Source organism: Lynx canadensis, chromosome D2, assembly GCF_007474595.2.
Source record: "Lynx canadensis isolate LIC74 chromosome D2, mLynCan4.pri.v2, whole genome shotgun sequence".
Classification (NCBI taxonomy): domain Eukaryota; kingdom Metazoa; phylum Chordata; class Mammalia; order Carnivora; family Felidae; genus Lynx; species Lynx canadensis.
The window spans coordinates 40,146,386-40,211,677 of record NC_044313.2 but is presented as its reverse complement, the minus strand read 5'-3'; the positions used below and the strand labels follow the sequence as shown (position 1 = coordinate 40,211,677).

Here is a 65,292-nt window from a genome sequence, read left to right as displayed (position 1 = left end):
TCATTTGTTCCACGTGTGCAGACATGGTGCCCGCTGCTGGGGACACGGTGGTGGCAGACCTAAGGGAGTCATTAATGCTCATATATATGAAGCATTAGCCATCATCAACCCTCCCTGGCATCCATGCTCTCTACCTGATCCCTAGGCTCACTCCCTGAGCATGGACCACAGAGGAGGAGAGGATCCTGATGCTCCTCACTCGGGCACAAGCTAACTTCCCTCTCACTCCTGGAAGTGCAGGACCAATGCTCTGGACAGAGTCACCCCGGAGCTATAGCTCAACCCTAGAGGGGAGGTGATGCTCTAGCTCTTACTTTCCTGTTGGTCACTTCCCAAGGGTGTGTAGGGAGCTGGAACTCACTCCTGCAGTGGGCTCTGCGTGGCCTCCCATCCACCACGTTTGCCCAGCCCCTGGAGCCCTGATCCATCAGCAAAGCTACATTCGTGCAAGTTGAGAGCATGGGTTCTTAGGGCCGCCTGCCTGGGTTCTAAGCCTGGCTCTTGCTTCCTAGCTGTGTGAGGTGTCTCTCTTTCATCAAATATGAAATGGAAGAAAATAATAGTACCAGCATGATAAGGTTGTTGTGAGGAATAAGTGAGCCAGCGTAAGCTTTCCAAGCCACGAGTCACCAACCATTTGCTGGTTATAAAACCAAGTTAGTGGGTTGTGACCAGCACTTCACATAACTATAGTAGAAACAAGAGTATGCCTCACTTTGGGTAGTAGGTCAGTATACACATCTATATGTGTGTGTGGCAGAAACTATTCCCAGATGCTTTTCTTCCTGTGAGGCCCCATGGTGGGCTTGGGAGATGTTAGATGGATTGAATATAGGCCAAGGTGGGGAGAAGACATGCAATCAAGCCCTACAATCCCTCTTGCCAATGCAAGGGTAAAGGTATGTGTACTTGGGCCAGGATGTCCCCCACGGTTAGTAACCCATTCTACCGGGAAAGTGAACATGGACAACAGTGGGACTGGGCATGGCAAGATGCAGGTGTCCTGGGCAGGCCACCATGTGCATGTGGCAGGGAGTGCTAGTAGAAGCAGCGTGAGGAGGAGCTGGGGACATACACTTAGGGCTCTGAAAGCCATGGTTAGATTGTGAACTTGGCCATAGGCAATGGGAATTTAAAGCAAGAGGATGACCAGTTTAACAAATATCTATTAAGTGCCTACTGTGGGGAAGATTTATGTTTTAAAAACTTGACTGTGAGAGCAGTTAAGGGGGTCAGGAGCTGGAAGTAACACCAGAGGCAGGGAGAATCTACCAAGAGACTACTGCAATAGTCCTAGCAAGAAATAATAAGGACAGAGGTAAGACTGTCTCAGGAAGGAGGAAACAGATATAGCCTCTGTGCCTGGAGCTAGATGGTCCCCAATACCCAGAGGAGGATAGTAGTCATGACCCTGCACACAGGATTTGTGGGAGAGCAGTGCTTTGAAGACCACAGAGAAATTCCACAGGTCTCCAGAGAACGGAAGCCACATAGCCAAATGGATAAACCCATGGACATGAATCAGACAGCCGGGTGACCTTGGCACATTAGTCAACTCCCTACACTGCCAACTTATAAAATGGGGCCCAGAAGAGGACTTAGCTCATAGGAGTTTTATGATATTGAAAGCTAATAATGGTAAAAGCCTTTTGCAGTGTCTGGTACAGGGCCAGGGCTCGCACTGGGGCTGTTTGCTGACCTCTCTCTTACATCACAGACACGCCTGGAAAAGGCCCTGGCAAGCAGCCTGGGAAAGAACAAACTTCTGGCCACTCAGACACAAGTCAGAGAGACTGGGCTGACTTTGTAGTGTCCCTGCCCCTTCCAGGCCCATGTCTGAAACTCAGACCCATCCATCCGCAATGACGTGGAGACTCAGGGTGGCAAGCGGTAGGCAGGCCCTGAAGGGCCAGCGGTCTTACCATAATGGGCCTCCTCCATGCATCTCCACTGTCTGCATCTGGGTGCCCTCGGAAAAGGTCTCTGTCTTCAGAGGCTTCAAGATGAATGATCTTGAACCTGTGGCCACACTACACAAGCACAGAAGGTTTCCACAGTTCTCAGTGTAGGCGGTCGCTACATACCCATTCAGAACAATTCACTCCCAAACAAGTATCCCCCTTGCATTCTCACTGAACCTTTCTAAATGCAGACAGTGCGCTGGGTGATGGGGATATACTGACACAGCCCGCGTCCACAAGGGACATCCTTCTGGAGTAGTCATCTGCCCGCCTTCTGTTCAGGGCTCTGAGATTTCCCTGCCCCAAACTTACACTTTTCAAGTCTAAATATCGGAGTGACTCTGACTGATCAGTGCTTGCTTTTCTGATCACAACACGCCTCTAAAAACCAAAAGGGATCTCTGGCAGCCTTCATCTCTCTTCCTGATTTTCCCAGTCATGCCAACCCTGACTGTAAAATGTAGTTTCCCTTAAATATCTTTTTGCCTACCCAACTAGTCAATCAGGGGAGATTTTCAGGCTAGGCTGCAGCGTCAGTGTGCCTTAAGGCAAATCTATTTCCTGGCTCTCTCCAGGGTACATCTAGGGCATTTTTCAGGTACACTTTAGCTTTCTCCTAAGTGTGCCTCTGTCCATTCCAAGCTCAACAAAATTTTGGCAAAATGAGGAAGCCCTATTTTTTTTTTCCAAAAGTGGCACACAGGCTAATTCTTCCATTGCACAGTCATCTATGGGGTGTTGTATCCCGGGCGCCGAGTGCAACCCACCCACCTCAGACCCTACCCTCTGGTAGAGGAAACAGACACGTGAAGACACTCTCATAATACAGTTGGACAAATATAGTGATAGACACATGGTCTTGGCACAAAGGAGAGAGGAAACAGTTTTATCTGGGAAGTAGGACAAAGAGGCTTGATTTGATCACAATGGATATGTAAGAGGCATCCAGACAGATAGGAGGGGGAATAACTCACAGCAGCATCACCTTACTTCACAAGGAACCTCATTCTAAACCCTGTGCGGCCTTGTCCATGCACCCATTTTATAGATGTATTAGTAAGGTTTGGGAGGTTAAGTAACTTGCACAAGGTCAGAGAGTTAGAAACTTGCAAAGAAGGGACAATTGTATGCTTTTTTAAATGACAGAATCTAAATCCAGAGCATTTAAGTAAATGAGCTCCAAGTTAGATGGGTGGAAAGTGATGGAATCAGGAATCAGATCTGGGTATTGTATGGTGACTGTGGAAGTAGATGGATTACAGGGGCTCTGTTAGGTCTAGCTAAAAAATTTGGACTCTCTCCCACTGATGAGGAGGAGGCTGTGAATGGTTTTAACTGATGTTGCAACTTCATATCCACCCCAAACTATCCTTCCCAATAAGTATCAACCATCAATTCCAGTAGGGAAGAAGTAACAAAAGTTTTCAGCCACAACAGACATGCCCAAGGGAAATATATTTTATTTAATCAAGTTATTCTATTTAATAATGATATTCTACATAACAAACATTCCTATAACTCAGGAAGAAAAGAACAAACAACCTAATAGAAAAATGGGGAAAGTAAGAGACAATTTACAAAAAAAAGGAAACACAAATGGCCAATAAACATAAGAAAAGGTACTCAGCCAGTTAAAATAATCCTCTAACTAAAACAATATTGAACACCATTTTTCTCCCATTAGATTGACAAAAGGGAAAAAGACAAAAAAGAACAAATGTGCTAGGGTGTTGGGAATTGTGTACTCTTCTGTACCACTTGTGGGGGATACATTTTTGCAGATGCTTTGGAGGGCAATTTGGAAATTTCTTTCAAAATTTAGAATGTGCATAGACTTCTGGGATCGACCAAAGTGTTTGTGTATCTCTTGAGGAAGCACCTCTACCCAAACACAAGGAAATCCATTGCAACATCATCATGCCTAAACATTAGAAATAACCTAAATGGGGGTGCCTGGGTGGCTCAGTTGGTTAAGCGTCTGGCTCTTGATTTCTGCTCAGGTCATGATCTCATGGTTTGTGAGTTCGAGGCCCATGTTGGGCTCTGCGCTGACAGTGTGGAGCCTGCTTGGGATTCTCTCTCTCTCTCTCTCTCTCTCTCTGCCCCTTCCTCTCTCTCTATCACAAAGTAAATAAACTTAAAAAAAAAAAAGAAAGAACTGAAATGTCTATCATAGGGAAATAGCTGTAAACACTGGGGTATGTCCATAACAAAAAATACTCTGCAGCAGCTAAGAAAATTGAGTTAGTTTTTATGGACTAAATTTTATGGACAAATATTCTTGAGTGGAAAAGGAGAGAACTGCAGAATGACACATTTATAACAACCTTTATGTCAAAATATACATATTTAAACATAAAGGCTGCTTATGTTGCATTTTATAGGTGTTCATAGATAAGTCTAGAAAAGGGTTTAGAAAGATCTTGGAAAATACACATAAAAACAGTTAATGGTAGTAGCTTCTGAGAGGGGGGCAGAGAGGACCAGGATTGGGGGCCACAAACAAATATTCACAATGTTCTAATTTCTATGAGTATCTCTATGAGCAATTTCTGTTCACGTATACTTCCATGGTTAATTTTCATTTTAATAAATGTAGAGGGGCGCCTGGGTGGCGCAGTCGGTTAAGCGTCCGACTTCAGCCAGGTCACGATCTCGCGGTCCGGGAGTTCGAGCCCAGCGTCAGGCTCTGGGCTGATGGCTCAGAGCCTGGAGCCTGTTTCCGATTCCGTGTCTCCCTCTCTCTCTGCCCCTCCCCCGTTCATGCTCTGTCTCTCTCTGTCCCAAAAATAAATAAACATTGAAAAAAAAATTAAAAAAAAATAAATGTAGAGATAGATTTAAAAACCACTGACATATCCACTTCTGTGCAAAGTGCTGTGGCTGATGCTCTGCAGAATACATGACAAGCAAATCTTGTTTTTAGACACACTCGGTAGATAATGCCTTCAAGAAGCTCTCAGGCTGGCAGAGAGTAGAGGGAATAGGTCCAGCACTGTGTGGAATAAAATTCCTGAAGAGCAGTAGAAAAATGCAGTAGGAGTCATGGTGGGGGGAAGGAGAGGGTGTTCACAATATATTAGGAATCAGGGAAGCATCTATTGCAACCAAGGAAAGCTAGAGGCACCTGGGTGGCTCAGTCAGTTAAGTGTCAGACTCTTGATTTCTGCTCAGGTCATGATCTCACCATCATGCAATCAAGCCCTACAAGGGGCTGTGCACTGAGCATGGAGCCTGCTTAAGGTTCTCTCTCTCTTTCTGCCCCTCTCCCTCTCTCTCGCTCTCTTTCAAGAAAGAAAGAAAGAAAGAAAGAAAGAAAGAAAGAAAGAAAAGAAAAGCTGGGCATGGGCTAAGAGAACTGCAGTTTCAAAGGTGCAGAGGCAGGAGTTTCAGGAGGCTGTTAGGGAAGACAAGAAAGACATGAAAGGTTGGGGACTCATTGTGGAAAGCCACAATGCTGGAAGAAGAAGCTGGAGTCCAGTCCTAAGCAGCAGGGGGCCCTGCAAGGTCCATAATCACATGGGAACCTGCCTGAAACTTTACAGAAAAGAAGTTTGGCATCCATGCACAGGTGGATTGGTCAGGTCAGGAGGCAAGGGACAAACTAGGAGGTGACTGACTTCCACAGTTTGGGGGAAGATTAGGTTTAAGGGAAGATTAGGGGTCTGGGGAGGGATGGCCTCAATGGAGGAGGAAAATGAGCCTGAGAGACTCATTGGATTGTGATGAGAAAACAGGAGGGAAAAGAAACGGAGTGATTTTGAGGCCCTGCTTCCACTTCCTAAGTGTCAGGAGCCAGAAGTAAAGCAGGTAAGGGCAGCTTTTTCTCTGAGAGCTTTAGAGAGGTGTTCCAAGTCCTGCTCACAGTACAGGAACTTCAGCCCCCTTATTCCCCAATTAGAACCCAGATGTGCAGTGCACAAGACAGGTCTGAGTCCTGAGGACACACTAGCCAAGGGCAGGCAGGCAGGCACGTAGTCCTCCTGGCTTCTAGCCACCAGACTCACAGGCTTCCAGGAAAGGCTGACAGGGGCTGCTCTGTTCCTTTGAATCTGAGAATATGTGACTGAGGAAGCCTAAATTAATTAAGTGATTCTGAGGCCCTGAGGCCTTCCTGAAGAAGCACACAGGGTGAGTAGTAAGATCAGGGTAAATGGCACCCCTCCCCCAGTACTGGAATCCAAAGAGGCTTCTGAGCTTCATTGGAACTAAGCCTGCACTTAAGTGGTTCCAGGGAGACAAAGAAATAATAAATCAGAAGCAGGTGCCCCGCCCACACACCGCCACCACCACTATCAACCTGCTTCTCTACAGAAACATGGTCATTTTGAGTCTCTGAGTCCAGATGTCTCAGTGAAACAATAAATGGAGTGGCCCTGGAATTATCTTGGCCCATGACCTTCTATAAAAGATTCCAGGATGGGCTGATGCCTTCCTCCAAAGCAGCACCCACATTACAAGTCCCTCAAGATCCATTCTGGAATACACACGCCATACCTCACCCAGGCACAGGTGCAGGAAGACTATCCTTCCACACCTTCCTCATGGACACCACTACTCCCCAAGTCCACAGCAAGCAACACTGGGACACCAGGTCAAGCTTGAGGAAAGGACTATGTTCTAGCAGACAGAGGCCACAACTGTATCCAATGGATAAAAGGAGAAGAAAAGTTGTCAGGAAATCACCAAGCTGTCTCTATCTACACAAAACAATAATAATTAAGCTCCTACTAAGTATCAGGCATTGAACTAGATACTTTCAAGTAAGTTGACTCATAATCTTCAGCCATCCTGGATCAGGACAGCATGGCAGTTGAGAGCTGGATGCTGGAGCTAGATAGCCTGCATTTGAATCCTGTCTCCACCACCTATGAACTCTCCAACTGTGGGTAAATTACTGTCCCTTGGTGTCCTTGCCTGTAAAAAGGCAATATGAAGTTTGATAAGAGTATTAAATGAGTTAATGTTGTAAAATGCTTAGAACAGTGTCTAGAATGTTATAAGTACTTCTATGTGTCTAAAAAATAATTTTTTTCCTTTCCTCATTTGACTTACATTGAGTAGCAGATAGGTACTCTGTAGCAACCGTTCCTATATCTAATTGAGAAAGGAGAGAAGAAAATGTTGCCATTTTCTCCAACAGGATTTTATGGGAAGTTCTCTTTTGCCTGCAAGTTATGGTCAGATAGAGAAGTCTCTGGAAAGGAATTTACCAAGAGTTCTATTGAAGAGCAAGCCACAGACACAGGAAGCCCAGAGGAGCAGGGCCTTTGTGTAAGGCTGGTTGGCCAGAGACGGAGCAGGGGCCAGCACCCTGGACAGCTCCCTGCCAGCCAGGGAAGGGAATCCTTCCCAAGTTCTGCCAAGGCTAGGGTCCTAGCCTTTCCCTGAGGCAGGGGGTCCTCAACTCCCAGAGATGCCTGCTCCCTAGTTACTGGGGCTGCTGATCAAAGGGGTAGGGGATTGCCTTCTGAACTGGAAGTTTGAGGGTGAGGGAGTTTAGTGTCCCAGGAGCTTCTTTAGGGACCAGCCAAGCCTTCCTCCTCCCATGGATCTTGATCTGTCCCTCTCCCCTACACTGCCAGGTGTGGCTGCCTTGCAGTTGGAGCAGCAGAGGCACAGTGAAGCACAGGAAATAGGAAGGCATCATGAAAATCACAAGACAGGTGGTTTAAATCCAGGCTCTACTGTTGGGACCTTAGGTAAGTGACATGACTTCTCTCTGTCCAGCTTCCTCATCAGTAAGACAGGGAAAAGAACACCTGCACTGCCCCAGGACTGAGTGAAATTAAATAACACAGCACACATAACACCCTTGGCACAGAGTCCTCAATAAATGAGTCTGTTTTCTGCCATTGGTGAACGGAGGACTGGAGAGTTGGGCATGATCTCAGAGATAACTTGGTTCCATGCTCAAGAAGAGTCATGAATTATGAGGGCCAGTGGGCTGGGAGAGGTGTCTGCACCTTGAAGTCTCTGGAAAAGTTTCCTTTCTCTAAGATTCCTCTAAGTTCTAAATTCTTCAGCCAATAGACAGAAAAACATCTGCTTTAAACCGTCCCCCCCCCCATTAAAGCAGACAGGGCAAACAATATATGCATAAATAACAATTGCTCTGCAGGCTGGAAGACTGACCCTTTATATTTATTTATTTATTTATTTATTTATTTATTTATTATTTTTAATATAATTTATTGTCAAGTTGGCTAACATACAGTGTATACAGTGTGCTCCTGGTTTGGGGGGTAGATTCTTGTGATTCATTGGTTACATACAACTACTCAGTGCTCATTCCAATAAGTGCCCTCCTCAATGTCCATCACCCTTCTTCCCCTCCCCTGCCCCTCACCCATCAACCCTCTGACCCTTTAAAAGACTCACAATGGGAGAGTCAGAAGAGGCCAGAGGTCTGCTTTGGGAAGCTGGAGCTGGTATACTCAACTGAGAATATGCAGATTATGATCTGCTGAATGAGGAAGTGTAAGCCACCCACACAGGGGCAGCAGGTAGCCCCCCACCCTCCACCCCCCACCTCCCCAGCAGCTAAGCTCTCACTCTGGGAAAGTGAAACCCATGGGATCACCTCAATTGAAGGTGCAATTTCAATACACCCATACAAAGGAAGTAGAGTCACAGATATTACTTACAGATCCCAGAAGCAGAGGGGAGGCTGCAAAGAGCAATGGGGGAAGGGCAGACTCTGTCCCAGGTCACCAGTGAGCAGGAGATAGACAGTAGGGTAGCAAGCACTTTTTACTTATAAAGTGGTTGAGGCAGAGGTCACTAACATTTTGTGTTCTTATTTTTAAGTGGTTATTTTTAAAGGTGCCCCAGGAAAAGCCATGTGAGAACTTAAGTCAGAAATCCTAAACTCAAGTCCTTATCTAAATGTCCAGATTCTGGGGGTGCCTGGGTGGCTCAGCCAGTTGAGTGTCCAACTTCGGCTCAGGTCATGATCTCTTGGCTCATGAGTTCGAGCCCTGCATCAGGCTCTGTGCTGACAGCTCAGAGCCTGGAGCTTGTTTCGGATTCTGTCTCTGTCTCCCTCTGCACCTGCCCTCCCCACCCTCCATCTCAAATATAAATAGACATTAAGAAAAACTTTTTTAGGTGTTTAAATGTCCAGATTCTGGGTATGAGTAGGGCTATCAAACTGTAAAATGCCCGAGCAGCAACTTAGAAAAACAAAAGTTGTTTTTCTCATCCCCAGGTTTCAAACTCAAGTGACTGGACAAGCAGGTAGGTGACCTAAATGTGCAAAATCAGTCGGAGGGACACTGTGATAAGCTGAAGAGTGTGTGCTGACTCAAGGCCTTCAAATAAAATTTAAAATAATTCTGTCACCCTGAAAAGCCCTTCTCCAGTACCCATTTCCCCAGGAAATGCAGCGCAGGAGAGGCTTTCCTCTCACCCCTTACTTAACAGAGACAAAAGCTGGAGTCCAGAGAGAGGCTGTGACTTGCCCAAGGTCAATCAGAGCCAGATCTGTCTCCATAAGGGGCTCTTTTCCTGTCTCAGACACAGGTCAGTTTGGCCACTGCAGAGCACATTCTGGGAACTCCTGAAGTGGAAGGGTTTCTCCTCTCTGGGGTGCCTGGGTTGGTGGAGAGATTGAGTAACAGGTACCAAAGCTGCCGGCTGTCATCCTGACACCCTGGTCTCTATCATCTCACCCCACAGTCATCTCAGGGATAGAAGATAAATTCCCAATGCCCTTGGGCCTCCCATCAGCTAGGACAGAGCCTGGAATCACAACGCCCACCTAATCACAAGGACTAGCCAGGAAGCCAAGGTGTCCCTGTATCTTTTACCTGCTCTTTACAAGACCCACTACTGTGGGAAAGGAAGATAAAAGAACACATTTTACAGATAATAATGACAATAGCAAGCACTTACATCACTCTTACTATGTTATGGGCAGTTGATACAATGATTACCCCGTTTTACAAATAAAGAAACAGGGGGACAGAGAGGTGAAGTCATTCCCTGACGCCCTAACTGGTAAGTGGCAGAGGTGGGAGCCATCTTCAGTCATTTGTGTCTAAAGCCCAAGTTCTTTGCACTGCATCACCAGTGCCTCCCTCAGGGTGGGGAGCACAGTAGAGAAAGAAGATGGATCTAATGCTAGTTTACTTTTGAGACCAGAAGAATGGGGAAATTCCTCTCTGACTCTGGAAAGGACACACTGTAATCTCAACAACACAAGTCCCCCAGTCCCAGCTGCCTCAGAGCCTTTCCCTTGCCAGCCCGCAGACTGGAACACGGACTCCGTGTGCCATCTAGGGTCCACGCTCTTTGGGGGAACACATTAGGCTCAGCGCACAGCCAGGGAGGCTCAGCCAGTCTGCAGAGAATGAGGTGTCTGGGCGTTGCAGTCCTCTCGGCAGGTGAGCCTCCCTCCATCCTCTGATGAGAGCAAAGCTGCTGGGTCCTGCCATGGGAGTGGGCGCCGCACCCACTCCCACGGGCTTTCTTACAGCTGCCAAGAGAGGACCCCGGCCACGTAACTCCCAGAGCCCACCTGGGACTTGAAGGCAGCTCTGGAGACGGGGGGCGGGACCTCACTGAAACTGAGGGAGGACTTGTTCGAGTGCTAAGAGGGGCTGGGAGGAGTTAGAATGGGGAGGGGTCAGGAGGAGGGAAAGGAGAAGAGGCGGAGCTGGGAAACCCGGACAGTTAAAGCTGAAAGGGGGAGTACGGGCTGGGAGAGGGTGGCGAAACTGTACGGGAAGATGGGAGGGGCAAGGCTGATAATCGGGGCCCCGGGTGGGAGAAGGGTGACTTCTCCCCTCGATCCCCAGAAGCTAATAGTCAGGAATTCTCTGCTATGACATTCTCCCGAAGGGCCGGTCTGTCGGAACCCGGCCCAGCAGTCTCTGCGTCTCCCCCTCCCTTCCCGAAGGTGGAAGGGGCCAAGGGGGTGGGGCCGGAGAAAGGGTTGGGGGGATCTATACCGGGCCCCCCACCAATAGCAGCCCCACATTCCAGCTGCGAGAACAGATGGACGCAGCGGCGGCTCACCTCGGGGGCTCTTTGCCGGCTGTGCGCGGAGATCCAGGCTGAGGCGGAGATCTGGAGTCCCCGGCGCCTTCCTCTCCAGCAGGGCTGGAGGGTTGGGGGACGGCCGCTGAGCGACCCTCTGGGGAGGGGGGAAAAGAACGGGTGCAAACCCCTCGGGTCCTAGAACTGAGAGGGGGCGGAGGAACAGACAGCCCGCTCCTCGCGCGGCGCATCCATCCTCCAGGGCTTGACCAGTACTCTCTTCACACCAAGACCCCTTTCTAGGGTTTCCAGTCCTGGCGCCTCTGGGAAGGGGACCCCTGCCCGGCCGCGCCCCGCCCCCGGCCCCCGCCCCGCCGACGTCGCATTAGCATGAGCGACGCAAGTGGCCCGGGCACCACTCGGGGGCCGAGACTCGCCGCGTCACAGCCCCGAGTGGAAAGGAAAAAAAGAGGAGGCGGAGGAGGAGGAGGCAAGAGCCGACGCGAAGGGAGGGGAGAGCGGCGGCGGGGCGAGTGAGCCAGCGGGCGGGCGGCAGCAGCATGCCCTTCGGCCCGCGCGGGCGGCCTTTCAACGCTTCGGGGACCGCGCCTGACGAGCCCAAGGCGCCGCGCGCTCAGTCTCTGGCCCCAGCCACTCGGCGCGCCCACCTTCCCTGACAGCCCCCGAGCCCAGCAGCGGCGGGTCCGGGCTTGGCTGCGAACGGCCGGAGGCGTCTCGCCGGACAGGGTCTTTGCCTTTCCCGGGACAACGGGCCATGAGCCCTGCAGCCACCTGAGACACAGGGGGCGCTGCGCCGCGCGGACCGCGCCCGCGAAGTTCCGTGCCCTCGGCTCTGCACTGCAGGGCGCCCGCGCCCAGGCGGCCCCAGCGGAGGCGTCCTCGGAAGAGCGGAGGAGTAGAGGCAATGGAACCCGCGGCGCCCGCGGGCCAGGCCCGGGCGGCAGCCAGCAAGCTGTCGGAGGCGATGGGCGCAGTGCTGCAGGATCCTCGGCGGCAGCGGCGCCTGGTGCTGGTCATCGTGTGCGTGGCTCTCTTCCTGGACAACATGCTGTACATGGTCATCGTGCCCATCGTGCCCGACTACATTGCCCACATGCATAAGGCCGGCAGGCCCACCACGAGCCCCAAAGTGCACACCCTGCAGGCGCCCACTCCAGCCAGTGGCAGTGACAACATGGGCAACACCTCAGAGTCCCCGACGGAGAGTGAGGACGTGAAGATCGGGGTGCTGTTTGCCTCCAAGGCCATCCTGCAGCTGCTGGTGAACCCCCTGAGTGGGCCCTTCATTGACCGTATGAGCTACGACGTGCCGCTGCTTATCGGCCTGGGCGTCTTGTTCGCCTCCACCGTGCTGTTCGCGTTCGCGGAGGACTATGCTATGCTCTTCGCTGCACGCAGCCTGCAAGGCCTGGGCTCGGCCTTTGCGGATACGTCCGGCATTGCCATGATCGCCGACAAGTATCCTGAAGAGCCGGAGCGCAGTCGTGCGTTGGGCGTGGCGCTGGCCTTCATCAGCTTCGGGAGTCTGGTGGCGCCACCCTTCGGGGGCTTCCTCTACGGGTTCGCGGGCAAGCCTGTGCCCTTTCTGGTGCTCGCCGCTGTTTCGCTGCTCGACGCGCTGTTGCTGCTGGTGGTGGCCAAGCCCTTCTCGGCCGTGACGCGGGCGCGGGCCAACCTGCCGGTGGGCACACCCATCCACCGCCTCATGCTGGACCCTTACATCGCCGTGGTGGCCGGGGCGCTCACCACCTGCAACATCCCCCTCGCCTTCCTCGAGCCCACCATCGCCACGTGGATGGAGCACACGATGGCGGCGTCTGAATGGCAGACGGGCATGGCCTGGCTGCCAGCTTTCGTGCCGCATGTGCTAGGTGTCTACCTCACCGTGCGCCTGGCGGCGCGCTATCCACACCTGCAGTGGCTGTACGGAGCACTAGGGCTGGCAGTGATCGGCGCCAGCTCTTGCGTGGTGCCTGCCTGCCGCTCCTTCGCACCACTGGTGATCTCACTCTGCGGCCTCTGCTTCGGCATCGCGCTAGTTGACACGGCACTGCTGCCCACGCTCGCCTTTCTCGTGGACGTGCGCCACGTCTCGGTCTACGGCAGCGTCTATGCCATCGCCGACATCTCCTATTCCGTGGCCTATGCTCTCGGGCCCATAGTGGCGGGGCACATAGTGCACTCGCTTGGTTTTGTGCAACTTAGCCTTGGCATGGGCCTGGCCAACCTGCTCTACGCGCCGGTCCTGCTGCTGCTGCGCAACGTGGGCCTCCTGAGGCGCTCCCGCTCTGAGCGCGATGTGCTGCTGGATGAGCCACCGCAGGGTCTGTATGATGCTGTGCGCCTGCGTGAGCGCCCTGTGGCCGACCCAGACGGCGCCCCTCGAAGCCCTTCGGGCCCCTTTGACGAGTGCGAGGACGTCTACAACAATTACTACACCCACAGCTAGCAGCCCAGCTACTCTCCCGAGCCATCCCCTCACCGCCCACCCCCCGGGTCCAGGTGGCTACTCTGTGAGAGTACTGGCCAGCTTAGACTCAAGGCCCACCCCTCCAACGAGTATCCTACACTCTCACCCATCTTGACTTGCCTGCCGGGATCCCCCCACTTTGACCCTTCCTGTGTTTCCCTCCCTCTAGTCCAGTGGGACGTGGAGCACAGAAGCATACAAAACGATACACTCCTGGCAGAGATAAAGAGGTGTGCAAGCCGCCACCTCGGGGCTCCCCTGTGTAGAACCGTCTGTCTGTCTGTCTGTCTTTCCTTCCGTTCCTCTCAGTGCCAACTTAGCCCCCAGCACCGCGGTGCTTCCGGCTCGAATCAATAAACTATATCTGTTCGAGACCGAGTCTCTTTACTGATGAGGGTGGGCGGCCCAGCACAGGGCCAGGGCAGAGGGGAGGGCAGAGGGGAGGGTGAGCTGAGTCTAGCCCCGATCCAGGTCTGAGCCTGGCAAGCACTCGGAAGCCTGTGGCTCTTGCTACCTGGTAAAGGAGATACGAAAAAAGCAAAACCAACAAGGGATCCCACCCTCAGACACCGTGTTGTACACGGCTCTCTTCCTTCGAGACAGCCCCTCCCTCCCAGTCCCAACGCAGCGCCCCAGGGCGCCGCCCGAGGGAGCCTGAGGATCCGCTCCCTCCGGGTACGCTAGTCCCCGCCCCTTGAGGACACTCCCAGTGTCAGCCACTGAGCTCTGAAACGCCAGAGCCCCGCATCCTGCCCGGTCCAGGCTCCGGTGAGGAGTAGGGGCCGAGCTGTTCCGGGCAGAGATCCGCTCTCTGGAAAAGCGCTTGTGTCGTGTGTGCTCGTTAGAGAGTTAGGCTCTATCCTTCGAGGAGTGGGGGAACTGTTGATGTGTCTGCTGTGTCCTGGCTGTGCGGGTCTGAGTCGTGACTGAAGAGGGTGCCAGTGTGGGAGCTGGTGCCAACCCCCCACCCTTACCCCCACCCTTACCCTGGCCTTGGTGGAAGCAGCTGGCCAAGGCTGTCAGAATTCTCCCCACCTTGAGCGCAGGTCTCCGGAGCCGCAGGCCCCCGTTTGCAGGCCACTCCCAGTCCTGGAGCCTGCGGCCTGATGAAGGCCCGAAGAGCCCTCCAATTCTGGCAAGGAGAGGCAGCAGAGTTGGGGTACGCCTGTGTATTAAACAATGCCTGCGAGAGTCTTCACTGCTGGTGTGTGCACGTCTGTCCTCGTCTGTGTGTTGGGCTGTGTTGCGTGCGTTTGGGCAGGGTCTGTCTTTGTGGGTCTGTCTGTATGTGTTGGTGTGTAAGGATCTGTATCTGGGGTGGGGGGAGGAGTGCTTTGTCTGGGAGGAGTGTCTATAAGCATCCCCGGGTCTGTATCTCCACTCCCTCACCCCATAGTGCCAGCAAGGATGGGGTGGGAATAGAAAAGGAAGGAGGACCTGCAGTGATCAACAAACAGGATGATGATGATGATGATGATGATGATGATGATGATTTTGAAAGAAGTTGTGGTACGGTTTGAGCCTGGCCTAGACGGCGGGAAGGGCAGATTTATCCAGACCCAACCCTTCCCAGGGTGGTGCGGACGCAACCGGGGCTTGGATAATGGAGTTGGGAGAGCGCGGCGACTGGGGATGGCTGGGCGGGGTGCAAAAGGCAAGGCGGGGGGGGGGCAATGTTATGCACACCCTTCCCCCGCCCGGATTCCGCTGCCCTTACACAAACTCATCCGGGAAGCCGTCCGAGCCGGGGCTAGGGGCCGGGAGATGGGATCGCGGTAGGGAGCCGCGGGGGCGGGGGCAATGAGGAAGAACGGGAGAGACGGGGTGGGGCTGAGGGAGGGAGGAAAGAGGAGAGAGGGGAGGGAGGAGGAACAGGAGGAAGGAGAAGACAGGAGCGGCCGGTTCGCCGGCAGCCAGTAGGGAGGCCGCGGGGACCCGGCGACGTCGGAGGCTCTAAGGTGGACAGAGGCCCCCACCTCCGTACTGCTGACGCGCCCCTGGATCCCTTCTGGCTCACACTCGCGCCCCCAGTCTTGCTTGGTGCCGTGAAGCGGCGGCAGAGGCGGCAGATCCGAGGAGGGCAGGTGAGAAGGGCTGGGCTGGAGGACCGCAGCGCGGGAAGCAAGCAGAGCTCAGAGACCGGAGGGCCGCGGAGTAAGGCTCCGTCCAAGGACCGCGCCGGGGGCGAGAGACCCCAAGATCCTCGGGATTTCCGAGCCCTGAACTGAAGCGGCCGTCGGGGAACTGCCAGGAGACTGGGCTTCCGCGGCTCTGGCTCTTCCCCACCAGGAGTGGGGGCAGGGGGACAGGGAGCCGAACGGTGAGAAGTTAGGGGGAAAGGGCTTGGAGAGAACTTGACCATCAGACTCCGAGGTTCCACGTGCGTATCCTCACTTCTCTCTTCTCCTAGATCCCCATCTGCTAAATGCCAAGGTCTGCACTTTCTGTGCCCAGTCAAGGCGTTGGCGGATCTCACCCAGCCAGACCCCTCTGAATCGCGGGTGAGCACCCAACTCTCGCGAAGGCGGAGGTGGGGAGCCGCCGCAGGTGGCAAGTATGAGCTGGGTCCCAAGGAGTCTCTAGAGAGCACGGACTGCCTGTGTTGCCCGGGCGGAGCTGGGGTTGGGCCTCCTGGGCAGAGCAGAGACCCCTCCTGGCAGTCCTCGGAAGCCATGCTGGTGGCAGCAGAGAGTGGAGAGCACCAGAGACAGAAAGATACACACACATACACATACGCCTCCTTGTTGTGGGCCCATGGTCCAAGGAGGGAAAGCAGCTGCTGCCTCACAAGGACCAGGCCCTCCCATTTGGTCCCCAGGAAGCTGTCCCTGCTCCAATCTTACACCTTTCCAAGATATGGGGTCTCCAAGAGCACTAGGGCCTTTACCAACTTGCCCTTGCCCTCAACAACCTTTCCAATCTCCGCGGTGCTGTGATGGACCCTAACTTGGATGCTGCTGCTTTTATGTTACTGGGAGTGGGAGCAGCTACTACCTTCCAGGGAAGGTCCAGGGACCACCTAGTCTGTAGCATCCTGGCAAAGTGTTCACATCTCTGCCTATAGTCTCTGCCTAGCACTGCCAGGAAGGCTAGGTTCCTCCATTCTGGAGCCTGATTCATCCATCTTTCTGGATTCTCTGCCCTTGGGTCAACTGTGCCTGGACCCTGGCTCCCACCTGGGCCATGCTTGCCTGGGGGGTGGGGGAGGGCGCAGGGGATAAAATGGGCTAAGCATCAGCTTTCTGCTCTTGGGAGAGAATAGGCAATGGGTGAGTGGAAATCATGGATGCATGGCTCTGAGGCTTATGCTTAGCGCATTCTCTGAAGGTAGAAGGTAGCCTTAAAAATAGGCCTTTGCCCCCTCTTGGCCTGTGTCACTTGTACTGTGAATAAAAAATTAATCCTCTTCTCTCCAGGTTGAGTCAGGTGGTCTCTAGGGGCCTGGACTGTGCAGCTGCCCTGTCCCATCTCCCTCAGCATTCCCATGCCACCTGCTCTAGGAGCCTGGGAACCAAAGATTGCCTAAGTCCAAGTCTGTCCAGCAGGCCCCAGGGTCCTCCACTCCCACCCCTGCCTTGGCCAGAGGCCAGGCTCCCAGTCAGCCCAGAGTGCTCCTGGAACCCACAGCCTTAGAGGACCTGTGTTCATTTACACATGCATTGATGCATGTGTGCATTCCTTTTACTCAGCTACCCAGCACTGATCCTACTCCATGGTAGTCACGCAGCTAGGTCCCAGAGATGAAGCACTGAACACAACAGGAGAAGCTCACAGTCTAGTGGGAAAGAGAGATTTTAATCAGCAAAACAGGTATCTGTTGGGTCCAAGGCAGGAACAAAGCAAGTGCTCTGCCAACACCCCCTTATGGATTTGGAGTGAGTGAGTCCAGCCCCGCTCCCTCCCACTCTGCTCTGGGGTGGTAGGTTGAGCCTGGGTGGCAGTCTTATGGAGTAGGGACCACCTAAAGGCTCACTCTAGACCCCACTCTATCCCATCTGGGGACTCAGAAAGGACACTGTGGTCAGGGGGGGCTGGTCCAGAGATTGGGAGATTGGGACCAGGTCTACAATGAGGCCATGTGTATTTGGGGCCCATGTCCAGCTCTAGCCTCTTCACAGGGTGGGGGTGAAGGGTCCATGTCGCTTTATGTGGCTACTGTGCTGATGCCCTTCTGCTTCTTGGTCCCCAGGTCTGCACTTCTGCTTCCCCAGCCAGGAGTCACCAAGATGCCCATACTGGAAAAAGCTCCCCATAAGATGGCAGCAAAACCGCCCAGCAGTGAGGAGGAGTCTGTGAGTGATTTCTGGAGCTCTCTCCTTCATCCCTGTTCTCCCTGCTCACATACTCTTGCTTCCAGAACAGTCCTGTGTGGGACTAGCCCCCAACCCTGCACTCTCCAGGGCACGAAGTCCAGGCTGCAGTCCTGCTCTGAGCCCACTGAGGAGCCTGGGAACGCCTCGAAGGGCTGGGAGTGGTTTCAGGGGATGCTGATGGAATTCTGACAGCCACACTTCCTAACCCCAAAGCCAGGAAGAGCCCTTGACCTGGGCCAGGTACTCTCTCTTCTCCCAGGGCTTTTTCCCCTCCCCAAGTTCCACTTCCAATGGCTTTGAGCCTAGTGGAGTTGCCTTAGGGTGAGGCTGAATTCTCTACCTTAAGCCAGGTCACCTCCCAGTCCCGGCTACTGTTACTGGTTCAGCCCTGGAGCCTTAGGCACTATCTTCCCCACTGGTTTAAGACAATGCCACCCCTCCTTAGGCAGGCATCCTCCTTCCTTACCTTCTTAAGTGATGGAGCAGCTTATCTAGTCTGTGAGTTGTTGCAGTGCTGGCCCCTCTGCTAAGTTAGTCTTCTTGCCACTTCTTTACCCAGGGCTTCATTTGAAATCCTAATTAGAACTTTTAGGCTTCTACCCATGAAGTTGCTCACCATGTTGTTTGTCCTGACTTTTGCAGCCCACAAACATCTCTGTTGTTGAGTCTTGCCATGGCATGTCCCTCCCATTGAAATGTGGCTTCCCTGGGAGCAGGCCTTTTCTTTCCATTGTCCCTAAGTCCAGTCTAGGGCCTGGTTCACATGAACTTCCCAGGAAATGTGTACTGACCTGGGACCCTAGTGTCCGAAGACCCTCATTAGTACACCTCCCTGCCTCTATCTAGCCCCAGGTGTGGGCCAGAAGCCTAGGAGAGTCTGGGGAGGAGCCCCATGGGGCTACGACATGTGAGCAGAGATTTTCTGCCTCATTCCATTTTACCCATCGCTGATTCCCCATAACTCTGAGTCCCAGCACCCTGTCAGAGCCCTGAGGAAGGGTGACCTGTTTCTAGCTGGGGCCCCAGCCAGGCCTGCTGGCACTCTTGGAAAGGCCACCAGCTGGGCTTGGCTTTCTGCAGGTACTTGCCCACTCACCCACCAGAGAGGCCTCCAGACCCCAAGACAGGGGAGGGGGAACCAGAGCAGCTGGATGGGGGTCTGGACCTGGCTCTCTTGAAGTGGGCTGAGGAACCTGGAATGCTACCCAGACCACCCTGGTCCTTGAGAGTTCCCTGGGGCAGGATAGCCCATAGTTGGCACTGATACCCTCCTCCCTCCCCCTAGGGTAGTGAGCTCTAAAGACAGGATGAGGCAGGCACGATTCTCATTCATTCATCAGCACAGGCTCCCGTGGTTGGTCCTTGTCTGCCAAGGGCCACTTGGGGAGGGCCTCAGCCCATGCAGCGCAGGAGCAAAGCAGAGGCAAGCTTTGAATGGGCCCCTTTACTCCACAGCCTGCCAGGGGTGGAAATTCACTGTCACCCCCACTCCAAGGGGAAAAACCCCTGAAAGAAGGTGACTACCTCCTGCCAACTTTGTAAACTTTATCGGTAATATGAAAAGCCCTGGTTTCTGACCGTAACTAGCTTAGTGAGGAAGAAGGAAAAGGAGGGAATGGAAAAAGGACCAAGGAGGAAGGGAGAGAACAATCTAGGAGGAAGGAGCAGAGTGGATGTTGGATGAAGACTGATTTCAGGTCCCAACTCTGCTATCATATTGCTGGGTGACCATGGACTAGTTTCTCCACTCTTTGGGCTTCAGTTTCATCTGAAAATGGAAGGAAAATCCCTGCCCAGGTCAGCCGTAACATGGTTGAACACAAGCATGAGATCCCTGGGTGAACACAGCTGGTAAATTAGGAAGCATGGCATCCAGAAAGGGGAGACATTGGTGGAGAGTTCTATTCAGACTCTCTCCACACTTTGGGAGTCCCCAGAAGTTAGGGGTTTCCTTTTAGGAATCCCTTTTAGAGGGGGACAGTAACATCATAACATTTTATGATGTGCTTACCTGGGGCCAGTGGTTTCTCTCATTTAATTCTGTCTGTGCTCCACTCAGGTAGGAATTGTTACTTGTGTCCTATGGGTTAGGAAGCTGGGGCTCAGAAAGGCTAAGATAGGAAGAACATCCACAGCACTCTCTGTTCTCCCTCCCTGCCCTGTACCCACATGGAGCAGAATGGGGCTCCCCAGCTTTCATAACTGGGAAGGGCTTAGTAAGGAGCCAGGACATGAGTCACCTTCTTAGGAAACAACTTGCAGGATTCTGAACTATGCCTCCCGCCATCTTTCACCTGTCCAAATCTCTCCATTAGTATTGTACCCTTTGGGTCCAGAGATCAACTGACTTCTGAAGCCCCAGCTGGAAACAATCCCTAAATTAAGAGTGATAAGTATCCAATATCAGTAACAGATCTGTTTCATCTTAGACCCATTCCCTGTGATTTAAAAGCACTTTTCACATAGGATCTGTTTGATCCTATGGGAGGTGGAGGTTATTATCCCCATTTTACAGGAGGGGAAACTGAGGCACAAAGGTGAGGTGGTTTGCTTAAGATTACACAGCTGGTTAGCAGCAGGTCAGTGCATGAACCCAGGTCTGTCTGGTGCCAACGTCAAGGTATTTTCCTCTACACTTTATCCCCTCGTGGGGGCAGGACTGGGGTACCAGAAAAAAACAAATAGAAGTTTCCTAAGTTCATAATTCTGCTGAGCTGAGCCCTGGAAATAGGCAAGACCCAGAGTGTAGAACAAGGATAAGGCCAGATGGAGACACACAGTGGGGATCATCTCGCGGACAGGCATGGACCCCACACAAGAACAGGCATAGCAAGTGCTGGTGAACTCTCTCTTCCAGGAGTTGCCCAAACTTCCAGTGCCCCCACTGCAGCAGACCCTGGCCACTTACCTGCGGTGCATGCAGCACCTAGTACCTGAAGAACAGTTCAAGAGGAGCCAGGCCATTGTGCAGCGGTTTGGGGCCCCTGGTGGCCTTGGTGAGACCCTGCAGCAGAAGCTCCTGGAACGACAGGAGAAGACAGCCAATTGGGTAAGAGTTGCTGAGAGGGAGCAGACTAGGGCGTGGGGGCAGACAAGGGACCCACAGGGTGGGGGGCAGGGAGCAGACACGGAGACAGGGATTTGGATGAGGGGCAGGTAGGTAACAAAGATGGACAGATGAAGGGATAGGGATGAGAGGAGAAACAGGGGGACAGCAAGGGACAGACAGGATGTGGGATGGGAGATAGGGATGGGGACCAAAAAGGGACAGATGGGGATAGAGATAGAGTGCTGGGGAGAGACAGGATATACAGGTAGAAGACATTAGGGGTTGCGGATGGGGGACAGACAGGGACAAGGATGGAGGACAGATGGGGGATAAGGAAGGGGAACAGGGGTGGGGGCAGCAGGAGATAGAAATGGGGCAATAGGGAAAGACAGGGTACAGAGATGGAGACAGATGGGGGACAGGGATGGCAGATAGTGATGGGGTGGAAGAAGATAGAGGTAAGTTCAGGGAAACAAAGAAGGGTGAAAAGCATGAACAAGACACACATAAAGATGGGCAGGGAACAGGGATGAAGTACCAAACACCCAGAATGGGAAACTGGGATGGAAGAGAAGGATGGCATGGGGCAAAAATGAAGGATAGTCATGGTGGGCTGGAGAGCACACAGGCCCTAGCGCATCACTAGGGCTCCATGTGCATTTGCGGAATGAACGAACAAAGTCCATGGTCCAAGAAAGTGTCTCAGTTGTCCCTTGGGCCTGCCAGGATGGGACTGGGTGCTCTCGAGGCAAGGTGCCTTTGTTCAGAGGGGCGTGTGTGACCTTGCGGGGTAATGGCACCCCTCCCGTTTTCCCCAACAGGTGTCTGAGTACTGGCTGAATGACATGTATCTCAATAACCGCCTGGCCCTGCCTGTAAACTCCAGTCCAGCTGTGATCTTTGCCCGCCAGCACTTTCAAGATACAAATGACCAGCTAAGGTGAGGAGGCCACCATGCTCCTGAATTCACAGCTTGAGAGCCTGCCTGGGGTCCTGGCTCCAGTAGCAGGAAGGAAAGGTCAACGCTTGTGCCTTGGCTGAGATTTCTGAGACCAAATGCCTCTGAGACAGAGGCAGTCCAGGCCATGGGTTTGGGAAATTGGTTAGATGAGGCTACAATATGAGTGACAAACACAGGGTCTTCCTCGGAATATATTTATTTGAGGTGGAGTGGGCAGTAAATGGAGGTCATGGGCCCCCAGGTGTCCCCATGGCATTCTTGACCTGGCTGAGGCCCTGGAAGGAGGTATGCATCTCTGCCCTACCAGTACCTGAGTCTTGGGTTTGTCACTGGGATGCACTGCACCAGGCTATCTAAACAGAGGCTCCAAGGGGGTGGAAATCGTTCCTTCCTGCCAGCTGCCGCCGCCAGAGCCTTTTCCATCTGCTGCAATTTCAGGGCTCACTGAGCCACGGGAATGGCCTCTGGGCCCACTGATGTTGATGGGGGGGTGGGGGGGAGTTTACACAGGGATGTGGCGGGGAGGAAAGGTCTCCCTACAGGAGTCTCTTAGAGCCAAATCCAATGTGGCACAGCATCGGGACAGTTCAGAGAGGAAATACCAACCAAACAAAAGAGGCAGGGCCTACCTTGGCCTGTGGGCAGGGCTCAGCTATGCTAGTTAGACCCCCATCCCCTCCTTCCTCACTGAGACTAGCCCAACTGACTGCTGGTCAGGCAGCCTGCAAGCCTGGACCTCCCATGCCAGCAGGAAGTATGCAGATAAATGGATGAGCAGCTGCTGAAAACAGTTCTCCAACTGCTTACAAGGGGACATTTTTCCTCCTTAAGCCAGGGCCATCACCCATGGGCAGTTAAGATGACATGGCCCTGTGGCACAGTTCTCTGGTGACTCTTTTCCCCCTGGCACTTACTTTCATTTTCATTAGCACCGAATGAAATTGACTTTTCCTGGGAGACTGGATTTCCCCAAACCCAGGTTTCTTTTCCAGTTCAGCCCCAGCACTGGCCTTTCCTAGGGCGAAACCCACCCCTGACCATCCAGCCTTCTCCTGCCTGCTCTGTGGCCTCTGCTCGTTTTCTCTCCCTCCTCCTCCTCCTCCTTCTCATTCACCTTCTGCTTTCCTCTCCTCCTCCCAGTTATCTCCACAGGACCATTTTTAATCCAAGGCTTGTGAAGGACTGACAGCATGATGTGGGGGAGGGGGGTGGGCAGGCAGCAGGAATCCCATCAGATTAGTGTACCACTGAGGCCTGGCATCTGGAGGGTGGTCCTTGAGTTTGGGAGAAAGGAGGTGGAGGGGAGGGAGAGGAATGTTGGAGAAAGGGAAGGGGCCTGAGCCCCTGAGAGGAGAACTTAAGGCTTCATGTGTCTCTGCAGGTTCGCAGCCAACCTCATCTCTGGCGTGCTCAGCTACAAGACCCTGCTGGACAGGTAGGATGGGGCCCAGGCTGGGAAGGGCAGAGCCCTGTTTTGGCACAGCCTGTTGAGTCATCTGTCTCCCTGCTACACTAGCCAAGGAGCAACCAGAGGGCAGAGACCTTGTCTTTTTCAGCTCTGTGTTCCTGGCTCATGTCATAGAGCAGGTGGACCAACCCCCCTCCCCGCCCCCGCCCCAACTCCTGCAGCATCAGGATAACCTTTACCCCAGCTGACCCAACCATTAGTGGTTCCTCTTCCTAGGGTAAGCACTCTCCTTCCTTGATCTCTTTAAAATGCACCCCCACTCACACACTGTACCAAAATGAATTTGCAGAAAAATGGTACAGAGGTACAAAATACACAACCACATATCTTATGTTTACTATAGATTCAATAGACATAAAATTCCTCCATCAAATTGCTGTAGAAGTTTCTGAGAGCTCCCACTGATTCCTATGGTTCAGTGTGGCACCTGCACGTTGAGCAGCAGGGCCATGGAACACCCTACCCTCACTCTGCCCCAGCTAATCTTAGGGCTGCCTCTTCCCCTCAACGCTCAGCTTACATATCTGGTCCTTATCACCCTGTCTCATTATCCAAAACCTTCCCATCTATCAACTTGCTGCTTATTGCCTATGCTCCACCTACATATCCCAGGACCTGTGCCCCATTAGAACAGGAGACTCGTGTTTTGCTTGCCACTATAATCCCAGATCCCAGAAAGATGCCACTATTACCCCTGTGCCTGGCACAGAGGAATGCTCAATAACATTTGTTGCCTGAAAGGGAGGGAGGAGAAGTAGAGATGGAGGGAGGGAGGAGAGAAGAAGGAAGAGGAAGAGGAAGAAGAGAGAGGGACGGAAGAAGGAAGGACAGAGGAAAGAGATAAAAGCAGAGAGAAGGGAGAGGAGGAGGGGGAGGAAGTGGAGGAAGGAAGGGAAGAGAAAGAAGGAAGGAGGGAAGGGTAGACAGACAAAGATGAAGGAGAGGGGAGAGGGATGGAGGAAGGAGGAGGAGTAGGGAAAGGAAGAGGAGGAGGAGGAGGAGTAAAAGGTCAGGGAGGAAGTAAAGAAGGACACAAGATACGCTGAGACCACAGGAGAAAGAGAACTTTCTACCTTGAATTTAGAGAAGGCTTCTGGAAGAGGCAATGGAAGAGTAGGCTCTTAAAGGAGTGGAAGTTTTCCTAAACAAATTAGTTGAGTGCAGAGGTGGGGTGAAGACATGCCAGGCAAAGATCAGCAGAAGCGAAGGCACAGGGCTGCCTGAGGCAGGGGTGAGGGAAACAATCAGAGGCTTGAGCAAACCCCGAGGGTGTCCATGGACCTTGGAAATGGGGCACTCCACTACTTTAAAAAGTGAGGAATCCAGCTCTCTTACTACCATCCTAACGCAGTTCTGGTATTTGTGCCCTGCTTTGCCTGATCAAGTCAAGTAGAAGCAATTCTGATTCCCTGCCTCCCTCCCTGCTCTCCCTCTCCAGTCACTCCATCCCCACCGACTGTGCCAAGGGCCAGCTGTCAGGGCAGCCACTCTGTATGAAGCAATACTACGGGCTCTTCTCCTCCTACCGCCTCCCTGGCCACATCCAGGATACACTGGTGGCCCAGAAGAGCAGTGTCATGCCCGAGCCAGAGCATGTCATTGTGGCCTGCTGCAACCAGGTCAGTCGCCCCTCTCTGCTGCATCTCAGGCTTGGGGAGGGTGCATGAGTACTTACCCACTCCTATTTCACCAGGCATGCTCAGCCCGCTCTCAGAGGCAGACAGTGAGCTGGGACAGCATGACCCCAAAGTGGGGTTTCTTGATTCCTACTCAGTCCCATTTCTCTCCACGAATTAGATTTTAAGAACAAGGAGAGTCATCAATTGAGAATGACTTATGTGGGCTCTTATATGGGCCCTGACCAGCCAGGTCAACTCAAAAGAACTTCCTGGATGGACTGAGACCCTGCATGGCCTTAGCAACTCCTCATGAATCACCCAGGCTGTGGCCTTCCTGGAGACCACATGCAGACATATGGACAGCTTAACAGACTGCCCATCGGGACCTCCATGTCCAGGCCTTAGGCTTGGCACTTACATGTATGCACCCCACCTGGTTCTATAGTAACCTTGCAGAGGGGCCTTTAAATCTCCATCTGAAAAAAGGGGAAATGGGACTTAGACAAGTTGAGTGGCCTGTCCAAGACTGAGAAGGACTCCCAGGCCTGGCCAGTGCCCCATCTCCTGCAGCTCAGGTCTTCATACTGGGTTCCAGGAACCAACAAGGACCCATGGGGCCCCAGGGGATAGTCTTAGCATGAGGGCTCCTGACCCCTTACCAGTGCCCACTAGGTGATTTGGTCTGTATATTGAGCCTCCACCTCATGATTTCATCTGACAAAAAGCGGTTTTGTTTAGGATTTGGTTTTTTTTCTGGTTTTGTTTTGTTTTGTTTGGGTTTGCTTTGGTTTTTGAGTTTTGGTGGGGTTTTTTGTTTTTTTGTTTGTGCGGTTGGTTTTGCTAAAAACCTACCCCCCAGGATTCCCCCGCTATTTGTGCTACAATGTTTTCTTCTTGGGTTCATCTGACATTTTCTAGGATAGAAGCTCAGTGAAAGTCTGCCATCCTAGGTTAGCATTCCCACTGGAAGCCCACATGACAGTTTAGCCACAAACAAGAAACTTTCTCCGTCTTCATTCAAAAGTCAAACTCATTTCCCAGCCCCTACGTGCTGCAGTATCCATCCATTTCAGAAATGCTCTTGGGGCTCCTGCTCAGAACCAGGCCACATGTATGCTTCTCAGGACATGGGACCAGGTACTTATGTCAACCAGCAGAAAAGGGATCTTGACTTGGGGCTAGATAAGACCTTTCACAAAGCCCAAGACTCTGGCTTCAAAGCTACTAATGATAGCTCACAGGTCTCACATACAAAGCACATGCATGTACACCTGTATATGGACACACAAAGGGATAGAGCGTTTTGTGTGTTATTTTTCCATTTGAATCTTCCTCTGCTTATCATTTGCTGACTTGCTTTTTTTTCTCCACTCACCAGTGTGTTTGAGATCTATCTCTGTAGCTGTATCTAGAGCTAGTTCATTCCTATTTACCAATGAGTAGACATGCATTAGATAAATAAACTCATTTAATTTAGCTGTTCCCCTTCTGAAGAACACGTAGGCTGTCTCTACCATTTTGCTATTGCAAATAAGGCTTATATGCCCACTGCTTCACATATCTGGGCACAAGAGTGTATGTTTCTCCAAGCCTAAGGCTAAAGTATGCATTTATAAGAGTGACTGCTGAATCATAAGGTATGCACATTTTCAGTTTTGATAGACACTGCCCTCCAATAGCAATTGTACCAATTTATACTTAATTCCCCATAAACATAATAGTTTTACATGAAGTAGGAACCATAGAAACAGGTTTTATTTTAGCTAAGGTTAATCTGGCCCTCTTTGATTTGGGGAAGCTTAGAGTCCAGCCCAGTCAACAGCATTTGGATAGGTCCCTAACATGTGACTTTTCAGGGAACCATCACATACCTTGAGCCTGAGTATCCCCTATCTATACGCATGTGTGAAGGCTCAGTGAAGGCCCTTTGCCTTGGGCCGGCTGCCATGAGTGACGTGTTTGACCTGTTTCCCCCACAGTTCTTTGTCTTGGATGTTGTCATTAATTTCCGCCGTCTCAGTGAGGGGGATCTGTTCACTCAGTTGAGAAAGATAGTCAAAATGGCTTCCAACGAGGATGAACGCTTGCCTCCAATCGGCCTGCTGACGTCAGAAGGGAGGAGCGAGTGGGCTGAGGCCAGGACGGTCCTCGTGAAAGGTTAGCAGCAGTGCCCAGCGCGTTTCCACGCTCATCTCATCCTCATGCCCATTGGCTTTCCTTCCTCCAGGGTTGGGCACCATGCCTCATCCCCATTTGCCATAGCATGGGGAGCTCAGGCCTCCCTCCAACTCAGGACCCTACGGAAAGTCAGCTGAGGCACCTGGAAGTTACAGGCACCTCGTTTTTCATCTGACAATATTCTAGCTTCCTGGGTGAGGCTGATGAGCACTGGAATCCTGGAATGTCTGGGAATATTGAGGGACGGAAGTGTTGAGCTGGAGGAAGGCTGGCTACAATTAAGCAGTTGTGTTTTACTGGTGGGCGGCAATGGTACCCATTTTAGGAGTCTGAGTCACTGGGAGAGCTGTCACCTGGAGATCTGGGATGGAGCACAGCTCTGGGAGCATGGTTGGCTGCCTCCTTCATGTGATTTCTCAGTCCTAGAACTTTTCATCTTCAAGCTGACCTATCCTTGTGGCTGGCTTGCTGCTTTTATGAAAGTTTCCAAGCATTCCCACAAGAAAGCTGGTAATAGTTGTAATAATTTTAAATCATCCTCCGGAAACTAATTTTCAAAGCTAAAGCCAGCCTTATTCCCAGGAATTGGATGGAGTGCTTTCCTTTTTTGCCTCTATTAGAGACTGGGGAATAAAAGGGAGGCTTCTGTGGACCTCCATCTGCCCCTTGGGCTCTCATTTGGCCAGATGTCCATTCAGACTCCCTGAGTGTCTATCAGCTGAGGGTCTGGGCTAGGCCTAGAAAGTCTAAGAGGCAGAGAGGATGAAGCTACTGCCCCCAAGCAGCCCACTGGACAGGGTAAGGGAAGGCATGGGGGAGCAGATTCAGGTACACAGTAAGGCAGCATCTACCCATGTAAAGCAATAGAGACAGCAGGTACCAAATAAGTGCTCCGGGACTTCAGCGAGGAGAGGGAGCCCTTCCACTTGGGAAGCTTTTGAAAGATTTCATTGGAAGAGGTGTGAATTTTGCAAAGCTCTTAGACATGAGTGAGAAGAGCAGGAGGGAGGGATAGCAGGCTGGCTGTGGGCAAAGCCGACTGCCCAGCAGGGACATGTCTACCCTGCCTGGTTCCACATGGAGACCAACCAGCCAGCAAAGATGGCCATGCTGGACGTGTTGAGAGAATGAAAAGGTGGTAGGGCCTGGGTCTCGGGCAGTAGGCACTTACATTTTCTGATCCCTCTCCCTAGAAAGTTCTTTTTCCAGGGTTAACTGGCTCCTTGCACCATCCAGAGCTCAGCTCAGGTGTCACTGGCTCAGACCCTCCTAGTGCATCCCCAACTCAGCACACTCTGTCACCTTGTCCTATTTTCTTACCTTGTTTGCATTTGTAACTCTCTGAAACCAGCATCTCATCTGTTTGATGCATGCTGATTATCTGCCTCCCTCCCCTAGTCTATGAGTTCTAGGGGAACAGGGGCCTCATCTGTTTGGATTAACTTTTCAATCTGCTGTGCCAAACACAGTTGGGCCCCAATGATATTTGTTAAATAAAAGAATGAAGGGTTACTAATGATACTAGGCCCTAGACCTATTGCCTACCTACCAGTTAATTCTTTTTCATTCAATTATTGGGTACCCAAGGAATGCTCAGTCCTAAATCAGGGGATGCATGGGACACAGGAGGGTGTGAGAGCTGACCCCATTCTCACAGACCTGACCACCAAATGGGGGAATTAATAACTTGTCATTGGGAAGTGAGTTAATTCCCTCAGGAGACCATAGTGTAATCAGATCCCACTCTCCTCCCCTCCAGGGACAGAGACAGGCATCAAACAATCGCCTTTGCTTCCAATACAGTTTCCACTTTATTAGCAGGCCAAGCTATCTCTCCCTGCAGTACTGACCGGGATTGCCTTGAGGTTTAAGTGCTTGGGCTGTGCTAATCGGAATTAATTTGTTAATGGCACTTGATCTGGCTTTCTGAATGGAAGTGCTGTTTCTGAGGGAAGTGTGACAGAAAATAGGGGCCCACACGCTTTCCCTTCGGAAATCCAATTAATCTGGTTAGCACTGACTGTGTCATCTGCACAGCAGGAAACCAGTCCTTCACAGAGACCCCCTCCCTGGAGCATCCCCTACCCACAGAAGGGAAGCCATTTAGGAAATGATTTCAGTATAGATGTGAAAGATCGTGGCAGCTTGGACTAAGGTTGAGAGTAAAGATGGAAAGACATGGGTGAGGTCCACACATATTGCAAAGTAGAAGTAACAAGGAGGAAAAGAAAAGAGAATGGTTCCGAGGTTTTTGATTCAAGCAACTGAGTAGATGGTGGTACCATTCACCGAGATGGGAACCAGTTTGGGGAAGTGGCTGCAGAATGAAGTCCTTTCTAAGTGTGTCAGGTTTGAGATGCCTTGAGTCATCTAAGTGAAGATGTCAAATTAGATCTATGTGTCTGGAGCTCAAGACAGAGGTCAGTACAGAGACATAAATTTGAGAGCCATCAGCACATAAGTGATATTTAAAGTCATGGACCTGGGTGAGATCATCTAGAAACAGCAGAATGGGTCCTCGGAGGTCAGGTAGGGAAAGATACAAAGAGGATTGAGAAAGAGCAGCCCATGAAGTCAAGAGCAAAACCAGGAGATGAGTCACGAAGATTCAAATGGAAGGAGGAAGTGGCCAACTACTTGGAATGCTGCTGATGGCTCCAAGCAGAGCTGGACAAGAGGGGAGCCAGAGTTTGGCAACCCTAAGTCATCGGTGACCTTCACCAAAGTCAGGCTGGGGAGTAGGAAGAACAAATGGTTGCATGCTGATGAATGCGATCCAACAGCAGGAAGAAATTGTTGATGACACTGTCAATGAGTAGAATCAGTTAAGTGTGGATGACTGTTTTCAGACATTTTGGTATTAAAAAGGCAGAAAAATGGGGCTGTTCCTGGGGGTGATGGGGGTCAAGGAAAATGTCTTTAGTAGGAGAGGCAAATGCATCATTGTATGTACACACATGTATGGAAGTACTTTGGTAAGAGAAATCATTAATGAGGACAGAAGAGATGAACAGATGCATGGGATTCTTGCAAAGGCAAAATGAGATGGAACCCAGAGAATAAGAGGCTTTGGTTGGTACCGGGAAAACCAAAAGCTGGGCCCGTGGTCCATGGGTCTGTAGCTGTGGTGGTAGGAATATGAGGAGGTACCTGACTGGTGGCTTCTAGTCTCAGATCAGCAGAGCTATGGCCATGAGCTGAGAGAGGCAGGGTGGGTTCTGAAGGCAAAAGAGAATGCAAGAAATAGCCTCTTGGAAAACTTGATAAGATTTATGGACTGTGTTGAGCTCATATTTGAGGGCTTGGGGGCCATACATTTTAAGAGAAACTAATTAGTATTGTTTCGCAATTTTTTGCCTTACAATGTTCAGCTCCTCAGGTTCAGGCAAAGAGAAGTGGGTCATCAGATTCAGCTAAGGTAGGAGAATATAACCAAGGGAGAGAGGTGGAAGATAGGGCAAGGGAATAGTTACAGTATTGGAATCTGAAATGAGTAAGGAGGTGTAGTAGTCTGCTTGGGCCCCCTTTGCAAAGTACCACAGCCTGAGTAGCTTAAACAGCAGAAATGTATTTTCTTACAGTTCTGAAGGCTAGAAGTCTGAGATCAAGGTGTGGACATGGTTGGTTTCTTCTGAGGCCTCTCTCCCTGGCTTGTCAATGGCCATCTTCTCCCTGTGTCTTCCCATGGTCTTCCCTCTGTATGTGTCTGAGTCCTAATATCTTCTTATGAGGACACCAGATATATTGGATTAGGACCTCATTTTACTTTTACTACCTCAATAAAGACCCCATCTCCCAATACAGTCCTATTCTGAGATATTGGGGGGGGGTTAGGACTTTAACTTGGGGACTTCGAGAGGACACAGCTCAGCCCATGACAGGAGGGAAGTAAAAAACAAAGGTGGATGATTGATAGTGGAAATAGGTGGTGGAGTTGATGATTTTTAGGGGTGAGTGAGATAAGACATGTTGCAGAATGTGGAATAACAGAGCTTGTGAATCAGAAAGTCAAGAGTGTGGTCTGAGTGTGGGATTCTTGAGACTGAGACTTCAAAGGCATCAGTTCCTGGTAGTGATGAGCTCCCAGGTGTGATTGTGGGAGTGGATACCAAGGTTGGACTGTTAAACGTGGAAGATTGAGGGACTGAGAAAGGAGGGTCCCTGTGGGCCGGGTCCTCTGCACAGGTGTTCAGGCTGTAGGAAAGATGACTGGAGTGGTTATGGGGAGGAAAAAGGTGAACCAGGAGCCCAGATCTGCATGAGGGGGTGTTGTGAGAGAGTCAGGGGAACACAGCAACAGAGGGGTGACAATGATGGGGGTTGGAAGGTAGAAGTCTAATAGCTATGGCTCCAAAGGAAAAGCAGTGAAGACGTGTTCAGGAGCAGGAACAGGGGGAAGAAAGCCACCTACCCCACCTGGCACTGGGGTGCATGAGTGTGAAGGAAAATAGTCTCCCGTGAGAGGACATAGGGAAGTGTTTCCCTCAGAGGGTGCCCCCTCCTGTTGAGGCAGAAGGTGAACAGAACACTTTCAGAAAAGATTGGCAATGCAAGGGGACTAGCCATCACTACTCAGATGTCATAAGGGGTTCAGGAAGGGGGAGAGGAGGGGAGTGAAAAATGAGCCCATGGAGGGGACTCATGGCATGGGAGTGCTACTGAGAGTCCCAGGGATGGTGGTGATCATTGCAAACAACACTCTCAAATCCTCAACTTCTGTGGAGGTACTCTCCTGGTTCCAGTGTGGTTGTGGGAGCTGGGGTGGGCATCTGACTGGCCCACAACAGTATCACAACTAGCACAATGGAAAGCCCAAGTCCCAAGGTCTCCACCTCCCTTCCTTGGACCTGGGCAGAGACCAATGCCCATGGGCACTGGGCCCAGGCAGGTGCTCTCTAACAAAAGGCTTCAGCCAAGCTGAGCTCCTCTTGTCATGGTGGAGGCCTGGATGGAGGCACCTGAGCTCAGACAAAATCGGCCCCTGAATTGTCATAGGGTCAACTGAGGCACAGTGGGGCAATTGATTTTATCAACTCTCTCCTTAGAAAACGGGACCCTGATCCTTCACCCTGCCTCCCAACCAAGACAGCTCCCACTGCCAGCCCACAGTTTCCCCCACCCAATCCTCTGCTATGACATTGAGAAGGTGGAGCTCACAGAGCAGTGGAGCCAGCTGTCTGCCATAAAGCCCATGCTCCCTCTCTGTACCCCATGTCTCCACACACCCTTGACACTCCCCCAGCACTTCTTACATGAAATCTCTGAGAATATGTTACAAGACAAGTGTGTGTATTGTCATCTCTATCTTCAGCCTAATCATCAACAGCCAACACAGAATGCCCTCCTGGGGGTCCAAGAGCTAAGAAACCCAGCAGGACCATCACTGCCCCACAGAAGCCTGAGGTCTTTTTGGGAGACTGGAATAAGCAGAATTGTTAGAACAAGAGTGGACAGGATAAAACCAAAGGAGTGCCTCCAACAGGTGTCCAGAGGGAATTTGGGGACCTTACCCATCTGCCTGTCATAGCTCAGGAGGGCTTCCTTTGCCAAGTGGGACATGAGGCTAAGCCCAGGTGGGTTGAGGTGTGTGTGACTGGGGCTGGCCAACAACATCAGGATCATCTAGGGAGACCCTTAAAAAAGATTCTGGGGTCCCAGGGATTTTGCAGGGTGATACGAGTGAGGCCAAGGAATTTGTTGTTGTTTTTTTTAAGTTTATTTATTTATTTTGAGAGGGACAGAGACAGTGCAAGCAGGGGAGGGGCAGAGAGAGGGAGAGAGATTGAATCCCAAGCAAGTTCTGCAATGCCAGCACAGAGCCCAAGCCTGGCAGAGCCTGATGTGGGGCTTGAACTCACAAAACTGTGAGATCATGATCTGATCGGAAACCGAGTCAGATGCTTAACCAACTGAGCCACCCAGGTGCCCTAGGAATCTGAATATATATTTTTTAAATGGCCTTGGACCACATCTTTCTTTCTTTTTTTTTTTAAGTGTATTTATTTATTTTGAGAGAGAGAGAGAGAAAGTGCATATAAGCTAGGGAGGGGCAGAAAAAGAGGGAGAGACAGAATGCCAAGAAGTTTCCACACTGTCCACGCAGAGCACGACACAGGGTTCCAACTCATGAACCGTGAGATCATGACCTAAGCCAAAACCAAGAGTCAGATGCTTAACCAGCTGAGCCACCCAGGTGTCCCAGGAATCTATATTTTTAAAATACCTTTGAATGCAATTCAGGTTGGGACCAACTTCTGCAGATATTAGCAGCTACTATGTATGGAGGTACACCTTGATGCTGACCTTATCTTGGGCCCTTTCTGTCCCTTGCTTTCAGTCTTCAGTATAGCCTGTGAGGTGGGATTTCATCCCCACAGAACATAGGAGGCTGTGTCTCCAACAGGTTGAGGTAGTGTTCACCCTTACAGGTGGTCAGTGGTGGATCAGGGCATCTGTCCCCCAAGCCTGAGATCCTCAGGGCCCGGCAGGCAGGGTGGGATTTGGGGCCTCAGGAAGGGCATGCATAACCTCTCAGGACCTCGCTCCCTGCACAGCCTCGAAGCTTTGGCCTTCCTGAACCCAGGAGGTCCAACACTGTTATCCTGGTCTGGAAATTCAATTAGACATTCTGCCCTGAGTCTGGAAGACTACAGCACTTGTCAATTTGTAGGAAAAGGATAGCCAACTCAGAGAGCCCACACCCCCACCCTGGAGCCCGCTGGCTTTCCTGGGTGCTGCGTGGAGATCCTGTGAACAGACTTTGGGCAGATGCTTCTGTTTACACAGCGCCGTAAATATTTATCCCCAGCAGCCAATTAGAGCTGAGCCATTGCTTTCAAGGAGGGAACTGACAGAAGGCGGCTGCGTCTGGAGAAGGCCTCAGTCATGGTTTACAAGAACCACTCGGGATGGGCATTTTGCTATTTAAATATTGTCATCCAGAGATAGACAAGTCTGCTGATTTTAAAACCAATTACACATTAGCAATAACAGCCTTTCTGATTTAATTGGCCCAGAAATACCTCCTGGGCTCCCAAGGCTGAATGCTGTTTTCCTTCCTTGGGGGTAGGAGGGTGGTGTTGCAGGGGCCATTGTCCTCCCACAGTGGAAGCACGAAGGCTCCTGTGGATGAGGGTATCCAGACAGGGAGAGGCACAGGTTCAGGGGCAAGAGGACTGGGCTTGACCTGGTTCTCCTTGCTGTGCCCTGGAGCCTGGTGTCCTAGGCCAGGACATGGGGATGGCCACCCTGCCCTGCAGACAGGACCGAGGGTTTGCAGAGGGACTACAAAGCAGGTGGTCTTGTGCCTGGTGCATAGAGGCTGTTTGCTAAATGATAACTCTTATTAGATTTGGGAAAACACTCTGGGGATGTTTATCCAAGGCCCACAAACTTTATGGAAAAATCTGGTGAACTGCAAATGGATACCTGTTGAACGTCCATTTGGTCAGTGACAGTGACCCATGGCCTTAGACTGAATGGCCTGTACTCCTTGCCTCGGAACTCTAACCCTTATTAACTCCAAGATACCCTTGGAGGTGCTTCCCCTGGGCTCCCCACATGGCACATACTCTGTGTGCTCACACTCAGACACCTCTGTTATTTCCTTTCTTCTCAGATGCTGTCTCTCTGGCTCTCACTTTCCATTTTATGATATTTGGGGTACAAAGCAGGTGGGAAGTTGTTTTTTTTTAATCTCCTGCCCTTCTCAACTCACCACCTCTCCCCTAATTCTGGAAGTGTGATAGCTCTTTAAATCGGCCTCTGTGGGAAGGGTATTTCAAACCCAGAAGAAAGAGCAGCTCTTGGTTCTTGAGGGTTTTTTTTAATTAAATTAAACTTATTTGGGAATAATTATAGATGCACACACGCTTGTAAAAAATGATCTCCCCCAGGTGGTCACCTGGGTGGCTTAGTCAGTTAAGCGTCTGACTCTTGCTTTCAGCTGGTGAGGTCATGATCTCACAGTTTGTGAGCTAAAGCCCCACATCGGGCTCTGCACTGACAGCTTGGAGCCTGCTTGGGATTTTTCTCTCCCTCTCTCTCTGCCCCTCCCTGGCTTGCTCTCTCAAAAAAACAAAAAAACAAAACAAAACAAAACAACAAAAAAAAACTAGAAAAATAAAAATAATCTCACTGTACCCTTTCCCCCCAGTGCTAATATCTTGTAAAATTCTAGTATAATATCACAACCAGGATATCACAGCCCATTTCCCTTCCAGCTCCATCCCTCCTTAACCCCTGGCAACCAGAATCTGTCTTCATTTCTAGAATGTAATTGTTTTCAGAACGTTATACAAATGGAATTGTACAGTATGTAACCTTCTGAGACTGGCTTGTTTTCACTTGGCATAATTCTCTGGAGATTCATTCACACTGTCCCATGTCTCAATAGTTCATTCCTTTTTATTTATTCCTTGGTATGTAGTTGATATCATTCACCTATTAGAGGACATCTGAGTTGTTCCTACTTTTTGGCTATTCAAATAAAGCTACTATCGTATATAATAGCTGTAAAATGTATAGTAGCTATTACTATAGTAGCTTTATTTGAATAGCCAAAAATTATATATATATTATAATTAATATATAATTGATATATAATTATATTTATATTATATATAAATTATATATATTTATATTATATATAAAGGTTTTTGTGCGATCATAAATTTTCATTTTAGGAAAAATGTCCAGGAATAAAATTGATATCTGCATGTTTAGGTTTTTTCTAAAATGTTTGTTTGTTGGTTGGTTGGTTGGTTGGTTGGTTTGTTTTGAGAGAGACAGCACTAGCAGGGGAGAGGCAGAGAGGGAGAGAATCCCAGGCAGACTCTGCACTATCAGTGTGGAGCCGTATGTGGGGCTCAAACTCATGAACCGTGAGATCATGACCTGAGCTGAAATCAGGAGTTGGATGTTTAACTACTGAGCCACCATGGTGCTCTGGTAGATTGACCATTTTGTTTTATGTAATGCCCCTCAATGTCTCTGGTAATTTTTTTTGCCCTGAAGTTTACTTAATCTGATATCAATGCAGCAACTCCTGCTTTCTTTTGATTAATGTTTGCTTGATATATCTTTTTCCTTTCTTTTACTTTCAGCCAGTCTATATCATTATATTTGATGTGAGTTTCTTATAGATAGAATATAACCAGAATGTCTTTTTAAATCTACTTTGTCAATTTCTATCACTGTAATTATTGATATGCTGGGATTTCATGTTGCCATTTTATTTTTCGTCACCTCTGTTGTTCTTTTTTTTTAATTTTTATTTATTTTTTTAATTTTATTTCTTATTTTTTTTAATTTACATTCAAATTAGTTAGCATAGAGTGAAACAATGATTTCAGGAGTAGATTCCTTAATGCCCCTTACCCATTTAGCCCATCCCCCCTCCCACAACCCCTCCAATAACCCTCAGTTTGTTCTCCATATTTATGAGTTTCTTCTGTTTTGTCCCCCTCCCTGTTTTTATACTATTTTTGTTTCCCTTCCCTTACGTTTATCTGTTTTGTCTCTTAAAGTCCTCATATGAGTGAAGTCATATGATTTTTGTCTTTCTCTGACCCATTTCACTTAACATAATACCCTCAGTTCCATCCATGTAGTTGCAAATGGCAAGATTTCATTCCTTTTGATTGCCGAGTAATACTCCATTGTGTGTGTGTGTGTGTGTGTGTGTGTGTGTGTATATATATATATATATATATATATATATACCACATCTTTGTCCATTCATCTATTGATGGACATTTGGGCTCTTTCCATACTTTAGCTATTGTTGATAGTGCTGCTATAAACATGGGGGTGCATGTGTCCCTTTGAAATGGCACACCTGTATCTCGTGGGTAAATGCCTAGTAGTGCAACTGCTGGGTCATAGGGTAATTCTACTTTTAGTTTTTTGAGGAATCTCTATACTGTTTTCCAGAGTGGCTGCACCAGCTTGCATTCCCAATCACCTCTGTTTTTCAATTCTTGCTTTCTTTTTCCTTCCTATAGGTTACTTGAACATTTTTGAGAATTCCACTTTGATTTATTGTAATGTTTTTAGTGTATCTGTATAGTTTTCTCTAGTGGTTTCTATAGGTATTTATATGTTATATTGATAAATTATACATATATTATAGTATATCATATATGTGTGTGTGTGTGTGTGTGTGTATAACTTATCACTATCTACTGGTGTTGAAATTTTGCGAGTTCTAGTGAAATGTAAAAAGTTTATTACCCTTTACTCTCCCCCATTTATAATATAATTGTCTTAAACATTTCCTCTAATACAAATTTAGAACCACATCAGGCAGCGTTATAATTTTGTTTCAGCGGGGAAATATAATTTTAAAAACTCAAAAAGAGAATGAAAATTTATTTACTATAATATTTACTCTTTCTGTTATTCTTTCTTCCTTCTTAATGTTTCCATGTTTCTTTCTTTATATAATTTCCTTTCTTTGGGGGGAAATTCCTTTAGCTTTCCTTTTAGGGCAAGTCTTCTGGGGATAAATTTTCTTAGTTTTTCCTCATCTAAAATGTCTTGATTTCCCCGTCCTTCCTGAAGGATATTTTTGCTAGATATAGAATTCTGGATTAATGGTTTTCTCTCAGTACTTGAAAAAGGTTGTGTCACTTCATACCAGCCTCCATGGTTTCTGATGAGAAATAGACAGTAATTTAAATTGTTTTTCCCTAAAAATAAAGCATCATTTCTCTCTGCTTTCAAGATTTTTTCTTTGTCTTTAGTTTTCAGAACTTTGACTATGATAATGTCTTGATGTGGATTTTTTTGAATTTATCCTGTGTGGGATTAACTGAATCCCTGAATTTATCCTGTGTGGGATTAAGTTTATGTCTTTTGCCAAATTTAGGAAGTTTTGGGCCATTATTTCTCTGAGTGCTTTCTTGCTCTGCTCTTTTTCCTCTCCTTCTGAGACTCCAATAACATGATTGTTAAGGTCTTTTGTCCCACGGATTTTTCAGTATTATGATGATTAATTTTAAAATATTTCTCACATAGTTCTAACATTCTGGTCATATCAGTAGTGGGCATATACTGATGGTCTTTTTTCATTCAAGCTGAGATTTTCCTGGTTCTTGGTATAAGTGATTTTCTATTGAAACCTGGAGGTGTTATATTGTAAGACTCTGGATGTTATTTAAACCTTCTGTTTTAGCTGGCTTTCTCTGACACCACTCCAGCAGGAGCAGGGAATGGGTTCTGCCTTGATGCAACCAGGTGGAGATAGAAGTCCAAGTTTCTCATGAGACCTATATTAACACCCCAGGGGAGGTTCCTTGTTACTCATGGTGGGAGTAGGAATTCAAGATCCCACATATTCTCGACTAATGCTGTGTGTGGAGCAACTGAGGTGGTGGATATTGCCCAGTGGAAATGGATGTCCCAGCTTCTATCTGAGACCATGCCTTCTCCGATACCCTCAGAAGCTGACATGCTTCAGTACAGACTGCTGATGGTAGAAGTCTAGGCTCCCCACTCTGCTTTTGTTGGCATGGGGGAAGGTTATTATCTAAAAGTTTTCCTGTCTTGCTAGTATGCCTCTTTCCTGGTCCTTTGGCTAAAGAAAGTAGGCTTTTATTGGGCTTTTTTTTTTCTTTTTGGTCTACATTTGTTTGTGTTTTATGTTATTGGCCATTTGAGCTCCAAGCCTGGCATATTTTAGGTAAAACAGAAAACCCAGTGTATTCGTCTGAGTGGCTTAAACAACATAAATTTATTTCTCACCATTATGGTGGCTAGAAGTCCAAGGTCAAGGTGTTGGCAGCATTAGTTTCTCCGGAAGCCTTTCTCTGTGGCTTGCAGATGACCACCATCTCACTGCATCCTCAAATGGTCTTTTATCTGTGCACACACATCTCTGGTGTCTCTTCCTCTTCTCGTGAGGACATGGTCATATACATTTAAGACCCCACCCTTATGATCTCATTTAACCTTAATTACCTCATTAAATAAAGCCTCATCTTTAAATACAGTCACATTGAAGGTTAAAGCTTCCGTATATGAATTTCAGGGCTGATGGAACACAATTTAGTCCAGAACAGGCAGGGAATTCACCATCATATTGTTCCTTCGGTCCTGAGAGCCTCAGCCTGTCCATCTCTCTCCATCTTTCAGAGTCTTCTGATGTTTGTTTTAAATGTAATATCCAGGGTTTTTAGTAGAAGGAACTGGGAAAAGTCAACTTGATGTTCCTGGAAGCAGAAGTCCTTCCTTTTGAGCTCTTTCAAGAGGATTTTGGAACTCAATTCAAAGCAATTCTGCTGTGCAAGAGCCAGGTCTTATTGGGCAAGAAATACTTTTGTTGGAATTTTCATAGCCTTTGGGAACTGGGAGCATAAAGATTATTCCATAAGCCATAGAGTAGAGAAGAATATGGGATGTGTGATGGCAAATTTCCATCCCAAAAGGAGAGACAATCCCTTTATCTAGGCAGAAAATCTGCTCAGATGGAACTGACAAAGGTTTAGAAGCTCTAAGCCTCCGAAAAGGAGCCAGTGTCTCCATCTCCTTGGACCGTGTGAGGCAAGACAGTAGGGATCTGACTTGAGCCACCTTCCCAGGGTGTAGAACGGAGAAGGCAAGTGTCTGAGATAGAGCTGTGTATATGTGCACACATGTGCACAGGTGGAGGTGTTGGGGAGCAGCACCTGAGTTCTGCAGCCCTCCACAACAGGGGTGCTGTGTTCCTTTTATTTTTGCTCACATTAGTCACAGTCTGTAAGCTTTCAGTCTCTAACAGAAGCTCCAGGGCCCTCCAAGGCCCTGTGGCCTCTGGAATTTCCGTGTCACCGAAGCTGTCAACTCCCCAGGCGTGGGTGGCAGAGCAAGCTCCTCCTATTACTCAACTCCGACTTCTCACTATTAAGCAGGGGCTCCTTGAGGAAGATTGATTTACCACATTAAACGAGCCTCCATGTGCTCGATGAGAATGTCACAAGACAAACGGCTCCTGCCGCATGCCTCCAGCCCACAGCCCCCCGTTTCCATTACATTTGGGCCAGAGTCATGGTGGATGAGTTTGGGTGTAGTTCATTTTCTGCCTTACACGATAAACTTGTCAGCCTTTGACCGATCAGCTACTTGTATGCAGGAGTTCATTTGCAAGGCCACCTGGCATCCCAGCTCTGCTGTCCTGCTCCCATTTCACCCTGTCTAATGAGCCAGGACCTGGTTACTGTTGGTTGGCGCTGAGCTCTGGGGCCCTGCACAACCCGCATGCTCAGCCCCTCCTCAGGGTCCCATCTCTCCTGCCTGGAGGCGGCTACAGCACTGATGCCTGGGGAGATGTCCTTGTCTGTTGCTTCAAGTTGTCCATCTGGGAAGGAGTGCGCAAAGCCTCCACTCTCCTGCGCAGATGTGTTAGGCTTACTCCCCAGCATCCTGGATAGACAGGCCTGCCTTGAGTTTCCTGGGGGAGCTATAGCCTGCCCACTCCACTTTGGGAACTATTCTAAGGAAATAGCTTCGAGGCTATTCTAAGGAATTTGGCTTTGGGGTATTTCCAAGGAAATTTTAGTGTAGGCAGATACCCAGCCTGGGGTCTCAGAGCTCACTGAGACATGACCAACAGGGCCAAGGTATGCAGCATTGGGGATTCCCATGGCTCTTTAACTGACCTCCAGACCCACATCCTTCCCAAGCTGCTGGGCATCCCCTAGACTCTGACCATATCAACCCCAGCCCAAGATCCTTTGGTGGTTCCTTGTTGTTGCTAGATGAAACCCACATTCCGGATCCTGCCATTCACAGCCCTTGATGATCTGTTCCCAGCCTGGGCGTTGTGGTTGCACGCCTGAGATCAGGTCTATTTCCCTCCATTTACTGGGTGACCTTAGACAAGACATTTAGCTTCTCTGTGAATGGGGATGATAAAAATGCCTATCTCATGTTCGTCAATATGAGGGCTTCAATAGATGCCTGGCACATAGTAGGTGCTCAACAAAGGTTAGCTAATAGCATCACTTCACTGCATTTTTTCAGCCTCACCTAAATCTTGCATGCCTTTACCTATAATCTGGGGATGAGCTGCAGCCTGGGGTGGTCTGCTCACTCAAAAGCTCCACCCATAAGCCTGGGTGTCTATACCCCAGCCCTTAGAACCTTTTCCAGCACTGTTATCTCCCTCCTGACATGTTTTTCCCTTCCTCTCTGCCTGTTTAAATCTGATCCCAGCCTGGCCAAGGCTTCTCCATTCTCTGAAGCCACCAGCCAGCCTGGGAGCCAAAAGGAACCCCCAGAATAGCACACAGGGCAGGGCCGGGCACCAGGGCCATTGGCAGGGACTCCAATTGGAGCAGAGAAGGGCAGGCCTGGGAGCCTTGCAAAGGGTGAGGAATCCCTTCCAAATCTCCATCCCCTCCCAATCTCTCACCATTCTCCCATCCCACGAAGCTCTATGCCCTGAGGGTAGTTGTTTTCTCACCCTCAAGAGGCCATTGACCTTTCCTGTTAGCCAGATGGACTCCTCCAGGCTCCCACTCTGCACTGTGTACACAGATCTCAGCCTCACCTGTCTATATACACTCTCAAGTCCACTGTCAGCCATGGACATTTTCCTGTGCCCACCTGGACTAGGGACCCAGGCCTCACCCTCTACAAGCTCACAGACATGGGAGAGTGGACTAGATCAGGGTTTCTGGAGCTGGACTGGCAGTGACTGCTTAAAGTATAGGGAGGTCTGAGGTCAGCAGCAGGGCCTTTTGCTGTAGGGTCATGCACAGTGCAATAGGAGACAACAGGTATAGAGGGGACCAGTCCAGCCTTGAACCCAGGCACCATATGAGGTCAGCCTGGTGGACAGAGCAGAGGTTCCTTGTCTGCCCCAAGCAAGCAGCTGAGCTAGCATGCTCTGGGTATGAGGAGTTCTGGAGTGCAGGAACTCTGTCTGGGCCACACCCCCCATGCCAGGCACAGTACCAGCCCTGTTAGAGGATCGGGCAGCTTGGGAGGTGTTTATGAGTGGAGCTCTGATAGGCGGAGTAGGAGAGGAGCCCCCATAAATGCTATGATGTAGAGATGAATGAGCCCAGGTGTCTAGGGAGTAGCAGGAGGTATGAGGTCCATGCAGGGATTCAGGGGAAGTGATCCCCAGAAGGGCAACATGATAAGCCATTGGGCCCAAAGCGCTATACTTAGATTCAACTTCGTGGGCAATAGAAGTCCTTTCAGGTTGAAGAGGGTAACCCAGTGACAGCACCACACTGAGGAGTAGAGGGAAGGGCAATTCCTGAAGGCTTCAGCTGGTAAATCTTTAGATCCTCAGGACATGGCCTAAAGCCTTGAAGTTGATCAGATTCCAGGAAATCCCAGGAGGCCATGTGGAAGATAATGAGTCATCCTGGCACCATTGGGATCAAGAGCGGTGCTGAAAGTGCAGTGCTCTCCAAGCCCTCATCTAGATAGGCAGTGGGGAGCAGATGACCCAAGGATGGGCTGGCTTGCCTGTCAACCTCCTTCCCAGAGTGGAAGACTCGCTGTGAGAGGGATTTGCAAGAAGTGGGAGGAAGGGGATGGGTGGGGACTGCAGACTCTCTTCACATGAGATTATATGTGGACACTTCTCATGAACTGGAGAAATCATGTGGGCAGAGCAGACAACACCCAAGTGGCCTTGACATCTGTGTGCCCAGCACAACGGCCCCACTCAAGTCTTACTCCACTGGGGTGGGGGAGAGTCACCATACACCCCAGTGAGGGTGCAGCCCAGAAAGGTTGGGGTGAGGCTAAGAGCAAGGAGGAACAGACAGAACCTTATCGAGGGCCACCCCAGGTCCCGAGCTGGATAGAAGGAAGGACAAACTACCGTTGGCAGCATCAAGCTATATATAGACTCAGCCTCCTATTGACTGGGGAAGGTGCTGTTGGCCTGGCTCCAACCCACAGGCAGGACCTGGCTGGTGGACAGAGGCTGTGGGGAGATCCTGAACCTAAGCCACACCTGCTCCCACACATTCCCTGGACTTCAGAAAAGCAGTTTCCAGATGGCTGTGAGAAATGATGGGCATAATTTTTGGCTTGAGGCTCTGGAAGAAGAGAAGCTTCCAGAGCCAAGGGCTCTGAAAGAGAGAATTCTGACCTATCAGTAAATGGATCCCAATAAGGAGGGGAAGGGCAGGAGCAGAGAGGTATGTGTGGCTGGACAGGCAGAGGGCTGTGTGCTTGGACTCCAGCTGACTACAGGAAATAGGAGAGCCAGCACTCAGGACCAGGGCCTGCCCAAGTGCCTGCCTTAATGGGACAAGAGGGAGCAGGGTGGGGGTGGTCCTGATTGTCATCTTGGAGGGCTCCTTGGCCCCCAGAATGTTTCTCTCTGACAAATAGCTTCCTGGACAGGGACCTCGAATTTCAATACCCACAGGGATCAAGGGGGTTGAATGAATGAGAAAGGACTATGATAAACCAAGGGTGCAGCTTCTCAGCTCCAGCCAATTCTTGTAGTGTGAGAATCTGAACCCAACATCACCAGATGGTATAAGTTAGGATTAGATTTGGCCATGTGTGACAGAAAGCCCAAAATAATAGTGGCTTAAAGAAAACAGGTTTCTCTCTCTCTCTCTCTCTCTCTCTCTCTCTCTCTCTCTCTCGTGTACACCAGAAGTAAGCCATCCAAAGCTAATACATGGCGTCTAGGGTTCTTCCATCTCACTGCAAGGATGTGGCCCTGCATCCATATGGTCCAAATGGAGGCTAGAGGTCCAGCCATCACACCGGTGTTCTAAGCAGTGGATAGAGGAAGGTGGGAAGAGGGGCAAAGAGCATGTGCTAGTTATCTTTAAGGAGCTCTCTTAGAAGCTGTCACGTTGTGTTTCTAAATGCTGTTGGCAGTGGGCAGTGTAGCTTGAGTTCTGGTTCTCCCTGTGCCAACCAAAAACCAGGCACTCTGTGACTAAAGGGAGAATGGATATTGCCATCTGCAGCTAGCAATCTCTGCCACATAGTGTCCCTTTGCCTCCAAATACCTTGCACCCCATCTTCCATGCATAGAATACTCTGGGGCTTGGAGGGAGGGGTAACTCTGCACTTCATCCTGTTACAGCATCCAGCCCAAAAGGCTGGATAGAGGAGGTGGTGGAGGTGGAGGAGGCTGCCTAGGGCAGCCCATCTGGCCGGGCCAGCTCTACTCCAAGAGAAACCCCATGCCCAATGTCCCCCATGGGACAGCTGAGCTGCCTTGGTGATATGTCTCCTGCACAACTCAGTGGCTTTTAGTGACATGCCTGAAATGGCCCCAATGGGCTCACCCGCATATGGCTTTGGGGCAGCCTGTCCCTTCCATCTGCCCTCTGCATTGAAATAACTGCCGAGGTGGCAGGGGGCAGGGAGGGCAACACCTTGAATCCTTCCCTTCAGCTTTTCATGTGAAACTGACTGATTTTTAAATTTCAGCAACTAATGTTCAAAAACTGTAGTTCAGGACAAATAAACATGCCTATGTGCCACATGTGGCTCTTAAGTGCCACAGCGGGGTGGGTGGGGGTGCGGCTGGATGGGGGAATTGGAGCTCCTCCCCTGGCAAAATCTGGCCAGTGGGTCTAACATCCGTGGAGAAGGCCCTGCATGAGCCCCCTCATCCTAGAAGGCAGGGCCAGTGACCACCCATCCAGGGGCAGAACTGGCCACAGATGAAGAGTGAGTGGGACTCTTGCAGCGACCCTGAGAGTGAGCTGGCTGCTGGGATTCGCACAGAAGCTCAGGACAGTCTGGCTGACTTCACCGCCCACCCGCTGGGGTTCAAAGAGGGGTCGGGACTGGCTCAAGGGCTGGGTGTCTGCCTGTGATATGTGACACTCCGTGGAGGGGACCTCAAGCCTAGGGTTTGGGGGTAGGTGATAAGGCCTTGTTTGCCTGGCCCGCAGACTCCACCAACCGGGACGCACTGGACATGATTGAACGCTGCATCTGCCTGGTATGCCTGGATGCCCCGGGAGGCATGGAGCTCAGTGACACCAACAGGGCACTTCAGCTCCTTCACGGCGGAGGCTGTAGCAAGAATGGGGCGAACCGCTGGTACGACAAGTCCCTGCAGGTAAGCCTCCCCAGTGGCGTGGCCAGGGGCCCGATCCAGCACATGCTCACATCCAGCAGGCTGGCTCGCTGGCCTGTGCTACCCAGGATGCTGCATCGGGGGCCAAGGGAGCTGAAGGCACTGGAAATGTGCTGCTGGTGTCAGCCCCTGGACTGGCCAGGATGCTTCTCTGGAGCAAGTGCCCGAACTCAACGCAAACCCCTAACCTTCCTGCAGCCTGTGCCAGGCATGTGGGACCTCTGGGTCAGACCTGGGGCTCACTCCCCATCTCCCTTCACGCACTATAAGGTGAGGGACATCACTTTCATAATGACCATATTAAATAGCCAGCGATCTTTATGCTTTGGGCTCACATTGCTCACACTGAGAAGCATTTCTAGGCAACATCTCATTTTCCGCTTTCTCTGGCCCCTACGTTCTGGTTATCCTTTTTTATTGGTTTGCATATTGATTCTGCTATTCCTGATGAGTTCTCCTGCTGCTGTGCTGGCTGTCTCAGCCTCCACCAGTGGTGCTAATGGCTTGTAATCTTTCATGGAGCAGCTGTGGAGAGAAATGATATAATGGATGTACAGGACCGGAAACATAGCAAGCCTTGGGAGTGGTTTTTAAAAGGCACCGTTTTCCTTCCTTTCTTTTAGTGACAGGGACAGAAAATCACTAATGCATGAGTGGGCACAGCCTTCCCCTCCTGCCTCACATGGGTGACTGTGCCCACCTCTGGGCTCTTTCCACGGGCAGGACAGATGATCAGGTGAGCTGGAGGAGCCAAAGAGGCTCCCAGGGACGTGAATTGAAAGGATCAAGAGCTAGTCTCAGGACAGGAAAGCAGGGGATGTTGGGGAAAAGAGAAAAGAATCTGCAAGGGTTGAGTTTTGAGAAAGATGACGTGGGAAGATTGAAGAATGGGAGGAAAGCTTTCGGTCACCGGCACGTGATGTGAGAGACTGGGCAAGACATGAGGAGAGTCAGCTCACATGTGATTGTTACAGCATCCTGGAAGAGTATCAGTAAAAATGTCAATAGCTTGTTTGTTTGCTTGTTTGTTTATGGACGGTGGACCAGACTCTCTTGAGTGTGATGCTGTGCTGAGCTGCTATAGGCAGCCCCACTTTATCTGGGGTACGCTTTAACAATCAAATCTCAATCTCATTATTTTCTGCCAGCACTTCTGTACATGCTGAGTATGTTCCTTTTCTAAGTTGGCTAAGTACAGCCTTGGTAAAATCTTTACAGTGCCTGTGGACCTTTCCTATACCTTCTTTCTAATCCTCATAGCAATCCTGTGAACTGGGCCTTACTGCATCCATTTTAAAGGGGAGCAAACTGAAGCCAGAAAGCTGAAATGTCTGGTTAAAGGTCTCCCAGCTGGCAGGTGGCAATGGCAGACCTGGAATCCGGGTCCCTGACTCAAAGCCCAGGCAGCAGGGAGTAGAGCATCCTCAGAACACCCTTCCTTCACTCCCACCAAGAGACAATTTGTTTCTCCCTAGGAATCTGCACACCATCCAAATTGGATCATTATCTTTCAGTCACTCATTCAACAAAATCACTGAGCACCTACTATGGGGTAGACACTGGTTTAGATCCTGGGAATAAAATCCAAGGTAGCCAGACACACAGGGTGGACTCAGACACATAACCACACAAAGCTGTACAGGCTTGTGGCCCCAGTGCCCACTGTGATGGGGAAACAGGGCTTACCAAAAGCTGAAGGAACTTGCCCAGGACCTGAGCAAAGTATGTACAGCTTCCGTTTGAGGTCTCAGGAATCACTGGGCTACCTCAGCCAGGGAACCTTGGGCTCCACTCTCACTGCCCAGAGCATTTCTGGGAAGGAGGTCACACGACAGAGCTGCCTTGAGGCCCCCATATTCTCAGGTCTTGGCAATTTCCAGAAGCATTCTTTTTGGGGAGATCATGTGCTTTGGTGTCCCTGGAGGAGAGGTCCCTGAGAGGCTGAGGATGCCTGGCCTGGAGCCAAGGGGCCAGTTTGAAATGCAGACGCTACCAGACGTGCCTCACCTCTTCTTCTTGCAGTTTGTGGTGAGCCGAGACGGCACCTGTGGTGTGGTGTGCGAACACTCCCCTTTCGACGGCATCGTCCTGGTGCAGTGCACAGAGCATCTGCTCAAACACATGTGAGTCTGGGGGCGGGGCCCCTTTGCAACAGCCATAGAAGTCAAAGCCAGACTGCCAAGGGGCTGCCAAGCTAGGCCAAGAAAAATTTGGGTGTCCGTCGGCGGGGGGGGGGGGGGCACATTTGTCCGGAAAGTGTCTTAGCAAAAGATGGGTTTGAAAACCAGCTTGACATCATACACTTTATCTGCCATGGACAGAGGGGGGCAGACTGGACAGCAGGTTTTGGGCGGTTAGAAAAAAGCTTGGCAAAGAATTCTCAGCCAAAAAGGAACACCTGCTTTGGCCCAGTGAAGCCCAGAGCAACATCTAGTGCTGTTCAGAGTCAGGGCTGGACTGGCTTGACCCAGCACAGAGGAGGGCAGGTCCCACCTCCTTCCATCCCCTTGGGCCGCGTCTCTCTCCCTAGCTTCCAAGCTGGCCAGACTGAGTGCTTCTCTATCCCTTAAACACACCGACCCCTTTCCTCTATTTGTGGTTTACCCATTCTCTCCTTCTAGAATCTTCTCTCTGAATCTAAGTTCTAAATCTCTACCATGATTTAAGAACTCTTTAGGATCCCTAAAAGCCCTCATGGACAAAACAACACAATTTGCTTCTTCAATTTCCTTCCAAGTGTTTCATAAATGTCAGTGGTGGAAAGCGGTGGAATGGGAAAGCGTGAAAAGAAATACGGGGCTCTGGAGTCAGGCAGAACTGGCTGGAATCCTGGCTCTGCCACGTGCTCCTTTGAGTGGCTCCGCTGACCCTCAGTCTGTGTTTCCAGGGACAGCTCATACCCACTGAAACTCCAACAGCTAAGACGCATGCTGCCGGCAGCCCACAGCATGTGGCAGGGCCGCACGAGGTCACCTCTCTCTGTCTGCAGGGTGAAGAGCAGCCAGAAGCTGGTCCGAGCCGACTCGGTCAGCGAGCTCCCGGCCCCCAGGAGGCTGCGTTGGAAATGCTCCCCGGAAATTCAAGGCCTCTTAGCCTCCTCAGCAGAAAAACTTCAACGGTACAAAGTCCAAGTCTCTTTTAGGGGGATTGCTACCACCTCACCACAACCCCCTCTATCCAGGCTGGGTATCTAGAGGCAGCCTGGAAGTTTCTAAAGACCCCAGCTCTTTGCCTCCCCTTGCCCACCTGCACTACTCCCTCCCACCCCCATCATGGAAATGTATTCAAACTAAAGGGGAGTTACAACTCTCTGGGAAATAACCTTGCTGGAGTATCCATCATTTCCATAAAATGCAAACATGGAGCTATTTTTTCGTGGGTTTCACCTGACTGAGCAGAGTCAAGACGGGGAAATCATCCCCCTCCTTTCGGGGGGAGTAGTAAACAACTGGTTTGCATAGGTCATTTGAATCCAAGCTATTTTGATTTGCTTGAATTTACACTGCAACTTGACAAGGGGGCCTTTTTTCCCAAGAGGAGGGAGGCAGTCAAGGCCCTAACGGGACCGTGCAGGAGGGCCCAGGATGGGTCTGGGCATCTCTGGGTGGGCCAGCACTAGAACGGTGGCAAGTTGTGGAGTGAGCCATAGGCTGGCAACTAGATCCGGACCTTGGTTGTTCATTCCCTCATTCGGTAAGTGAGCATGATTCATTCATTCACTCATTCACTCATTCATTAGACATGTACAGAATTTTAAGTGTGCCAGGACTGTGGAAAGGCTGAGGACACCAAAATGAATATACCACGGAGCCTGCCGTCAATGCTTCAGTGGAGGAAGTAGACCCTCAGACCAAAACGTGTGACACAATAAAGTGCCAAAACCAGGGAAAGGCATACAGACCCGAACTCACAGAGGCTACAGGAGTGGAATTCTACCAGGACATTGGGGGAGGGCTTTGCAACGATGGGCCTTGAAGGATGGATAGGAGTTCATGGTGCAAGCAGGGGAGAAGAGGCAGAAAGGCAGCTTGTTCAAGCTTGTACAGGTTCGTGGAAGATCCAGGCTGGCCTGGAAACCAGCAACTGAGAGAATTGGCAGAACTGAGGCACTAAAGGGACATTGAGGCCACATTGTGAATACATTGCTGTTCTTGTGTTATGGGACCTGGAAGCTGTCCTTCAGTGGTGAAGAGCCCCTGGAAGGTTTTGAGCAGGGGGGTTCAGGGGGCCAGTGAGGAGATTATGGGAAGCGCATGGGTGAGTGGGACAGATCATGGCCAGGCTTGAAGGGTAGAAAGGGCAAGGCCACTGCAGGCTGCTGTGGAGGATGACTGGCTGTGGCAGGAGAGTGGGAGAAGCCCCAGGTGTTCATCTACAAATGGTGCTGATATCACAACCTTACGGGGCTGTTCTTGGGATGAGCAGGCCTCTAGGAGAGTGAGTTGGTAGACTGGCAAGTCCTGGGTGGAGAAAACCCCCACTCATTTTCAGAGATCTGAATGGGGCCCCTGAAGTTTTCTTTTCAGAAGTGGGGAACCAGGAGAGGCCTGAAGCTGAGAAAGCAGGAGGAGCCTTGGGGGTCCTGGGCCACCTGTGGAAGGGAGCAGTGTCTGTGTGGGCAGGGCCTGGGCAAGAGGTTTCCAGGTGGCTGTGTGACCATGAACTCAGCCTGTCTAGAGACAGTTGACTAACAGGTTGGACTGAGGGGTGGGCCTCCATGGGTCCCCAGAACCTGACATGGCCCCACTGAGAGCTGAGCTCCCACGAGGAAGGGGGAATAGCTCAAGGAAGGGCAGGCAGGCAGCATCTGCGACCTGAGGAAGTATGTGCGTGGAGGCTTGGGGTTGCCTGCCCAAGGCTCTGTGTTCACTTATGGCCAGTGGACAGATGGTGTGGACCCTGCCGGACCATGTTGCAACAGACAATCAGCCCAGACCCCAAACTCATGAAGGAAGAGACTGGTCAATAGGGGATGACAGGTACTCAAGGGTCTCAGTGTAGACTCAGGGAATCTACCTGTTACTCTGACAGTGACTCATGGGCAGTAAGGACCTGGGCATGCCATGAGAGGCTCAGTAATAGCTCCTGGGGTTTATAGTCAGCGGCCAAGCCCAGAAGAGCAGCCCTTGCTGGGGTGGCCATGACCAACAGGGAGGCCCCAGGTCTTCCTCTCATAGCACAACAGGGAAGAGTCTCTGTGAAGAGACATGGCTTACAGCCATCTCAGAAGTAGGTTTTTCCCTGGGCAAAGGTGGCATGCCCAGTCTGCCAGAATAGCCAGGATGCCAAAAGGGTCTGACGATGTGGGACACACCTTCCCAAACAGGTCAAATGAATGGCCTCCTTCAGGCCTGCTTCTGTGGACAAGAGGCTTCTAGGATTTTGTTTGAGGACACTGCTCTCCCTGCCCATGCAAATGCCTCTCAGGCCCCTGTGCTCCCAGGCCCCTCCCCTACCACCAGAACAGGGCCACTGCCCTGCCTGGCCAAGCCTCACCTTCAGCTCAGGGATCCCTGGTCTGGCATGCCCTCTGCCACTTCTGTATGTCAAGGCCTGTCTCTGACACCCGATATGTTCCTGGTGGGCAAGGACTGTGTCCTCAACTTCCAGAACACTAGGTTGTACACCAAGCTTGAGCAACTTGGTTAGACTTTGTGGTGTGTGCATTCCATTTTGCATGTAATAGCACCTCTTCTTCTTCTGCCACAGAATAGTAAAGAATCTCGACTTTACTGTTTATAAGTTTGACATCTTCGGGAAAACATTCATTAAGAAGCAGAAATGCAGTCCTGATGCCTTCATTCAGGTGGCCCTCCAGCTGGCCTTCTACAGGTGAGCAAAGCCTGCTGGCGGAATGACGCTGCCCAGGCGGGCTGACTGACAAGCTGCCCTAGACTCTAGAGTCTAGAAGCATCCTAGAGGGAGGAATGACTTCCTGCGGGCCTAGGAGATGGGAGGACCAGAGCAGGCTGCATGAAAGAAGGTGCCACTTCATCAAAGTGTGAATCCAGTCTCAGAAAAGAGAAGGAAAGACATCAAGTCAGGAATTTGCCCGAGTGATGGCACAGGTGCACAGAGCTCAAAGCGCCAGAACACTGAGCTAACAACGCGGGTGATGGAGGCCGCTCCTACTCTTGCCCTCACCCAGCCTCTGGCTTTGCCCTGTTTCTTTATAAGGACATGGAACCAGCATACCCCCCACCCCCGCCCACTGTGGGTCAAGTCAAAGAATCTGAACTCATCTTTGATTTGTCCCTGTCTCTCATTCCCCACCCGTGACACCACCATGTCATCCTCCAGATGTCTCTCAGAACCTCTCCCCCCCACCCCCCATTTTCCCTCTCCATCACCATCGGCCCCTCCCCCGCCCCCATCATCTGGTGCTGCTTAACTGCAGCATGCTCCCCCAGGGTCTCTGCCTCCACTCCCATCTTTGCAAAACGTTGAAATATGCAAATCAGATCCTATCACTCACCACCTTGAACGCTCCCAATGGTTTTCCACCATGTTTAGAACAAAGTCCAGGCTTAGAAAGTCTCCCTGTGAACTGGCCTCTACTGGGGCCCTCCTCCCAAGCCCTTTGCTCTGGCTGTGCCTCCGCCCACCCACCCGTTGCCATCACCACTCTTCACATGCCACCTCCTCCCCTCTGCCGGGGTCTGCTCTGGTGTCAGCTCTCAGAGGCCTGCCCTGACCCCCTTATCTAAAGCAGCCACCTCAGGCCCTCGCCATCCAGCTCTCTAGCCTATCCCATTGTGTCCTCTTTTTCTTTCATAGCAGTTGTTTGTGTGAGCTACCTTGTTTGTTGATTTGTTGATTTTTGTTTTCTAGCCTGTTTCTCCCAAGCCTGACACTCTGGGTATCTCTCACACACCCGGCACAGAGTAGGCATCAGGGGCTGAGTCACAGATGTGAGAATACACGACAGGAGTTTTATCTGGGGGGGGGGGGGGCGGCACAGTCAGGTCTGCAGCTTAGAGAAGTCCCTGTGGTGGTAGCCCTGTGTTGGCAGCAAAGTAGGGAGTAAGGGAGTAAGGGTTGAAGGCAGGGAGCCCAAGCAGTCTTTGATAGGAGGCTGAAACTAAAATGCAAAGTGGATCATCCTAAAGACAAGGCCGGCTCCTGCAGGCTCCAGTGCTCCTGGAGCAGCACTCATCAGCCGGCATAGGCGATAAATAGCACTACCCCACCAGGACCTGCCTGCATTTTGCCATTTACGGGGATGGGGGGAGCATAAAGTGACCTTGCGATAAGGCTGGGGCAAGGGTTGACAGCACTCGTGTGGACACAGCAACCCAGATCCCAGTTTCCCCTGGAGGGGTGGTAACTCACAGGGAAGGAAAGTGGCTACGGCCATCCAGAGCATTGGGACTCCTTGGGGAAGGCTGATGTCACCCCACGCGAGGTCTGTGCTCATCGTGGGGACACAAAGGCCTCACTGGCATTGAGCTGTGGCAGGTCCCGGTGTCTGGAACCGCAGTCGCCATTCTGATACTGGCACATGGCTGAAATGGGCCATGAGGTCAAGGTTCTGCTGGAACCACAACCAGAGATGCCGGCAGGTGTTACTTCAGAGAGCCCTTCGGACCCAAATCTAGGAGGGGGCTAGTGGACCCTGTACAGAGCTCTGCCTCCTCCACCCTTAATGATCTTTGTTGCACTGGATGTGGCCAGCAGTGGATGTGGCCAAAGGCTCCCGTGAGTAGCCCAAATAGGGCTTCTCTGCTTCTCATGGAGAACATTCTTCAAGAGTCTAAGCCATAACAAAAAAAATTTTTTAATCTGCCCCTAGAGTCTACAGAAGCCTGGAAGCTGCCTAAATTGGGGTTGATCAGTGATTAGCCAGTGATGGCATCTACTTTTGTGCTCAGCATGGTGTTTGCCTCCTGGGGCCATAGAGATAGAAGAAATGAGCTCCCTGCCAGAGTCCTCTCTCCTTGGGGAAATGAGGCATAAGTGTACAGGAAGTTGATTGACCCTCTCACCAAGTTACAGGACAAAGCACTGTGCTGAATCAGACCTGGCCTTTCTCCTCCTAGAGCTTACCCAGCATGGGAGGTACATGCCCTGACAAGGCCAAGATGCAGGACCATGACTTGTATGTGACTTTGGGCTGTCACTGCCCCTCTGTGATTCTGTGTCTTTCTCCTCCCCACCCCCAACACCAAAGACTTTACTGACTGGTGAGAAAGATGTGTGCCAGCCAGGTATGCAAGCCTAGGAGTGCTCACGGCTCACATGCCTAATGAAAGGACTTTCCCTGGCTGGTGTGGGGAGTGACTCCTGTCCCAGACGTCAGGGAGGAGAGGCACAGCCATGGTGCCCATGGGTGCTGCCCCTGGACAGGCGGTCCTGTGCTGCAGTTTCCACTCGTGACCACTGAAGCCCCCTCCCTGCCTCCATCCATAGGTCATGCTTGAATTGTTCTAAATAAAACAGGATTCCCTCAAGGGTGTGAATGATTAATTGCACAATTATTCCATTCTGTGCTATTAATCAAACACTCATCAGATCTTGAAGAAAATTCTAGGTTCCCCACCAGACTGGGGTTTTTTGAAAAGTTACCAGTCACTTCTTTATTTTATAACCACACAGTGTCACCAAATGTATGAAAGTCATATTAGCGACTCCCCGACACTCCTCTTTGGGAAATCTCCTCCAGAATTCTATTAACATTAAAATGAAATACTATGCCAAGTAGAGTCAGGACTGTAAAAATAAAGCCTGCCGAGGCTATTTTTCTTTCAACGTTTATGGTTTCCTGAGACTGCATCACCATTTGCCATTCATCTTGCATCTTATGCAGGCTCCACAGGAGACTCGTCCCCACCTATGAGAGCGCGTCCATTCGCCGATTCCAGGAGGGCCGCGTGGACAACATTCGATCGGCAACTCCGGAGGCGCTGAGTTTTGTGAGAGCCATCACTGACCACAAGGCTGCTGTGCCGGTAAGTCCTGCTCTGTCTAAAGAGTCTCCAGGAGGCTAGAGGGGCAGCGGTGGGCTGCCTGTTGGCTGGGCTCCGTGACAACCAGCTCCTTTAGCTTGCCACTGAGTAGCCCTTTAAAGCCCCATCTCTGGTCTGTCGACAGGCTTCAGAGAAGCTGCTGCTCCTGAAGGATGCCATCCGAGCCCAGACTGAGTACACAGTCATGGTGAGTGATGTGGCGCCCCCTCTCAGGTGAACTCATGACTGTGGGCTGTGCCCAGAGCGGGGCCTTCAAGAGTAGGGCCGTGGCACAGGACCTGGGTGAGAGCTGGGCCCAGTGGCTTGGCCAAGGCCATGCCTCTCAGAGCCTCCTTTTTCTTATTTTTAGATACTAGATAACATGGCACTCTTTTTTTTTTTTTAATGTTTATTTTTTAGAGGGATGGAGCACAAGTGGGGGAGGGGGAGAGAGAGAGATGGAGACAGAGGATCTGAAGTGGGCTCTGTGCTGACAGCAGAGAGCCCAATGCAGGGCTCAAACTCAGAAACTGCGAGATCATAACCTGAGCTGAAGTTGGATGCTTAACCAACTGAGCCACCCAGGCGCCCCAACAGAGCACTTGTTTTTACATGGATTTTACAAGAATACGACGAATGGTCTTTGAAAAAAAAAATGATAATAATAGCAAATATGTTATAGCACTTTAGAGTTTATACAAGAGAAGTCAAATGTGAGAGATGGTGGCCAAGCCTGGCAAACTGGGGTGGCTTGCACACCTTGCATGATCGCAGGTGAGGCAGTATTTATTCCCACCAAGGGCTGGTTTTGCCTTCTTATTTTCTATTTATTCATATTGCCTATGAATAAAAAGGCTTTGCTGAAAATTAACAGTGAAATCAAAATTTTAAGGAAAATGTTCCCTTATTTAGAGAAATAGTTTATTTTCTAGCATGGCAGAGCCATCATTTGCATACAAACAACAGAGGATAAACTACTACTTGCACTAGTGATCAATATATTAACTGACAATCATTCTGGGGTGCCTGGGTGGCTCAGTTAGTTAAGCATCTGACTCTTTTTTAATTAATTAATTTTTTAATGTGTATTTGTTTTTGATGAAGTCGAGCAGACGTGGGGCAGAGAGAGGCAGGCACAGAGGATCTGAAGCTGGCTCTACACTGACAGTAGAAAGCCCAATGCAGGGCTAGAACTCACGTACCATGAGATCACGAACTGAGCTGAAGTCAGATGTTTAACCAACCGAGCCACCCAGGTGCCTCACCTCTGATTCTTGATTTTGGCTCAAGGAATGGTCTCACAGTTCGTGAGTTCGAGCCCCGCATCTGGCTCTGCATTGACAGTGTAGAGCCTTCTTGGGATTCTCTCTTTCCTTCTCTCTCTACCTCTCCTGTTCGCTTTCTCTCTCTCTCTCTCAAAATAAATAAATAAACATAAAAAAAACTTTAAAAAAATCCTGTAGAGCATTGCCCTAGGTTTCTGCTGTGTTAACTATTTTAAGTTGTGGGAACAGCTAAATAAAAGAGATGGGGTGGGAAGGAAAGAGCTATAAGGATGCTTTGAAGGTTAATCTGGTGCTTGGTTGGTGACATGGGGTAAGGGATGGGGGAAAGAAGCAAAGGGAGCTCCAGCTCCCTGGTTAGTGTATTTGGGAATGGTTGTGGAGAAAGGACATCCCAGTGAAGGAGCAGGTGTGCGCCAGATGCCCCATCACAGACTCTCACAGCACCTCATGCTTTTCCTTCATAGCACGCACACTCCCAGCACCCAGTAGCTTGGGCACACAGTGGGTGCTCAAGTAAGATTCCCTGAATGAATGAAAGAAAGACTGAGTGATGAATCATTCTACTCATTACTACTTGTGGCCTTAATCCAAACAATCTGTTAAATCAACCCCAGTTGCCACAGTGAGCTTGAGGTGGTGAAGACGGGTGGGTGGCTGCTGCAGAGAGTGGCTGCTTCTCCAGATCTGCCACCAATCAGCGATGACACAGAGGTAACCAGAGAAATTAGAAGTACGCCCACTTCAAAGATAGGCTCATAGTTCTTCCCCTCTGTTCTAACGGAGCACGTCTAAAGTGAGCTGAGGTTGTGTGACATGTCTTTTAACCTATAATTAGGTGCACTGGAAGAGACTGGGGCCTCTGAGTCATCTTTATGCATTCATTCTGTACTGAGAAAGAACAGTTGCCAAATCCCAAAGCGTGCCTTGTAAACTTGAACAGAGTTCATTGTGATGGAGGTTTCCTCCTCGCTGGGGCTCTAACAACTAAGTGGGCATCTTATGCAACTGTGAACCCCCTATGATTTACAATTACCCTGATGTGGACTCAGAGGTCACTACTATAGGCCAGAGGTGGCCCCCAAGTCTCCATCACTTCCCATAATTGCCCCAAATAAACATGTAATCCAAGTGAAACCAGTGTGCATGCTACACACGCTACCTCAAGTGGGAAGGATATGAAATGAGTGCCCCGGCCCCACTACCGGCCACACCACCACTTCTGAGTTCCTCTTCCGTAGAAATCCTGGAGTCCCCACTGCTATATTTTATCCTTTGATAAGAATTCAAGTGTCTTATGATAAAAAGAAAAAAATCTTTTTACATTCAACAAGCTTTCCTCTTGCAAACATCAGCTGAGCCTCTGCTAAGATGTCTAGTTTCTGTCTCAAAATGATTTCTTAGATTATAATCCAGTTTAGTTGAGCTGATTCTGGGCCCATGAAATAGCAACCAAGATTTAGAAACAGACCTTAATGTCCTCTATCACTCATTCATTGGACTTCTGCTGGAGGATAAAGTATTAGTTGTGGTGAGAGTCTGTCCAGTGATATCCCAGGGCACCCCTCCCCATCCGTCCACAGGGCGCAGAACCCATCCTTCTCCCCAAACTCTTCTCCTACCTATGAAGTTACTGGGGATGGCCTGGCCCACCTCTTCCACTTAGAGTGGTGACCATGCTGGGGTTGAGAGGTGAGGGATACTCAGACTCATAGACCTTTAACTCAGACATGCTCATGTTAGAACCCAGCCTGCTCTGGACTCGCCCTGTGCACATAGGAAGGGTCCAAGAAGCAGAGGCTGAGTAGTAAAGTGGTCAGTCCTGGGTGGCCACCGACACCCACTGTCTGCAGCAAGCACTGGGTAAGTGCAAGCCTTGACCCTTGCAGTCACCATTAGCATTGTGGACTAGAGAGAAGGGGGAGGGCAGGGGAGCCCATTCTTATGTCCCGTTCTTTGTCCCTAACTACCCAGGCCATAACAGGGATGGCCATCGACAATCATTTGCTGGGGCTGCGGGAGCTGGCCCGGGACATGTGCAAGGAGTTGCCCGAGATGTTCACGGATGAAACATACCTGATGAGTAACCGGTTCATCCTCTCAACCAGCCAGGTACAGCCCTAGTGCAGCTGTCACCCAAGGGGCCATTTAGTGTAACCAGTGCGCTTTCTAAAAAGCCACTTAGTGTAACCAAGTGACTACAGCCCACTGGTTGGAGTCAGGCAAGTCCCAGATCTGCTTCTTACAAGCTGCATGACCTTTTGCAAAATGACTTAAATGCTCAGAGTGCTGGTTTCCCCACTGCCTAAATGGGTGTAATCATGGGCGCCACCTTGGCAGAGGTGGATTGGATGGGTACTGGTGCCCTAATCATTACTGCTTATTACCTTTCAATCTGTTGCTAGAGGGGTAGTGTTCCACCACGTTGGCCACAGGTTCTGAAGCCCAATAGGACTAGAGTAAAGTCCTGACTCAACAAGAGGTGACGATGTGGGTAGAAAGCCTAGCCTAGTGCCTGGCATGGACAGGATCCTCTAATCAGGTCACAGACATTATTATAAAGGTCTGTGTGGCCAACAGCAGGTGATTGGCTGCCATCCCAGCATCTCCTCACTAGTGCTACATCCTCCCTCTGTGGGAGGACCACTGTTGGAAAGAATGAAATCCACTAGAGAAGGCAGCAGTTTAGGAAAGAAAATAAACCCCCAAAAGTCAGCTTACTAAAACTCTACCTCATCTGCCAAAGGCTGGACGTGGGCAATAAAAGGGGCTGACAAAGTTGTGTTTGAGGATAAAAGCCCACTCAGTAATTTGATTTTGTCATTACGGCAGTGAGCTCGCAGACGTGAATAAACGAGGGCAGGACGCAACAACATAAATTCTTCGGGAAACCATCCGTGGGCAAAAAGTGCTTTGGAATGGTTTTACGGCCTTCAGCTGTTGCACGGCAAATTTATCTCACAATGAGGTGACTCTATTAGCAAGACTAATGGTTTGTTCTGCCCCATTAAAATGGCCGCTGTCATTTCTGAAGGCCTGACTACAGAGCACCAGAAACCTTAGGTTTAAAACAAACCCCATCCTGCAAGTACTCAAGAATGTGTTTTATTTTCCCCATCAGACCAGCTAATAAAATTAATTTGGGGTGTGGTGGTTGGGTGTTTTTTCCCTCCCAACTAGAAATGAACATTTATGGCTTGAAGGCCTTCAGAGACACATTTTCCTGATTTGTGATCCCGATTACAAAATCTCAGCACTCTGAATTCAAAATGTATTAGGTGCATAACTAAAACTCCAGTTGATGGCACTCTTTGAAATGCCCAATGCTGGGTAATTGTGCATGGCGGGGCTATGGGGAGAAAATCAGACCAGCCAGGCAGTACTGACAGTAATTAAGGATGTGGGGAAAATCGACAAAGAAGACAGGCCAGATTTCCTTCTGTTCATAAATTACTCCCTCTGGGAAGCCATGTAACTGTTGGGTACCACCAGGGTCCCATTGAGTTAATTACCTTGATTGCCTCAGTGCCTCAAACAGCCTTCCCAGTGAAGGAGAGTCTCAGCCTGAGACCCAGCACAGGTCACTCTGGGAGATTTTGACTCTACAAGTACAGCACATTTCCTACCAGGGAGTGGCTTATGGACCCTCTTCTTCTGACATCGTGTGGTTAGATAGGTTTGTTTTTATGACTCTGCCTGTGGCCAACCATGCTGAAGCAATTGGTTCATTTGGTTAATTCAGTCAAACGCCCAGGTGGAAAAGAGAAGCAAATATCCCGTTGAGGCCTCTGGGTTGTTGAAAAGCCCTGCATTCTAGCAAGTTCGCAGGTTACATTTCAGGACAAGCATCTTCTGACCTGTCCTCTCCTCTAGGTGCCCACAACCATGGAGATGTTTTGCTGCTATGGTCCCGTGGTGCCCGATGGGTACGGGGCCTGCTACAACCCCCAGCCAGAGAGCATCCTTTTCTGCATCTCCAGCTTTCATGGCTGCAAAGAGACATCTTCTACCAAGTTTGCAAAAGCGGTAGAAGAAAGCCTCATTGAAATGCGGGACCTCTGTAGTCTGTCACAGTCTGTGGTGGGCAAGCCATTGGCAACACAAGAAAAAGCAACAAGGCCCTTTCAAGGGCACCAACCTTGACTCCTGCCACTAGGTTTCACCTCCCCAAACCCAGCATTCTGCCGCTGCTAGACCCTGCCAAACCCCTGCTTCCCACCCTCTCCCCAGCTTTCAGTAGCTCCCATCCTCAGGGCCCAACACAGAGACCACACTGAGGCATCACACAAAGCAGGAGTGTTAGGAGGAAAGTGTCCCTCATTACTCATGGGAATTGTCATCATTTACCAAGGTTACCTCTAGCCTGTGTACTGGGAAATAAGACTGGCCTGGCTCTGAGGCAGCCTTGGTGAGATGGGGAAGTCTACACTGCCTTCCCTGTGTGGTATCAGAAGCTTAATGTTGGTGTTTGCTACCCTAGCAGGACCTAGTATGTCCAGGTGAGACTTTTGACCCCAAAAAAGAATGAGTCAACCTATTACATGCAGTGTCCCTACACGAATCATGAAGAAAGAGGCTAACTCCAGGTCATTACCTCTTTTTTGGGGGGGAAGAGTAGGGGCCTTTGTTTTCAGATTCACAGCAGTCTGATCATGGCATTCAGGGTGGCCTGCACTGAGCCAGACAGTGCTGTAAACACCCCCTCCCCTACACGCACACACACACACACACACACACACACACAGCCCAAGTTATTTTAAAATGTAGTGACCCAGGCCCAAAACCACATGTCTCCTGGTTTTCATCTAATCTCCTAGGGGCAGCCTTCCATTGAGTTTGGAAAATCTGGTCCTGCTATTTTGAAAGGGGAAAAAGAACCATCTGCCACTGCCCTAGAGTGGTATTGCTCTCTGCTTCCCTGGGGTGGGGGGGCATTAAGGACAGTCCAGCAGAGTAAGCAGCACAGTGCCCACCAAGCAGCAGGGATGGAAGGAGGACCAGTCTACGTCCCCAAGGATCCTGCCACTCACATTTTTTTTTTCTCGTTCCTTCCCCACTCCCCTTCACAGGAATCATGCCCTTATAGGTGATCTGCCTTCTACAGAGGGGAGGGTTACTTTGGGGGTTTTCTGCTCTTGTTGTTCATTTGTTTTGTTTTATTCATCTTTAAAATTTTTTCAATGTTTATTCATTTTTGAGAGAGAGAGAGGGAGAGAAAGAAAGAGAGAGAGATAGAGTGAGCAGGGGAGGGGCAGATAGAGAGGGAGACACAGAATCTGAAGCAGGCTCCATGCTCTGGGCTGTCAGCACAGAGCCCGACGTGGGGCTTGAACTCATGAGCCCCAAGATCATGACCTGAATCTAAATCAGATGCTTAACCGACTGAACCACTCAGGCACCCCTTGTTTTATTTATTTTTAAGAGAGGATTTTAAGAAAACTACCGTATAATTAATTTCAGAAAATTATCTCAGTGACCCAAGCAGGACACCTGCAGACAGCTGTGCCCCTTTATGTGGAGGATGTTACCCAGGGATTCCAACTAAACCCCATGAGGAGGAGTGCAGAACAGGACTCTCCTTGCCCCCAGCAGGGGAGGGTGGGGAAAGGAGACAGCTAGTGGGGAGTGGGCCAGGAGGAGGGAATGGCTGTATCCAGAGACAACCCTGATGGAGGGGCAGAGAGTGCACAAAGCCAAAGTTAAGGTGGTCCCGAGAGATTGTGATCATCAAGAAGATATGAGAATCACTTCCTGTTGGGGACTATTTTTATAGTAAATCTAAAAGGCAAGGGACTAGAGGGGCGCCTGGGTGGCGCAGCCGGTTAAGCGTCCGACTTCAGCCAGGTCACGATCTCGCGGTCCGTGAGTTCGAGCCCCGCATCGGGCTCTGGGCTGATGGCTCAGAGCCTGGAGCCTGTTTCCGGTTCTGTGTCTCCCTCTCTCTCTGCCCCTCCCCATTCATGCTCTGTCTCTCTCTGTCCCAAAAATAAATAAACGTTGAAAAAAAAAATTTAAAAGGCAAGGGACTAGAAAGGCCACACTGCAAACAGCTGAGGCAGCCTGTCTCTGTCCAGAGGAGGCACAGAGCTTGGCTCTCACCACTAACTTCTGCTGTGCGACCAGCGGGAGATTCCTGCAAATACCCCTCGCCCCATTCCCACTGTGCTCTGAGGCATTCTGAGCTCTGCACTCTAGCCCAGGGACCCTGCACATGTCCCTTTGGACAACCATGCAAGCTTTCTGCACTTTGACCAGTATTGAAGTAGGCAGGGCTGAGATGGGGGACCTTTGTTCAGCTCTGAAAACACAAACCGCCCGGAACAGTAAATTCCTTGAGCCCTGGTTTTAGATTGAGGATTTCTATTGGATGATCTAGGAGATTCTGCACTGCCCTTCAAAGTCACTGGTCTGTAGGTGCATACTCCTACAGACCTCCACCTTCCTGCTCCCCTTAGGAAGTAGCATTCTAAGAGTCCTGAGAATGTCTGGGGAATTTCTGTCCACCTGATGTAAGTTGACCCAAAACCACTTGTCTGTTCTCACCAAATGACCACAGTACAGATATGATTTCTCTTCTGATTTCCCTCCATGGATTCCTGGACATTTGATTTTGGGGTCTGGCAACCCCACTGACCTGACCAAGAGACCTAAATACCCAGAGACTCAATTCCCTCCATCATCAAATGGGGACAAGAATGTCCCAACTTTGCAATGCTTTGAGGATTGCAGATCATGTCTGTAAAGGGCCTTGCACAAGCAGTTGGGCTCTGGTGTCCACTGTCAGTATGATGTTACCCCAGCAGTCATTGTTCAGGTGAAGTTATTTCAAACTTTTACACTGGTTTGAAAGAACCAAGCTCACGTCTGTCATTCTCTGAGCATAGGGAAAGGAAACTGACTCTGTATATTCAGATATCAACCATACACTGTGAGGGCTTTAAGAAGTGTAGGATTGTGGACATTTGGCAGGAGGGAATACCTCCTCTTTCTGAGGAAGAATCTGGAAGCTGGTCTTCCCCCTCCAAGAACAGGTGGATGCCCTGAGTCTTTATGCAAAGGCAATGCTGAGCCATGGCCATGGGCATCTCTGGGGGACCCTGGTAATGGAGACTGTTTCAAGTGTCCCCAGAGAGATGGAGAATGAAATCTGAAGACAGTCATTTCAGGGCAGTGATGCATAATAAAAATGCTTGTGGCCACCTTACAATACTGCTAAGTTGCCAAAATATATAAAGTTGACATTTGAGTTCTATTTTTATAAAATTGTTCTAGATTTATGGCAATATATACATGTGTATTTATAGTCTTTCAATTTTAAGTTATAGTTTTGTGCTTTAAAGAAATATATGTATGACTAAAGGACTGTATATTGAAAGTACTATATTCAAAATATTTAAAGACTGTAAGCCTGTATTCAATAAAAAGTAATGCCAAGAAAGATGGTGTTAGCCATTGTTTCTACCCATAAATGCTATAAAAATTTTGTTGTAAATTCTATGAGCTGGGTTAACAATTCATTTGGCATTGTCTGAAGTCCATCAGCAGCAGCAGTGGATGTCTGAAAGGTACAGGGACCAGGAGAGAAAGGGAGGAAGGAACTTGAGTCTCTCCTACCATGTGGCATGGGGAAAGGGTGAGGGGCAGAGGGGCTTCACAGGCTGTTTGTGATCACGTTGGCAGAAACCTGGGTGTAGAGATCAGTGTCTCCACTTAAGCCTCCACAAACGTGCGTAGCAGAATGGAATGGAGAGGAAAATGCCAGACTCAGAGATGGGATGCCTAGACTGTAAATCCAATTCTATCTCTAACTTGCCATGGACTCTGGGGATGTTGCTTCACCTCTCTTGCCTTGTTTCTTCATCTGTGAAGTGTGGATGTTGACACCAGCACCACCCATTTCCAGGACTGTGGTGAGATGACACAGATGGTCCTTGTTTGAAAACTTAGATAGTGACGTAAAAATCGCTCAGTGCAGGCTCACAGATACTTGCACACAGGTTCCTTCACCCTGCACAGCCCAAAGATACATTCCAAGCTGCAAGATCCCCTCTGCAGCCACAAAAATCCACAGAACCAGAACTGGGTTTCCAAATGCTTTCCAATCAGAGCCTAAAAGGAACCTTAACATGTCTGAATTTGTATACTTGGGAAGCAGAAAAGGCATTATGCGAAAAGACAACGGCTAAGAATATTCCAGGAGGAATGGTGGGGTTAGGAACGAACAGGGTCAGAGTAATGTCAGCTTGCTCTTATTTAGCACACAGATCACATGTGGCCCTAAAATAACAAGATGAAGAAAATAGAGAGAGAAGAATACAAACAGGCAAGCCAGCCCCCAACATACAAACTAATGCAACTCCCTCCTTGTTGTCTCTGGAGTCTCTATGGGGTGGATGTTGGTACATTTAGTTAAAAAGGCAGAGAAGAGTCCCTCCCAGGTTCACAAGAAGAACCAGAATTTTCCAAATTAATCCCTGATAGTGGGGGGGCGGGAACTAGTGCCCTTCATTCCCTTTATAAATTCAGCTGATCTCCTTCCTTTTATAGTTCTCTGAGTTTTCCTTCCAAGGAGGCCTTTTGAGTCTGCAGGATAAACAATATGCCATCTCTGGGAAAGCTGGCCTCATATCAAATAAGAGAACCTTTCTAAAAACTGCTCTCCTTCTTCTAAGGGCCAGGTCTCTCCTTGTTCTATTCCTTCTGTTTCTTCCATCTCTTTGAGGGTTTCACTTCCTATTTCTGTCCCTTACGTGATATTGGACCCCAGGGTTCTGTCCTTGATCTCTATTTCTTTTTTTTAATGTTTATTCATTTTTGAGAGACAGAGCATGAATAGGGGAGGGACAGAGAGAGAGGGAGACACAGAATCTGAAGCAGGTTCCAGGCTCTGAGTTGTCAGCACAGAGCCTGATGTGGGGCTCAAACCCACAAACCGTGAGATCAAGACCTGAGCCAAAGTCAGATGCTAAACTGACTGAGCCACCCAGGTGCCCCTATCTCTATTTCTTATATTAAAGAGCAACAAAACGGGAGATTGAACTGATCCAGAAGGGCCCTTCTACCTATAAAAACATATGCACAGAGAAAATTCTTTGAAATATATAGTCAAATTCAAAAGAAAGAAAATAAATCCTCACATTACAAGAAGGAGGAGGGGTAGGGGGAGGAGAAGGAGAAGAAGTAGGAGAAGGAGAAGCAGAAGCAGAAGGAGAAGGAGAAGGAGAAGGAGAAGGAGAAGGAGAAGGAGACGGAGACAGAGACGGAGACGGAGACGGAGAAGGAGAAGAAGGCCTAAAACAGAACAGTGAGCAGGAGTTAAAGATGTGTCAGACCAGACACAAATTCCAGTGGCTAACAGCAGGGTTTACCACCGCTGCAAGTTGAGAGAACATGACCTCAGCTCATGCAAGATAGAAGATGCAGCTAAACTCCCTGCACAAAATCCGAACCTCATAGAAGTGTCCCAACTTTAACAACAACAACAATAAAAAGACTAGAAAAACTCTTCCCATCATCCTAGGGGAGCATTGAGGAACCATGCCATTCACTCAGGGCTATAGATGATGGAAAAAAGACATCCATGAAAAATTAAACTATAAATGTGTGTCGTGTAGATGTGGAGCCTGAGTTTATACAACTTATTTGCAAAGCAAGAATTCTACGCCAATAATTTTTTTTTTTTAATTTCCTGGGTCAGTAAGATCCAAAGGGGCTCAGCAGAGTCCAATACAAAACCACCTTCCACAAATGTGGAAACACCAAACACCCAGAGAAGGAAAACACTCTATTAAAGATGAGCTCACAGTCAAAAAATACAAACAGCACAAGAAATAGTTCACAAGAGGGAAAGCAGCAGATAAAGCAAACATCAGAGTGAATATCACAAAGACTGGAAAGAAAAGATGACTCAGACAGAAGCTGTAAAATAGATATGTTTAATATTATAAAGAAAGAAATAAAAATACAAGGAAGATACAT

At 49.8% G+C, this 65,292-nt stretch overlaps 2 protein-coding genes across 2 annotated transcripts; both read left to right on the top strand.

The window, feature by feature from the left end:
* Nucleotides 1-11,868: 11,868 nt before the first annotated feature.
* On the top strand, nt 11,869-13,727 carry SLC18A3 (solute carrier family 18 member A3). The gene has a single exon (XM_030335452.1). It carries the CDS (start codon nt 11,869-11,871, stop codon nt 13,411-13,413), a length of 1,545 nt encoding a protein of 514 aa, XP_030191312.1. The 3' UTR covers nt 13,414-13,727.
* Nucleotides 13,728-17,642: 3,915 nt separating this feature from the next.
* CHAT (choline O-acetyltransferase) lies at nt 17,643-59,457 on the top strand. Its single transcript, XM_030335105.1, has 14 exons — nt 17,643-17,726; nt 20,608-20,796; nt 21,618-21,736; nt 23,139-23,192; nt 24,664-24,844; nt 26,824-27,001; nt 44,899-45,068; nt 47,109-47,209; nt 48,076-48,204; nt 50,796-50,918; nt 53,893-54,034; nt 54,177-54,239; nt 57,289-57,426; nt 59,188-59,457. The coding sequence occupies exons 1-14, from the start codon at nt 17,661-17,663 to the stop codon at nt 59,455-59,457; spliced, it is 1,923 nt and encodes a 640-aa protein (XP_030190965.1). The 5' UTR covers nt 17,643-17,660.
* Nucleotides 59,458-65,292: the final 5,835 nt, after the last annotated feature.

What these genes read in the sequence shown, in the direction of transcription:
- SLC18A3 (XM_030335452.1), top strand. Translation starts at nt 11,869, where the DNA reads ATGGAACCCGCGGCGCCCGCGGGCCAGGCCCGGGCGGCAGCCAGCAAG.
- CHAT (XM_030335105.1), top strand. Translation starts at nt 17,661, where the DNA reads ATGCCCATACTGGAAAAAGCTCCCCATAAGATGGCAGCAAAACCGCCC. An exon ending in GGTACGACAAGTCCCTGCAG is followed by an intron (nt 45,069 to 47,108) that starts GTAAGCCTCCCC and finishes TTCTTCTTGCAG; the next exon opens with TTTGTGGTGAGCCGAGACGG. An exon ending in TCAGCAGAAAAACTTCAACG is followed by an intron (nt 48,205 to 50,795) that starts GTACAAAGTCCA and finishes CTTCTGCCACAG; the next exon opens with AATAGTAAAGAATCTCGACT.